This window comes from Pleurodeles waltl, chromosome 1_1 (assembly GCF_031143425.1).
Source record: "Pleurodeles waltl isolate 20211129_DDA chromosome 1_1, aPleWal1.hap1.20221129, whole genome shotgun sequence".
NCBI lineage: Eukaryota > Metazoa > Chordata > Amphibia > Caudata > Salamandridae > Pleurodeles > Pleurodeles waltl.
In genome coordinates, this window is record NC_090436.1 from 933,435,930 (window position 1) to 933,508,018 (window position 72,089).

Here is a 72,089-nt window from a genome sequence, read left to right on the forward strand (position 1 = left end):
ATAATTTCTTAACTTTCTCAAGGACCAAATCCTCAAAGATTCTTATTTCAGGTCCCACCATATCGAGGCTAGGGGTGAAGGTGGATATAGGTTTCAACCCAGACAAATTATTCTCTACAATATTATTTTTGTTCTCAAAAAATCTGCTAAGCCTGATACGTCTAAAAAATACATGTAAATCAGAAACAAGTCCAAAACAATTGATGGATACACTCGGGACAAAGGATAGACCTTTTTTCAAAATAGCTTCCATGTCTGTGTTAAAGGTGCAGGAAGTAAGATTAATTCCTGGTATGGGATCTAGTCCCTCCCGTATTGTTGTCTCCTTGTCTGCAGAAAGTGTGTAGGGGTGTCTGTGTTGTAATACCTGCCCCTCTGCTGATTTCTGAACCTGGCACGTTGCGGTCCTCCCCGGGATAAAAAATGGTTGGGCCGATTAAAGCCCTCATGGAAATAGCTTCTATTACCCGATTGTTCCAATCTATCACTGGTGCCTTCACCCTCAGACTCAGATGTGTCGGAAAAAGTAACAATCTTTCTACTGGTCCAAAATTGTCGATCTAACGGTTGACCAGTCTGACTATAATCCTGATAGTATTTCTCTGACAAATAAGGGTAAGCTTTCTCTTGGGTAAACCATCTGATGTCTTTTCTGAGTTTATCTGACTTTCTTTTTATCAGATAGGCACCAAAAGAGTCTAGTTCCTGGTTTACCATCTCTAGTTGTTTCTTGGCTTCCTGTACAGAATCTTGGGTTTTTAAATCATCTTCCAATGTCTGTATTTCTACGGCTAATATTTCAATCAATTCCCTGGCAGTCTCCACAATAAGGATCATCCAATCTCGGAAACATCTATTCGATATTAAGGACCATTTTTCTAAAAATTTACGAATTTCTGTAAACAGACCAGGTATGTTCCTTACCCTTAGTCCTGCTGGTATTACTCCCGCCCTCAGATATTCTAACATGAAGTCCGCATGCAATTCTGTTCTTCTCGCTTTCTTTTTCAATTCCACTAATTTAAACCACCCTTCTTTGGGTTGATTAAAGCCTGGGTTCGACCCTGACCCTGTCCTTGATTGTCCTAATAATTTAATCAAGTCATCTTCTGAGAATCTGAATGTTTTTATCCCATCCATGATTAAATAATCAGAAAAGAATACAGGTTTGATCAGAAGCTCACCAGCTTTTCCAAGGAGAAGGGAAAGGGTAAGTAGTAAAAATAAAGATAAAGAAAAAGGTGAGGCACACCAAAATGAGGATACCCACCAAAAAATATATACAGAAAAGTGATAACACCAAAGAATAATAAAACAAAATAAGACAAGGTGTAAAGTGTCTTCTGTGGACGGCGATGGAGAACTCCTCTTTGAATGATTCAGAACCCTTCCAATGGTGACACAACCAGTTTCATTTAGCGTAAAGAGAGAGAGGGGCCTGCTCATATAGGTATGTTTTCTCTTACTGTGTGCCTTTGAAAGCCTTCTCTCCATCTCATGACAGCAGTAGGGTAGCCGTTTTCCAAATCAGAAGTATATTCCTGGCAACAACCCAGAAGGAGAAAACAGGTTCTACCAGGCAATGGAAAAGGAGACTTTCCCAGTTTCTGATTAATGTCTCCCAACCTCGCAATCATTTCTATCACATGGAATCTCTGTTGGCTGCTGTCACTGGGTGCCTAACGTCCAGTATAGCAAACATCTACGTCTGCCTGACTTCGATAGTTCCTACATTGTATTTCAATGTTGGCATGCTCTTGTTCAGAAGAATTCAAAGTGGATGCTGCCTCTAACCACCACATTTCCTGGCCCAGTTGGAGTTTAAGTAGGCATCTGCACAGGTGCTTGTGGTTTCCTGTAGGACAACCAAAATAGTGTGTGCTTTGACCAACTACACCTGCATAGTAGGTGCATTCCACCTCCTGCCATTATGCCTGGTGGACAATTTTCCTAAGGCGAAATTTCCCTTGACAGTGCACTTGTGCAAGACATATTTTCCCTAAGAATAAACAAAGAACATACTAATTAATCTATCTTGAATCTATGGAGCTGGAAAGCTGCTTCAAGTGAAAACAAATGCATCCTCTTGTCAATTCTCTTCTTGCTGATTTGTAAATGTCATACAATGTAAAGCCAAATGACAATAATTTTGAAAAGGAAAAATCTACACTTTACCACTGTGCTCCATCGCCACTTAGGGATAAAGGGCCAGATGTAGCAAAATGCTAAATTGCGACTTGCAATTTGCGAGTCCATCCGACTCGCAAATTGCAAGTCGCAATTTGCTATGCAGTACGGTGTCTCAGACACCGACTGCGACTCGCAATGGGGTCGCAATGACCCACCTCATCAATATTCATGAGGTGGGTCACAAATTGCGGCCCCATTGCGAGTATAGGCACTCGCTAACACGGAGGCCTGCTGACGTCAGCAGACCTCCATGTTCGTGACCTGCTTTTAAATAAAGCAGTTTTTTTTTTTTTTAAGTGTAGCCCGTTTTCCTTACTGGAAAATGAGCTGCACTTAAAAAAAATCCGAAACCTTTAGTTTCGGTATTTTTTCAGGGCAGGGAGTGGTCCCTTGGACCACTCCCTGCCCTGAAAAAATATTTTTGGGTCCAGTCACAAATTGGAAGGGGTCTCATGGGGACCCCTTCCAATTTGCGAGTGGGTTACCATCCACTTGAAGTGGATGGTAACTGCAATGCCATTTGCGACCGCGTACGCGGTCGCAAATGGTATTGCATCCCACAGCGACTCGCAAATAGGAAGGGAACACCCCTTCCTATTTGCGAGTCGGAAATGCATATTGCGAGTCGGTAACGACTCGCAATATGCATTTCTGCATGGCAAACGCACGTTTGCGACTCGCAAATGGCGATTTTCGCCGTTTGCGACTCGCAAACGGTTTGCTACATCTGGCCCAAAATGCCCACCATTATAACACATCTGAAAGTTTCTATCCAGCTAGAAAAGTTCTAAGTAACACCTGCAAGCATAAGAAACTGCAGCTCATCCTCTTTTTATGCACAGCTTATCTACTTCCTACGCTGACTGTGTCTCTGACACATAAGACTGCTTATATGTAACAGCTGAGGTGATGTGCATTTCAGCTGTAGTCTCTGTTGAATAAAAGGACAACATGTGTATCCTCCCTTTGACAGTGATTAACTTCTCCCACACCAAACTAGTAGGGGAACTTGAAACAGCACACCAGTATCCCTCTGCGGTCACAACACGGCATGTGCCAAAGCATTAAATATCCAAAGAAGAGAACACATGCAGTCACTGCTGCTGTCTTTATATAATGAGAGAAATACAGATCTTATAGTTTTTTACCTGATAAATTACTCTTTATTAACATACAAACCCATCAACTCAACAGTGAATTAGACTAGCAATCAATTAAGATCTGTGCAAATTTCGCTAAAATCAGCAAGACATCTAAATGCTGCCTGCACTCACTACAATATTTATTTGAGTTAACAGTACAAAAGCGAATAGTTTTATAATGGGTATTGCTCATGTAGTCACATAACATTCATACACAGATTCACATGCATGCACATTTTATCAATATAGTTTATGCAGCTTGGAAACAGTCATAGCGTAAAAACACTAAAAACCTCCAACACAGCTACACTCCATTCCAATCTCTTATGTTAAGTAAACAGGCAGATATTTGAAAAGTGTGTCACCAATTCAAGGCAACTGCAAGTAAGAGGCAAGCAATCAGCTAAGGCAATTCATCAAATTATTACCTTGCGAAGCCAAAAAAATAGATAAATCAAGCCTCTTCCCGGACAGAGCTCTTTTTTGCCAATTTGTCCTCAATTTCTATGCTGCTACGTACGTGCAAATATGCAGCTAGAGCAACGTACTTACAGATATCCTTGCATATAAAGAGCAACAAACCTACAGACACCCACTGATACAGGCAACCAACCAGGTACGCATGAATATAGAGAGATGCCATTGTAAAGCAGTTAGTGCCAGGTTCTCATGTTTATACACCACCACACAGAGTCACACACAAAATACAAACATACAGGCACATGTACAGTCCGACACAAATATGGTCAGACAGCAAACAGTCAGATATATGCAGACTCTCTTTATGAGAGCTATTGAGTTACCAGCTGAACTAGGAATTATAAGCAAGGCAGTAAATCCATATTAGCCCTCTGTTTTCACCTGCACATCTCACCTTCTGAAGTTGAAAACAGACACAGTGTTAGGGAAAATGTGTGAGAACCGGTGCCGAACCTCCATTTCACACCATTATTCTCATTCCTGTAGGGTATATACCTTAATCGGTCTGTATTATTAATTGCTGGAAGTGATGGTATCCATGGGATCTGTACTTCTAGAGGTAGAAATAACATATTTTGAGACAGCCTGGAGAGGGACAAGAGAATGGATAAAGGGATCAAAAGAAGAGAGGACAGATATATGGGTGCAGATTTCATGTCCCTTACTCGTTGCTGAATAAATCAGGTTTGAGGTAGTGAAAACATTTGTGCTATTGCCTCATTAATCCTTGGTCTCTTCTCTTCTTGGAGATGCTATATATCAGTCACCATAGACACTCAAATACTGCCATCTTTGAATAATCATGTATTAATAACAATATCGTTCTTTTTGTATGCTTATATATTTAATGACCCCTTTGCTTTTTTGGTATAATGACTCACTTTCAACAATGTACATTTTTAGAGCTAACAATGACAAACAATAGTTTAAGGTTGCTCTATGTCCATCGAGAACATAGCGATTACGTAAAATGCCCTGGATGGATTATTTCCAATGCATTGTTTTCAAATGTACATGTTAAGTCCAGAAGCAAAAACATTGTAAACACTGCACATGTAACACAGTATGTCAAAATGTTATTATTTGTGCAAAATATTTCATGTTCAAATATTTCACTAAATGAGAAATATAAGAGAATGCTGTGCATTTATTTGAGTCATTCCACTCAGCTAATTGGTATGTTTTATGTTTCTGTTTTAGCTATTTTTGTTCTATTAATGAAGGTAAGTTTGCATTGGTAAAGCTCCTCATGTGTAAATCTACCCCTGCACCTGGATGTAAAGCTCCTCATGAATGGGATTCGCTATTTCCATGTGTAGACGTTACACCGAGACATACACATGTGGGTGTCCGACCCCTCAGATGAAGGAGTGGAGACTCTGTCAACTAAATTTTCAAGAGTAAAATTACTATTAGAAACATTTCACCTGTTTGTGGAGATCTCCACCTCCAAGGAGGGGAGGTCTCCCTATATAAAGTAATATGGCATTGTTAGAAAATTACTTTTAAATTAGAAAAAAATATATATTGTTTTGTTATAAAAAATAATGTTAAAAAACATTTGTGTAGCTCCTATTCACATAAGATTATTACAGTGAAACATTACAATAGACCTGCACTGAATCTTAATACATTTTAAATTATTTTATATTTTTAAATGTCTATTTAAACAATGTTTAAACTAAATAAAGTGAATGAAAGGCTAATGTTCGCCACCCTTTACAGTGTCATTTGTGCTGAATATCACAATCTTGAATGTCAGTTATGTATTATTTTATTTGTAAGTAAATGTTTTTTTATATTAAATAATTTTTGAATGTGCCGCATTAAAATTAAATAATTTCTATTACAATTATATTGGGAATTTTTCAACTTTAAAAATTATGTAATATTGAAATTAAATTAATTGTAAAAACAACTGTATTTGAAAATCATTTTTTTTTATGTTTCACTAAGTGGTGGTATTACCTCCTGCCTTTATTTTTTACCTGGTTAGAGTGTTGCAGTACTATTGGTTGGTCAAATGAGTACATTTGAGCACGCCTTGAGAGTAGTACTACTGTAGTAGATTCAAACATGTATTTTGTAAACTGCAGTTGCTTTACTCTCATGCTTTTCATCTTAAACAAAATAAACAAATACATTCAACAAAGAAACCCCCGCTCAAGCCTGGCACCCCGCCTTAAAACACCACCATACAAGAAAAAGACAATAGGTGGTACATCCTCTCCTGTTCAAGCAGTTAAACTATGGAATTCATTACCACCAAATATAAGATCCACAGATAACTATCTTGTCTTTAGAAGACTACTCAAGAGTTGCCTCTTTCCTTCATAACCACCAAATCCAAACAGCAATGGACTGCACATGCATGTGTGTGCATGTGTATATTATTCTATGCTTAAAACGTTCATAGGTCATTGCATCTGTCCTAGGTAAGTTGTTATATTAGATACTTATGAGTCTTTGCTTTCTTTTTTATTTCACAGTGAGCAAATGTTATCTTAACTATTTAACAGCAAGCATTTCGCTACTGAAAAATTGAGGAAATCTAAATGAATGTTAGAAAAATACACTTATTAATTAGCATCAAATATTAAAAATCTTGAAAGTCTGTGTTTATCCAATACAACTTTAATTCTCATATTATTATACCAATTATTATATTCCTTGCACATATATTCCCTTACTATGTATTTACATATCTATTTATTTATTACTCTAGTCCTACTGTACTAGAGAAAAAAAATAAAAAAAATAAAACTAAATCAATAAATAAAATACAAAAATAATTAAAAATAATAATAATAATAATAATAATAATAATAATATAAATCTTACTCTCTCATAAGCTTTACTCTGCTCCCTGTCACCCTATGTCACCCTATGTCTCTACCCTCCTCTACCGCATCTAGCTCACCCAAACCCCAGTTTACTACTATAATCTCCCAAACATCCCTACTAAATTCCCCCTCATTTACCTCACCTTTGACTCATCCAAAACTCCTTCTGCTGCTATGATCTCCTTAATCCCTTTCCACAGACACTTCCCTCCTCCATCTCTCCTTTACTCATCCTACGCCTCATCGTATTACTATAAACTCCCAATAAACACTTCTGGATTTTTCCCTCCTCTATCCCTCCATGGCTCTAGTCAACCCAACTAACACACTCACATATCCTCTACTAAAATTAACTCATACCAATACTAATACTGTAATCATATTTCCCTATACTAATCCACCACTAATTCATCTTGGGTTCAGGAGTAGCGTGCTATTCACCGAAAAGCAATTTGATGCCTAGTCAGGGGGAGTAAATGCTATATAAATACAATTACAATTATGTTAGAGTGAGTTGGGAATTAGCAGGCCCTCTCTAAACCACCCATTCAATTTCCATTAACCCAAAATATTTTGTAGTTATTATTCCCCATCTTTCCACCTCTCCTACTTTTTCCTTTGCACACCAGGGCACTTCTGTCCATGGCACTGTCTATGTGGTTTGAACCCTAAACATGTAGAAATTTGCAAATCTCGGAATGGCATAGTTGAATCTATTCCAATAATCACATTGTACATGGTGTAGAAAAGGCACCCTTGGTGAGGAAAGTTCAAGTGGGATTGTTTGCAGTAAGGAAAACAAAAACTACTGAATATGTGGATAGGGTTGCCCGTGGGTAGTTTAATCCCATTGGTTAGGCGGTATCCAGGCGGTATCCACACACATTAGTTTGTGCTAGTCATAAATGTGGCACCCTGAGGCAGCCTCCTGAGAACACTTTGAAGACCTGTGAATGAATATAAGGACTGCGCCTGCTTTTTGAGAACTGTTGTTAGAAAGGAAGGGCTGAACAACATGCTCCCATTTGTACTCAGGACAAAGAAGTGGACTCCAAGGATCAGTTGCCAGATTTTCTGTGTGACTGAAGGGACACAACAAGCTGTAAAGAGGCCTTTTTCCTGAAGCCAATTTGACCCGTTGCAACAAAACGTCCCAACTGAACTGTCACTTTAATGAGTGGAGCACGTAGCCTTTAAGGCTGTGCGCTACACCTGGCTGCTTGCTCATCGTCTATGTGTTTCCCCATACTTACCTGCACTTACCTGTAAATTTCAGTATAGACATTTCCAGCTGCTCCTATTGACATCCTCCTTCCTTTTGCTTCCTCCATCTTTCAAGCATTCGGCACCCACCATCCCTCCTGGATCGTGGCAGGTTTATCCTCTTGCGTAGGGTGCCCCGGGGCTCCTTTTCCCTTGTTGCACTTCTCTGACTTTTTGGCCTCCTGCAAAACACAAAGGAACAATCACTTCAATACGAGTAACATTATTCCAACTTGTGATTAAGGTTAAAAGAAACTTATCTGATCGTTTTATTTTGATAGTAATGGTGAATTCAATCATCTTTGTTTTTTCTTTCTCTTGCTAATCAAAAGGGAAAAAGAAACACTATTATTTGCACATAGTTTGATGAACTGAAAAACAATTAACTATATGTGGAGAAAGCACAATGCTGTTGTATAGTTGGATAAACGGATGAACCTTGATAATTATAGGAGATGAACTTTGATATAAAAATCTTTAAAGTATTTAAGGTTCTTGAACCAATGAACACTGATAATATCAAGAAATTAACTTTGATTTAAATCTCTAAATGGTATTAAGTTGGATCAACTCTTGAACTCTGATAATACCAGAAGATAAACAGTGATTTAGAACTATGAATGGTATGAATGCTGAATTAGGAACTTCTGATACATTTTCCCAAACGACCATTGTTAAGATAGAATTCAGCTGCTAAGAATTTCAGAGTATAGACACTCTGAGTAGGTGATAGATATTAATGACCCTTTGTACATTTATGGTGTATGTTTCTTTTAAGAGTCCTAACGTATTAAGGTTTCTTAATACGTGCAATGCATCCCCTCACCTGCTCCTCGCATCATCCTTCACATTGATGCAACCCAGGCACATGTAAATGGTGTTGCACGTTTTGTGCTGAAAAGTAAATTAGAAAACAAACCTTTTGTGATGATCTGCATCATTTTTGTGATGCAACCCCAGCACAAAGTGCTTATAAATCTACCTCTAAGTCCTAAGGTGAAACCTTTGACAGGGACAAACCTGCTTGTCATATCCAATCCACATTCCATCATGGTCAGCCTGAAATCACACATAGGTCTCAGTCACCCTTGAACAGTGAGTACGGATTACTTCTTTATTTTTTCTTGGCACTTTTGTCATTTTGGTGTCAATTTACTTATTAAATCTATTTCTATTTTTATTTTTGGGGATTTTATTGTGTTGTGTCTTTGATTTTTTAACTGTTTTGGTAATTCTACATTCATGATGCATTTCCTCAAAGCTAAGCATGTCTGCTATGTGCCATCACTACTTGGGTCAAACATAGGTTTAAATTATGGAAACATTTGCCTGGATCTAACAGGTTAGTGGCTTTATTACTAGTGGGGAACTATCACATCTCAAACTAATAATTTACTTTCATACACCTCTAAATCGTATACTTATGTGACTGGAGATCTGAAGATCGAAGAGACAGACCTCTCCTGGGGAGAGTGTATAATTGCATTTTTGAGAAAATAAAATAAGACTATTTTGAACACTTCAAAATAGCTTTTGTGAATAAGCCCCAGTGTCTACCACAGCCAGTGGTCTACCAATGGAAACAAAAGATAATGAATATGCATGTATTAGAACATTGGAATGTTGGGAGCTCCATTAAAGACGATGGAATGCTCTGGGCCTCTAATGGCTGGTTAAAGCCCCGAGCTCAAACTTTTCAATGCTTGTCTTTCAGAGCAACAGCTGTGAACAAAGGCCTGACAGAGCCCAATGGGATTGAAATCCCTTCAGGCTCTGTGATGCCTTTGCTTTATTCGTTGGAACATTCTGCCCTCTAGTGGTGGAATGTTATAATAGCCTCATAGCCTGCAGTAGCTGGGCTAAACGGGCCATTGAAGACCTGCTTCCTTGTTAAAGGCCTTTGCCTTTGGCTCTGCCTTTAATGCTGGAGCAGAGGTTTAATGGTTGGTATAGCCTGTTACGGCAGACTAGGAGGCTATAATAGATGTAAGCTTCACTACTGAGCCATGGCTTTCAAATTAACCTAAAGCAATAAAATCTTTAAACTCCTCTCTTAGTCCTTTCTTGTTCTATATTCTATGCAGTATTTACATGAATGGCACAAGCTCTATTATATTAAACATTAAAAGTGCATAGTTCCTTTGCATTTCTTGATGGTACTGGCTTAATCCTATGACATTAGGGGACTGATTTAAGAAAAGTGGCGCTGCACCCAGTGCAGTTCTACTTTCCTTGTGCCCCTTAGCCCCCCCACCACCACCCTGTGTGTGCTGTATTCAAAATACGGCGCACCATGGTGCAGGGTAGGGAGCAATAGCATCAGAATTCCTAATGCTATTGATGTACTCTGCAGGATTAGCACCAAAATGTTGGCGCTACTCCTGCAGAGTACTTAGGGGCCCATTGTATTCAATGGCATTCCCTCTTTTAACGCCAGCTGAAGTATGCGTTAAAAGTGCCGAAAACAATGGTGCAAGGAAATCTTGTAGATTTCCTTGCGCCACTTTGTAAATATGGTGCGTGTAAAAAGACACTTTAGCTATGGCAGCGCTAAGGTGGCACTAGGGACTCTTAAATCAGGCCATTAATCTTTGGTAAAATAAAACGGAAGAGACTAGATTTTACTGGGACCTAACCACAAGCCTGCTAAAGCGAATTAGAAAGAAATATTTTAATAGAAAAATCTATTTTTTATTCTGTGATTCAAGGTTCGTAGAGTAGTTTGAAAACAAGACGATACTGATCTTAAAGTAAATATTTTAAAATAAGTAAGTTTGAGAAAAGAGGTTTGAAAATGTTGACCATGCAAGCATCATTATTATACAAATCCTATCAAAATCCGATTTATGCGTTATCAGGCCACGCTATTACACAGAGCATGGTTCAGAAATGATATTCTATACAGACTCAATCTATGTTTGCTTGTCTGACTTAGCTATAAATGACTGTTTCATAAGGGAAAAAAGAAATCATCCTGTGCGTATGCATTGTGTTTTCTGGGTCACTGATGAGCGGCAAAAGACGCAGCGTTTTAGCAAGGCAGAAAGTATTCACAGGAGAATACAGAAAAATGTGCCTTTTCGAGACAGCTAGAGCAATATTTTCGTATAGTCTCTGGGAACATTATGACTTGAAATTGAGTTTTGGATTACAGTTTGCTCAAAAACTTGGCTCCTCATTTATCATGACATAATGCACTGCTGAGCTAAAAGCTAGAGTAAGTCCATTTTTTCAGTGCTTCATGGATCTGTGATCAAAACGTTTTCTTAAAGTATAGTCTTCTTGCCTTTGCGATAAATATAAAATAGTCCAATGGTATAGCCTACTGATAGCAAAAGGTTGACGAGACGACTTGGCAAATGTTTGCTAGGGAATGAATCGGTCGGGTGTAAACGCAATACGTGTATAGTCACCAGGCAAAATAATAAGTAATGCCTGCTTTGTATAGTATAACACATTTAATGGTATACATAGTGCCGGTTGATCAAACGAAATTATATAACATACCATAATTCCAATTTTATTAGACTTCAGTTAATGAAATTAATGTGCAGCGCAATCCTTTCCTAGAAATAGTCAGGTATCCTCACTTTTCTTTCCCTTATCAAGACTGGCTACCTATTTTTTATTAATTTGCCACGACCTATGAATCGGAAAATGAGTAACGTTGCAAGTCAACATACTGATAATTATAATAAGGGGAATGTTTAGGAAAAGTGTGGCTGCACACCATACAGAGTCACTTTCCTTGCGCCCTTTAGTGCCCCCTACTGCCACCATGTGTGTACCGTATTTAAAATATGGCGCTCCATGGCGCAGGGTAGGGGGCAATAGCATCATTTTATTTTTACGCTATTGATGTACTCTGCAGGAGTAGCACCAACATTTTGGCCCAACTCATGCAGAGTACGTAGGGGCCTATTGTAATCAATGGCATTCCCCTTTTAATGCCTCCTCTGAGCAGGTGTTAAAAGTGCAGAAACAAATGAGGCAAGGAAATCTGTTAGATTTCCTTGCGCCATTTTTTCGGCCACCCTAATGGGGGAAGACCCCATTTGCATACATTATACCTGGTGCAGGCATAATGTAGCGCAAAGGGTTAGAAAGTGGGGCAATTCATACATTGCGCCACTTTATATATATGGCCCTGCGTTTTTGGCCTTCTAATGCCACATTAGCGTTTCTTAAATATGCCCATAAATCTTTTTCCCAGAATCACAACAATAAGTAAAAACATTCTTAAAAAAGCCTTTAAATATAAGCAATCTCTGACTGAAAAGTCCATCTGTTGACAGGATTAAGAAATAAAAGAACTTTGAATGAGATGTCCTAAGGTTCTATTAGTAACAAATGTTTACTTTTTTGTGAGCAGAGTCTGATTTTTATGAGTAGAGTTTGATTTTGTGAATCAAATTATATACTACGTCAGTTCGCAAAATCACAGTTCACAGGGTGTTACAGAACAATTGACTTAATTAATATTCATTCAGCAGGCTGCAATTTGCAATCCTTGTGATTGGCTGAAAACATGGCAATGTTGGCCTCCCTGTGTTTGCATTCCCTATGGGAAACCTTTCTTAAAAGCAGCCGGAGTTCCTTAAAGGAACAAGCGTTTCTTTTAAAAGATAAGGGGCATTTTTAAAAGCCCCTAGCGCCAGCGGAGTGTCACTTTTTGTGACACTCCGGTGGCGCTAAGCACTGCTCCATATTTACTTCACTTTTTTGTGGTATTATGCCTCCTTGTAAATATGGGCCCCTCCGACTCAGTTTTCTGCATCAGAGGGGCACGTAATGGGTGTTGCTGTGGGCATTCCACTGCAACACCCATTGCTTTTAAGGCTGCCTCAGATTTATGAGTTGTTGGAAACCTGAGGCAGTGCCAAAAACTAACACCACCCCAGGGGTGACGTTACCATGGCAAAACAAGGAGGAATGCTTTTATTTCTCCTCATTTTTTGCCTTTTCTGCAACACACACAGAAGAAGCAAAATGCCATGGATGATCGTTTACGTGCAGGAATGGACACCTTCCTGCACATACACAATCATTCAAAATGACGCTTTGGTACTTCAATCTGTGCTGTATTTTGCAGCACACATAGAAGTGGCAAATCGCCATTATAGATTGTTTATGTGCAGGAAAGGACGCTAACAGGGCGGGGGAGGCATGGGGGAAACCGGGGCTTGTGTGCTGAATTATGGCGCTACACTGTTTAGAGGCAGAAAAATGCCTCTAAGCAGTGTAGCAACATTTTCTGGTGTACAACCCCCATGGACATGGCTCCTGTCTTAGTACCTTGGGCATGGCCATTGGGGCCAGTGCCGTGCAGGAGGCCCCAAGTCAGGGTCTCCGAGTGGGGAAAAATAAAAAAGTAAAAATACTTACCGGGACTTACCTGGGATGGGTCCCCCATCCTGTGGCGCCCCGCTGGTGTGGATTGGGGTGTCCCTGGGGCCAAAGATGGGCACCTGTGGGCACTTTCCATGGACTCTGACCATGGAAAAATGCCTACAGGTCCCCTTACGTCTGCCCATACCCAGACTTTAAATAATGGCGCTAAGCAAGCTTAGCGCCATTATTTAACGCCCCCATCTCCCCATGCTGGATTTTAGCACGGGGGATAAATATGGCGCAAAGGCCATATCATCTCATTGACGCAAGGTAGGTTTTCACATCCAGAAAATGACGTTAACTCCATAACTTTGGCGCTAGATGTGTCTAGCGCCAAAGTATAAATATGGAGTTAGGTTTGCGCTGAATTAGCATTAAAAAAAATGACGCTAATTCAGCGCAAACTGAGTAGAAATATGGGCCTAACTGCCTCAAGCTCAACACAGACAAGACAGAAGTAGTTGTCTTCAGTAAAGACAAATGTCACTATTGCACACCATCTGGTGACCAGTTGAATTAGGAACCACACCCAACCCGACCAACCATGTGAAGAACTTCGGAAGAGGAATCAACAACCAGCTTACCATGACCAACCAAGTAAGTCCTGTCTCTGCCTCATGTTTCCACACACTCAAGATACTCAAGAACATTTTCAGGTGACTTCCTATCAAAATTCACAGAACTGTCACCCAGGCCCTTCTCACCAGCAAGATTGACTACAGCCTCAAAGACCTCCATTGCCTCCCAGTCCACAAGTGGGCCCTTTTCAAACTCTTCATGCATACATATAACGCCTTGCATAATATCTGTCCCACCTGCCTCAACAATTGCGTCCACTTCCACAAAGCTACCAGACATCTCTGCTCAGCCGGACTCCTGCTCACATGCACACATATACAGAACTAGATCCAGCAGTTTAGCCTTCCCCTACCTCACTCCCAAAGCCTAGAACCACATGCCACTACACATCAGAGTCACCTTCTCAGAGCATGAAATTGAAGACATGGCTCTTTACCTAAGGCACAGCCCTGGCTTATCCTACATAATCCTGCTTTCAGTGCCAGGACACCCTCCTGGGTGAGTACTGCACTTTACAAATAAACATAACATAACAAATCATAGCATAACATAACATAACAGTAGAATTGCACAACAGCTTCTCCTTAAACATTCTGAACGAGATGCAGGTAAACTTAGATGAATATCCCAAGACCACCTAGGATACCTCCCATCCAACAAACACAAATGAAAAAAACACATAAAAACTAAAACACCTGTGTAATTGCATTGACAATTAGAATACTACAAAATGTAACAAAGTGATTAAAATCTGAAGTTCAGGGAATGAAAAAATTTGACAAGCTGAACTTTAAAACATTAGTCAATGTTCTCTCTTATGTCTTCATTTCTGACAATAGAGATCAGATTTACATTCCAGATGTGACTACCTTTCAACATTAGAGGTACTTTGAACATTTTGATCATTATGAGTGATTTTCCAAATTATGAAAAAACACATCTTTCATCTGGCATATTTACACTCAAAAAGTCTCCAATTTACACTCCATGTCAGTAACAGATTTTATCACAACATTTCATTCATTGTGCTTACACATTTCACTTTCCCAGCTTCTGGGAATTTTCACACACACAATCTGCAAAAATAATTCTTACCCACGGCAAACACTCCTTTATACACTGTTTCCTTCTCATGTGTTCCTTAAAAGGAGTAATTCCATAGATGCCAATTCACGAAAATACTAAGGGCAGCAGAAATGACATCACATATCCTTTGACTTTAAAAACATCGCAGGAAGTGACATCATATGACCCTTTTTTCCAGGAAATCATGTCACATGACCTTAAACTTAATTACATTACTATAACTGGCATTGCCGAAGTTCTATAATAACTGCATGAATAATGTAACAACACAACACAGATACATTTCTATATAATACAACACATACATCATGGCTCTGACTTAATCCTTTAAAGTTGTCAGGCATGGTACTTGCCGTGAATTATAGTGAGTGAACAAAGCAAGTAAGACCTCTTTCAGAGGGGGTTGGTCAACTAGCAAATTTTGAAAACAAATGTATCTAATGGTGATTTTTAACACAATGTTTACTTAAGTGTAATAAAATTCTGCAGGTTCTGAAAGAACATTCATTAAATATTGAACTCCTTTCTTGGTGTGCCAAGGTATTCAAACCTGATTCTCTACAGGAGCTGACCACATTTGATCAATGGTAGCCCCCATATCCGAATATGTCACAAATTACCTGCATTTTGATGTGGATGCCCCATATGCCACGGGTGCTATAAATAAAAAAGCACCTCTGTATGCCAGGGTCAACAGTTTTTTCATGGTTGCCACCCTCCGATCTTCTGTCTGCCCCAATAACAAGAATTTCCTCAGATAGATCAGCATTTCTCCTTAGGAGCCTCATATGCAATAATTACCTCAAGTATACCAGTATCAATATTTTACCATGGGTATGGATTATGCCAAGAAATACTCTCAGTGCCAGCATTTTGTCACAGGTGCTGAAACCAAAGGTCATGAAATAAGTCCTATCTGCAACTCACAATTTTAATAGTATTAGGTAATGATATCTATCCTTAACAATACTCCTTTTTAACAATATTACATCCCCACCTGCCTTTTGTACCACTACAACAGATGCCAACCCTTTAGTGGTTTCCACTGATTTAATGATTTTATCACAACATAACATATCAGTTTCTGCTTTCACATCTTTTCTGACAATACATTGAACAATTCTCACTTTACTGAACACTGATACTGCATTTGTCCTTCAGTTGATGTGATGTGCATAACCTTTAAGGATACCAGTTTTGTCAGGGAACACTATAGGAAATCCCTTTGTAAGAATTTTCCACATCCATGGCACATGTAGCTTGTACTTGGAAAGTGTTATTTGGGCTGATACATATTTTAGTAGTTTCTGGGGTAGGTTGACTTGAGAAGTCATCAGTGATGTCACTGACCATGCCATGAGGAATGTATTATGTGAGGTTATAAGCAGCACATGGGGGGGTGTAAGTTATAGTTAGCTCAACTATACCTGCTGAATTTCTATGGTTTTGTGTGTGTAAAATCTTAGCCTTACTATAACATCACTGTAACCTATGTTTTTTCAGTGAATTTCTCAGCCTTTTTTAATTCTATTTCCCAGCTAAAACATCCTTCTAGCCGTTGTATTTTTTCAGTATATGTGCATAGGTTGCACCTTATTTTACCAGTTTAACACCTAAATACAACAATAAGCAGTCCAGCTTTCCAAAAGGGCCTCGCAGTGTGCAGGAACATGTATTGCTGCATTGTTAATAACTTTTGAGATGTTTCAATTGGAAATACATTTTTATTGTTAAATTAGATTATTGGCTGATGATGGACTTTGTTGTAAATCCGTCAAATTAATAATGATGCAAAATTCTCTGTTGACGCACAATTGAATAATTCTAGTGGCCCTGAATGTAACGTTACTTTAACCTTAAGTTATTTAGCTGATTTTCATCTACAAATGTTTTAGAAAATAAACTTTATCAAAAAAAGTAAATCACATTCCTTAAATCATGTTGACAACAAAAAGAGTGCATTCTTAAAAATGTTTTCTTTTATCGGCGGATCTGCTGTGAGACTAACCCATGCAAACTTCGTGTCCTGTGGATCCGTGGATCTGGTGTGATTTTTACCAACACCCAAAAACATAAATAGACACTATAATATTGCTGTATGAGGCAAGCAATTTGTTAAAATAACATACAAACATATATTGCAATCAGTAATTTAAGTTTACACAGTGGTTTTAAAATATATTCCTGGATTTGCTGGAACATCGCTGGACTGCCAGCCACAACAATGGATCCGTGAATCCCCTGTGGCACAGCAGCAGATACATGTTATTGGTTAAAAACCTGCCAACCTCTTCTGCAGGAAGTTACTTCCCATTCCTTGTTGTTTGGTTATGTCTCTTCATTCTTCAAACCTCTACATCACAGGAGGAACTGCTCCTTTTATTTTGGTGTTTTAGAAAAAGAAAAAGCATTAAATTCACATCAAGAGGAGAAAGAAACTAGCAGGAAGAACAGGAGAGAGCACAAGAAGAGAAAGAACTGCCACCATAGACAAAGGAATTAATTGCTTGGAGTTTCTTCTCTTCTCTATGCTTGCTAGAGAAAAGAAGTCCATTACAAACGTTGTAAAATGCAACCTTTATAGCAAAGAACTATCCAGAGGGACAAGTAAGAAGTGCTAGCATGGCACCAGCAACATGCTGAAGCACACAAGAACCATCCATTACTGTGATTGCAAGAGCAGAAAAAGATAGAGATACACAGGCATCAACATAGCCTGCTGCACCACAACTTGTTCCTGGAGACCTGGTCCCTGCAGCTGTCACAGAGAATATTCCTGCTATTATTCTGCAGATGTTCAAAGGTGGATCCTTTTGCACAGCATGCAATTAAATTATTATAGTTGGTGAGCAGTCTTACCAGCATGTGTGCAGGCTGTGTTGAACCACAAGTGTCATTTGCTCTGTGCATGTTCTGTGCATTTATCCAGTTAATTTGTTACAGTACCAGTTTGTTTATAAAATAACAAAAATACACCAAAAAGTTCCAAAAACACAAAAAGGCTATTTTAACAACCACCTCTTTTGTTTTAAAGAGTACCTATATGTTGTATGTGTGTTTGTGAATGTACAAGTACGTGTTGCCATATGTCTAAATGAATGTCACTATAAGTGGGTGTGTGAGTCTTTGTATGGGTTTCTTAGTAGTTGAGTGAGTGGCTCTGTTGTTCTGTGTGTGGCAGCAATACTGGTTTTATGGGTGTGTGAGTATGTGAATGGATGTGTGAGTTGGTGTCTGAGTGCTGTGTGGGTATGTGAGCAGATGTGGTAGTGATTTTCTGGATGTGTGAGAGAATGTGTAAGTGTGTGAATGGGTGTATCAGTGGGTGTATGAGTTTATAAATGGGTCTGTGAGTGGGTGTTTGAGGTTGTGAATGGGTGTATTTGTGGGTATCTGAGTGTGTGAATGGGTATATCAGTGGCTGTATGGGTTTGTCAGTGGGTGTGTGAGTGTGTGTGTGGGTCTGTGAGTGGGTGTGTGAGCGGCTGCATGGATATGTGACTGAGTGTGTCAGTGTCTGTGTGGGTCTGTAAGTGGCTCTATGAGTGGTTGTGTGGGGCTGTCAGTGGGTGTGTGAGTGGTTGTCTGGGTGTGTGACTGGGTGTCTGAGTGCTTGTGTGAGTGGCTGTTTGAGTGATTGTATGGGTCTGTGACTGGGTATGTGAGTGGTATTTTGGGTGTGAGTCGATGTCTGAGTTGTATGTGAGTGGTTGTGTGGGTCTGTCAGTGGGTGTGCGAGTCTCTGAATGGATGTGTGAGTAGTGGTATGGTTCTGTGAATGGGTATGTGAGTGCTTTTGTGGGTATCAATGCAAAAATAACAGATGATGGACAGAATGCAGAGCAAATCAAACATTCACCCCCAGTCACAAAGATTTGGGTTTAATCCATCTTTTTTTGGCTCATCACGCCACCCCAGGTTGAACCCAGCCATATGCAAATCGGTCGTGACCCTGTTCTTCATGGGAACAGTCCAGCCCGAACTGAATAGCCAGGTCCTCCCTGGACCGAAAACAAGCATCCTAAGACCAGTTTCAGGGTATCACCCTTCATCAGCTAGGCTAACTTGAATCCAGTGGCGCAGTGAGCACGGGACCCACGTCTAGGCATACCCTTCCCACTTGGGGCGACAAATGCTAAAAGAACAGATGATGGACGGTATGCAGAACAAATCAAATATTCACCCCCAGTCACAAAGATCTGGGTTTAATCCATCATTGTTTTGCTCACCACGCCACCCCAGGTTGGACCCAGCCATATGCAAATCAGTCTTGACCCTGTTCCTCATGGGAACAATCTAGCCTGAACTGCCAAGCCGGGTCCTCCCTGGACTGGAAACAAGCATCCTAAGACCAGTTTCAGAGTATCAAAGTTCATCAGCTAGGCTAGCTTGAATCCAGTGGCACAGTGACCGCGGGACCCATGTCTGGGCATGCCCTTCCCACTTGGGGCGACACATGAAAAAAGATCGGATGATGGACAGAATGCAGAGCAAATCAAACATTCACCCCGTCACAAAGATCTGGGTTTAATCCATCATTTTTTCACTCATCACGCCACTCCAGGTTGGACCCAGCCATATGCAAATCAGTCTTGACCCTGTTCCTCATGGGAACAGCCCAGCCTGAATTGGCAAGCCAGGTCCTCCCTGGACTAGAACAAGCATCCTAGGACCGGTTTCAGGGTATTACCCTTCATCAGTTAGGCTAGCTTGATTCCAGTGGCATGGGGAGCACGAGACCCACGTCTGGGCATACCGTTATAAACTGCATTCTGTCCTAAATGAGGAGCATAAATACTCTGCAATCGGTTGTATTCTATAACACAACTTTAGTCCTTGTTTTCTCTGCTCTCATCAAATGCAACGAGATGCAACCCAGACAATGTCCTAACTCTGGTCAAAGATACAACGAAAATTGCAGGATACAGCCTTAGGAAAACAGAGCGAAAAAAGTAGAGAGAAGATAAGGAGGCGGCGGCATTTCGAGAGGGCAGGAGCCCTTTAAATCCAGCACAGCGCTCCCGCCCGGCGGGACGCGCTTTCAGGAGGCGGCGGCATTTCGAGAGGGCAGGAGCCCTTTAAATCCAGCACAGCGCTCCTGCTCCGCGGGACGCGCTTTCAGGAGGTGGCGGCATTTGGGCAGGAGCCCTTTAAATCCAGCACAGCGCTCCCTCTCCGCGGGATGCGCTTTCAGGAGGCGGCGGCATTTCGAGAGGGCAGGAGCCCTTTAAATCCAGCACAGCACTCCCACCCCGCGGGACGCGCGTGGGCGGCGCCCGGGCAAAGCCCGGGCCAAGGGCGGGCCCATCCTTAGCCCGTCATCGACCGGAAGAGGCTGGGCTGGGCCCCCCCTCTAACGTTTCCTCTTCCCGTTTGGTGCTAAATTCTCTTGGAAGTTGTTAAAGGTGCTGTGGGTGACCGCCATCTAAAATGGGGAAGAGAAAGATTAACTTGCAAAAGGGGGAAGGTGGGCCCAGCTCTATTCAGTCCTCTATTACCAGCTATTTATCTTCTGTGATGGGGCTCATTGAATCTGAACTAGAGCAAGTAGAAGAAAGGATTGGGGCTGTTCAAAACACTGTTCAGCAGCCCCCTTTGGAACCAACTGTCCACATAACTACTAATTCAAAGGATGGGTTACCTCCATTGGCTTCGTCTATCAACGTAACACAATCTGTTCAATGTAATACGCCCCCTCCAGTTTTACCCAAACTCCCGGTCCAAAGTGTTAACTCGTCCCTGGAACGCTCCCCGGTATTTTCTCCACCATCGAAGAATAGGAGGGCGGGTAAAAAGCCCAGGAATACAAAAAAGATGTTAGGCCTAAAAAATCGGCCACATATTTTTCCGGCACTTAGTCCTAATGAATCACTTGTTTTTGTCACAACGAACGAACATTCTAAAAGAAATGAAGCTCATAGCGACCCCTTTGATGTAACAGATTCCATACTTATCTTTTTGCGCTACTCTAGAGGAAAAACTTACTATCATGATAACCAAAAAACTAGATTTTTTTTGTGATAGCGTTCTCAGTACCCTTACTCAGTTACCAAATTCAGAAGTACAGAGCAAGGAAATGGCACTGAGCCGGGTTGTGGCAGCAAAGACAAATCAATTACCCATATTGACTCCTTATGATGCCGGTATGACCAGACCTTTGGGTATATCCGGCTTAGGTAAAGCTGCGACCAGTTTTCCACAAGCAACTCCTAAAGAAACCACATTCCCTGGCCCAAATTGTCCACTGCCGAATAACTTTACAAATCAAGTAGATGTATTGCATCTTCCTCCTGATTGTATTCCATATGTTTTGGTGTTATCAAATGTACCTCCTCTAGACACCCAAGCGTTGATTAGGAAGTCTGCCCACTGGCTGAAATCTAAATTTAAGACCAAATATCATCCGAATAACAAGATCCTTATGGCACGTAGAGTGAGGCAGGTGGGCCATCGAAGAAATAGGGATAATGGAGACTGTGTCATAATTAACTTTGCTAACCCATGCTCAGTTGATCATCTCTTGCCAAACTTAGATCGTTCTCATTCCCCAGATAAAGGGATACAAATCCACTTGTTACGTCATTTTTACGACCATTCTCTTTTTTCCCAACGTACTAGCGCCGTCCCTAACTCTTATAGTTGCAATTGTCCTCTGTCTTCTAATTTTCTAGATGAAAATGATTGACTTAAGGTTATTGACAGTCCGGGTCACAAAAACCTGTTGAGATCAATAACTGATGATGACCATGACGAACTTGCTCAGGGAGTTAGAGTGAGGATTCCAGACAGCTTCCATTTGAACAATATTGATAGTTTGGTGTCTCACTCGGGACTAAAACCTTTATCCCTGATTAGTTGGAATATTGTGGGGCTCCGATCTAAAATAAATAATCCAGACTGGGTGAGTTTTATATCTTCCTATGACATAATCTGTCTACAGGAAACTTGGTCCCAAGATATGTTTTTTTTGGACGGGTATACAACTCTTTACCAGCCGGCAGAAAGTTCTACAATGGGAAGCGCACGTGGAGGTCTTCTAATGTTCATATCATTACGTTTACCATCATTGAAGGCTTCCTTAATTTGGACCTCTCCATATTTTATTATTGTTTTACTATCTATTAGAGTGTGTGAAGGCATTTTGATCTAAAATTTTTATAATAATGTCCCACGCGGTCTCCTTAAAGGAACGTTGTGGATTTCATGGATTCCTCTATTAAATTGCAGAATGAAGACTTAGTAGTCTTATGGGTCGGCGATTTTAATACCTCCTTATGCTGTCAGGAAGATCTAGAATTGTGCGCTATTCCTACTGAAGGCAGAGAATCGTTAATTCACTTTACTCATTCACCTGAAGGAGAAGCATTGAACTCCTTCTTATGTAATTTTGATATTGTTCATGTCAGGGAGAAAATGGCACTAGATTCCCCAAATGTTCCAACGTTTACAGGGAATGTGAAAGGGAGCACTATTGATTTTATTCTTATTGGCTCCCCAGATTATCATTCAATTTGTGATTTTAAGTTAATCCATCATTGTGCCAGTGACCACAACCCTCTGTGTATCAACCTAGATTTAAGTATAGATCAGGTACCTAGGGATAAGGGCTTAAGAAGAAATACTACTTTTCATGTAAACTCTGGTTTACGCTTGAAGTGGGATAGAATAAATCCAACGATTTTTAATCAAGAAATCATATGATCTAGACTTGAGTCTATTAACATATGTTTATCTCAGCAGCTTGATCATGACCATTTTGTTCAAGAATTTGAAATTTTAAATAATGCCATTTCACACGCCTTGGTGGTGGACAGGCCTACCAAGGGCTTGCCCGGCCATAAATGGTTTGATTCTGCATGTTCTATTGCCCATAAAAAATTAAAGGATACCCTTAAATTAGCTCCTTTGTCTCGTCACTTAATTAAATCTGTCAGGGCCGAGTATAAGGCCTCTTTGGAAAAAAGGAAATCAGAGATAAGGTCTAAGGCATGGGAAGAGCTTCAGGCCGCGTCAAATCTGAAGGATTCCTCAAAATTCTCGACAGTGGTCAATCATTTATTTTTCGGACAGTAACATTAAGGTTGATGACTGTTTTATTGTGGAAGAAGTGTGGTTGAACCACTTTAGGAAAGTATTCAATCCAGAAAATGATCTCCAGATCAGGGAGGAGAACATCAATAACCGGACTAATACAGACCCCAATATTAATGCCTTAGATATTTCTTTTGAGCTACATGAGATCCTTGGAGCCATAACCCGCTCAAAACAAGGGAAGGCCCCCGGCCCTGACGGTGTCCCCATTGACATTTTTAAATCCATGCCCAATTTCTGGGGCCCTTTAGTAACAAATGTTTTAAGAAATGTTGTCAAAACTAATATACCTTCTTCTTGGAAACTGGCAATTATTATCCCTATATTTAAAAAGGGCAATAGGCAAGACCCTTCCTCCTACAGGCCTATATCTTTGATCGACTCCACAGCTAAGATTTTGGGTAATGTGATTTTATCTCGCCTGGAGGACTGGGTGCTACAGACACAGATTTTGTCTCCAATTCAATTTGGTTTTCGACCCGGTTTGGGAACAGTCGAGCAAGTATTAAGGCCCATATTTATACTTTTTGACGCTAAACTGCGCTAACGCAGTTTAGCGTCAAAAAATATAGCGCCGTCTAACGCCATTCTGAAGCGCCATGCGGGCGCCGTATTTATGGAATGGTGTTAGCCGGCGCAAGCAGACCGGCGCTGCCTGGTGTGCGTGGAAAAAAAACACGTAGACCAGGCAGCGCCGGCGTAGGGGGAAAATGGCGTTAGGGCGTCTTAAAATGGGGCAAGTCAGGTTGAGGCAAAAAAATCGCCTCAACCCGATTTGCGCCATTATTTTCGACGCCCAGACGCCATTTAAATGACTCCTGTCTTAGTAAAGACAGGAGTCATGCCCCCTTGCCCAATGGCCATGCCCAGGGGACTTATGTCCCCTGGGCATGGTCATTGGGCATAGTGGCATGTAGGGGGGCACAAATAAGGCCCCCCTATGCCACACAAAAAAAATTAAAAAATATAAAAAATTATACTTACCTGAACTTACCTGAATGTCCCTGGGGTGGGTCCCTCCATCCTTGGGTGTCCTCCTGGGGTGGGCAGGGGTGGCAGGGGGGGTCCCTGGGGGCAGGGGAGGGCACCTGTGGGCTCATTTTGAGCCCACAGGCCCCTTAACGCCTACCCTGACCCAGGCGTTAAATAGTGGCGCAAATGCGGGGTTTTTTGACCCGCCACCTCCCGGGCGTGATTTTTGCCCGGGAGTATAAATACGACGCATTTGCGTCGCCGTCATTTTTTTAGACGGGAACGCCTTCCTTGCATCTCATTAACGCAAGGAAGGCGTTCACGCAAAAAAATGACGCTCTTTACTCATACTTTGGCGCTAGACGCGTCTAACGCCAAAGTATAAATATGGCGTTAGTTTTGCGCCGAATTTGCGTCGAAAAAAACGACGCTAATTCGGCGCAAACGGAGTATAAATATGCCCCTAAATCTGCATCTTATACTTAACAAATATGTAACTGCCAAAAGGGAGCCAATTCATTTGGCTTTTATTGATTCATCCAGCGCCTTTGACTTGGTAAACAGGGAGAAGCTGTGGCAAATCATGGAAACTTTGAGATGCGATGTACCTCTACTGGATCTTATAAAGCGCCTTCACATGGATTTAAAGGTGTCAGTTCAGTATGGCTCATCGGGACAGAGAACTGCCCCTATTTCCTCCTTTAGGGGAGTGCGACAGGGATGTATTCTGGCCCCCTTTCTTTTTTTGATATATATTAATGGGCTTTTTGATTTTTTAACAAAAAACGGGAAGGACGTGCCAAAGATGGGCCAGAGATTGCTCCCTGTTTTATTATATGCAGATGACGCCGCACTTATTGCTCGTACTGCAAATGGTCTACAAGGCCTCTTGGATCTTTTTTTGGACTTCATGTTGGACTTAGATTTAAAAGTTAATTACTCTAAGACATTTGTTATGACATGTGGCCCCCGAAATACAAAATCTAAAACATTTACTATGGGGGGCAATATCATTAATAAGGTGAGGGATTTCTGTTACTTAGGCATGCACATAAGCTCTACTATGGTTTGGAACACTCACCCCAAATTTAAGACTCAGCAAATGTCAAGGAATATAGAAGCAATCTTTAGTTTTACTCGTAAACTAGGCTATAGACCGTCTTCCCAGATTATGACGCTATATAACTCAAAGTGTGTTTCAGCAGCCCTTTATGGGGCTGGAGTTTGGGGTTACATTAAAATACCCACTCTCCAATGCACTGAAAATAAATTTATGCGCAGACTATTGATGGTACCTAAGTGTATAGCAAACATCATTATCCACGAGGAAGTGGGCCAATGCTTCTTAGAGGACTCGGTCTCTATTACCCCCCTTCTGTTGTGGATTAGATGTTGGACGAATCCAGCGGCTAGTCTTGTGCGGGAATGTATTAAGGAATGCACTCAATTGGCTAACTCGAATAGGATTCCATGGCTTTTGTATTTGCGATCATCTTTTGATAAGCTGGGGCTAAGGCATATGTATGAGGAACCACAAATGCTAACTAATACTGCAAAGCCCCTTTTAAAAGCACGGCATTCCGAGCATACTTTGCACAAAAGACTTTATAGCTGTCTTAATTTGAAATCTTTAGATTCTTATATTCAGATTGCTACGGTTTCATATATTGAACCTTATTTACTTGGTTTTCATGCCCAAAAATATATTCTCTTCTAACTTCTTTTAGACTAAATTTGATTCATTTAAGGTGGCTTTTCTCGAGCAGTGTATCTGGCAAAAAGATTTACCACCTTGCCCTTGTGATGCCAACTCAAAACAAAGCACTTCTCATTTTTTCCTTTTTTGTGCTCTTTACGCCTCCCCTAGAAATTCTTTCATTTTACATATTTTACGTACTTTAATACCAATCCATTATAAGGAAGCTCTGATATATTTTCAGAAACTACCAAATGATAACATTTGCTATCAGGTTTTAAATTTTATTAGATCATCTATAGCTATTAGGAACCGGTATTTACATTCTGTAATTTTTTTTTTTTTCTATGCTGATTTTTAAATCTTATTCTAAATTTTAGAATTCTATACCCTATATGTGTGGCTTAGTATAATTTTATTCTAGTGGAAGATAGGTTTTTTATTATAGTTTAGGGTATTGAAACAAACTCTTTGATAAGAATATTGGACTATTTATGAAAAAGGAACTTGGATAAGATCATTCTGTCATTACTTTCTTTGATAATATATGTAAGATGTGTTTTTACTTTTTTACATTTGTTTGTTTTTTGGAAATTTGATCTAAATTTGTACTTTTATGGCAATTGCCGAATAAAGTTCTTTGACTGACTTTGACTGACATAGACATACCTTCCTTAAACACAGTATTACCAATATTAATAAATGCTGCATCTATACTTAAACTTTGTGATTTATGAAAGTAACAGCTTATGCTAGAGAAACAGGAAACTCTTTCCATCGAACATATAAATCTTTCACAAGCAGAAAACATGCAATAGACTGTCCATTCTGCTTTGTATTGTTCACCCCTTCACTGCCAGTCCTTTTCACCCTCAGGTTCAAGGCCTTTTTTGGCTATTTGGGGCGGTTCGTACTTATTCCTTCATAACTTTTTGTCCACATAAGCTACCCATGCCAAATTTGCATCCTTTTTTCCAAAATCCTAGGGATTCTAGAGGTACCCAGAGTTTGTGACACAAACAAATTAGCCAATATAGAGCAAAAAATGTCATTTAAAAACAAAAAGAAAATGGGGAAAACGGGCTGCAGAAGATGGCTTGTGGTTTTTTCTATCAAAAATTTCATTTTTGTGTTGCTAAAATTACCATCTTCCCATCTTTCAGGAAAAGGCAGACTGGAATCAGAAAACCATAATTTTCAACACAATTGTGGCATTTTACTGGACATACCCCACTTTTAGCCTCCTTCCAGTTAGTGACAGAAATGCGTGTGAAACCAATGCTGGATACCTGACAGCTAAACATTTATAAAAAGTAGACAACACTCTGAGTTCAGCAAGGGGTAATTTGTGTAGATCCTACAAGGTTTTCCTACAGAAATTAATAGCTGAAATTAAAAAAAAAATGAAATTGAGGTAAAGAAACAGCAAATTTTGTCCACGTTTTACTCTGTAACTTTTTCCTGCAATATCAGATTTTCAGACGTAAAATACCATTAATTCTGCTGGACAATTCTGGCTGTGGGGATATACAGGGCTTGTAAGTTCATCAAGAACCATATGTACCCAGAGCCAATAAAGGAGCTGCACCTTGCAATGGGTTTTCATTCTATACCAGGTATACAGCAATTCATTTGGTGAAATATAAAGACTGAAAAACAGGTATCAGGGAAACCTTTGTATTTCCAAAATAGGCACAAGGTAAGGTGTTTAGACGCAGTGGTTATTTTCACGGCTCTGAATTCCAGGGTCCCCATACTAGCATCTGAATTACAGGCGATTTTTCAATTAGACATCTTTTTTACACACTGTCTTACATTTGGAAGGAAAACATGTACAGAAAGACAAAGGGCAATAACACTTGTTCTGCCATTCTGTGTTCCCCAAAGTGTCCCATTAAAAGTGGTACCTCACTTGTGTGGGTAGGCCTAATGCCCACGACAGAAAACGCAACATGGACACATCACAATTTTACATTAAAATCTGACGTGTTTTTTGGAAAGTGCCTAGCTGTGGATTTCGGCTTCTAGCTCAGCCGACACCTATGGAAAGCTACCAAACCTGTGCATTTTTCCAAACTAGACAGGTAGGGAAATCATAGATGGGTTACCCAGAATCCTTTGCAAACCTCAAAAAAAACATTTTCCTCACATTTCGTGATAGAAAGTTCTGGAATCTGAGAGAAGTCACAAATTTCCTTCCACACTGCATTCCCCCAAGTCTCTCGATAAAAATGATACCTCATTTGTGTGGGTAGGCCTAGTGCCTGTAACCGGAACACCCTGAAACACTATGTGGACACATCAAAATTATAAAAAGGAAAATTACCTGTTTTTGCGGGGGGCACCTGTGTTTTTGGTCCTGGGCTCAGCAGCCATATAGGGAAACCTACCAATCACACACATTTGTGAAAACTAGACACCGAGGGAGTCCAGGGAGGTGTGACTTGCGTGGATCCCCTAGTGTTTTCTTTCCCAGAATCCTCTGCAAACCTTAAATTTAGCTAAAAAAGCTAATTTTCCACACATTTCTGTGTGGGATTACTGCACCGGCACAAATTTCCTACCACCCAACATTCCCCTCAGTCTCCCGATAAAAATGATACCTCACTTGTGTAGGTGGTCCAAGTGCCTGTGACAGGGGAGAGCCAAAAACATGTTGAAAATGAGGGAGAACCAAAGCAGGTCCAAAAAGGGCATTTTTCGCAGATAAGTGGGGAAGAATTTTTATCTGTATAGATAAAAATAATGCTGGGTGGTAGGAATTCCTGCAGATTCCAGAAGGTTCTACCACAAAATTTGGGAAAAATGTGTGATTTCAAGCAAAGTTGGAGGTTTGCAGGGCATTGTGGTTACGAAAATGGTGAGGGGTGCATGTGAAGCATACCATCCTGGACTCACCCAGATGTTTAGTTTTCAGAAGTGTCTAGGTCTCGTAGATTTTGCTACATAGCAGCATACCAAAGTCCAAAAAGTGCAGTCCTTACCATTCCAAGTGGGACAATTTTGAGAGTTAGACAAGCTCTCATGGCCCAAATGTAAAACCAAAACCCCAAATAATCAAAAGTCCTCTTGCTTGTCATGGGATAAGTTGTTTTAGTGTGCGGGGGAGAGCTGAAAGACTGTTACCCCCTTCAATTAGGGTGGGGGAATAAACATGCCCATATTGGCTGATAGCCACCACCCCATTATTTAAAAAAAAAAATCCCTGGCATCTAGTAGGTTTTCTGACCCCCGGGGAGCAGATATGGGGTAATTGCCCCATCTGCCTACCGGTGGACAGAACAACTTTGTCCCCATTTATTTGGGGTGGCGGTATGGCCACACCCCCACCTTCTTTAAACAAAAAAAACAAAAAACGTCCCTGATCTCTGGTGGCCTTTCTGCCACCCTTGGGGGCAGATGGACCTTCCAAAAATCAGAGGATCTGCCCCAAGGGGGGCAGAAATGGGCAATAGTAATGTGCCCTCATGGGGAGCAACCCTTGCCCAAGGGGCTGACCCCCAAACAAAACACGCATACACCAATCCCTGGTGCCTAAGTGGTTTCTGCCCCACCTGGGGGCAGATAGGCCTAATAGAAATAGGCCGATCCGCCCCCAAGGGGGGCAGAAATGGCCTAAAATACGTTTGCCCCCCCCAGGAGAGCGACCCTTGCCTAAATGGTCGCTCCCCATCTGTAAAAGATTGTTTTTAAATAAATCATTGATGCCTAGAATTAGTGCATGATTGACCGCCTGCTGACCTCGTCAGACATCACTGGGGGGGGGTCAGGGAATGGGGGTAGAAGGGGAAGCGATTCCCCTTCTATTCCTGCCCATGAGAGGGGGTGCGAGGCCCTCTGGGAGAGTGCTAGCACTTTCCCTGAGGGCCTATACCTGGAGGAGGTGGTTACGTCCCTGGTGCCTGATTGCTACAGCAGTGGTTACGTCCCTGGTGCCTGATTGCTACGGCAGCGGACGTAACCACCTCGTCCCAGGCACCCAAGGGTTTTTTCTGATCAAATGTAATTACAAGGTATTCTGCCTCATTCTTCCTTCCTCCTATTTTTTCTGACCTGTTTTGTTTTTGCTTTAGGACTCTGGGCACTTTACCACTGCTAATCAGTGCTAAAGTGTATATGCTTTCTGTTTATCCATGGTCTGCATATTTTATTTACTAGTAAGTCCCTAGTAAACTGAACCAGAGGTGCCCAGGCCTGTAACTTAAATGCTACTAGTGGGCCTGCAGCACTAATTGTGCCACCCATGTGAGTAGCCCTGCAAACATGTCTCAGACCTGCCACTGCAGTGTCTATGGGCCAGATGGAGCAACCGTTTTGCATGTCGCAAACTGCAAAAAACGCAGTTTGCGACATGCAAATCGGCCATCGCGATGCAGAGTCACATTTTGCGAGTCGGTACCGACTCGCAAAATGTGATTCTGACTCGCAAATAGGAAGGGGTGTTCCCTTCCTATTTGCGACCGCATCACGATGCTGAGTTGCTTTGTGACCGCGAAAGTGGTCGCAAACCAACTCGCAGTTACCATGCACTTGAAGTGGATGGTAACACATTTGCACAAGGGAAGGGGTCCCCATGGGACCCCTTCCCCTTTGTGAATGCCCCAAAAAATATTTGTTCAGAGCTGTCAGTGGTCCAATGGACCACTGCCTACTCTGAAAAAATTAAACCAAATGGTTTCATTATTTGTTTGAATTGCAACTCGTTTTCCTTTAAGGAAAATGGGCTGCAATTCAAAAAAAAAAACTACTTTATTTAAAAAAGCAGTCACAGACATGGTGGTCTGCTGTCTCCAGCAGGCCACCATCCCTGTGAGTGCTTGGACTTGCTATGGGGTCGCAATTTGCGACCCACCTCATAAATATTCATGAGGTGGGTCTTTGCGACCCCATAGCGAGTCGCAGAAAGTGTCTGAGACACCTTTCTGCATACTATTTTGCGAGTTGCAATTTGTGAGTCGGAATGACTCGCAATTTGCAAGTCGCAAAATATTTTCTTCCTACATCTGGCCCTATGTGTGCAGTTTTGCACTGCCAATTTGACCTGGCAAGTGTACCATCTTGCTAGGTCCAAACCTTCCTTTTTACTACATGCAAGTCACCCCAAAGATGGGCCCTATGTAGCCCCTTTGGCAGGGTGCAGTGTACTTAAAAGGTAGGACATGTACTGGTGTTGTTTACATGTCCTGCTAGTGAAATACTGCCAAATTCGTTTTTCACTATTGCAAGGCCCACATTTCCCGTAGGTTACTACGGGGATTGCTTTTAAATATCTTTTAAGTCCAGTTTTCCACTGGGAGCAGATAGGGCTATGGAGGTGGGGTCTCTGAACTTAAAAGTTAAAAATACATCTTTATATAAAGTTGTTTTTTAGATTGTCTGTTTGAAAATGTCACTTTTAGAAAGTGGGCATCTTCTTGCTTAACCATTCTTTGCCTCTGCCTGCCTATGGAATCCACATCTGGGTCAGACTGACCGTTGGGAGTGAATTCCCTCTAGACAGTGACACAAGGGGGGCTGAATTGTGTCCTGCATATCCTGATGGGTCTTCCTGGGCTAGAGTGGGAGGGAGAAGCTAACACCTTCACCTGAAAGGGTTGTTCCTGTCCTCACACAATGCAGTCTCCAACCCCCTGAAGTGTGTCTGGAGCCAGGCCCGGTTAAGGAAGGATCTTGTGAATGACAGATACCTTCCTTTGAAGTTTGCCTACTTCAAAGGCAGAAATGAGTATAAGTAGTGGACCCAGAACCCCCGACTTTTAGAGCACTTCTGGATCAAGAGAAGAAGAACTGAAGAGCTGGAGAAGGAATACTGCCCCATTGCTGTGTGTGCGCTGCTGGGTTGGCCTTCAGTTGCTGCTTCTGCCCTAAAAGAACAAAGACTGGACTTTTCTGTTTATCCTGCTTGTGAATTTTCTCCAAGGGCTTGGTCTGAGCTTGCCTGCTCTTAAGAAGTCTCAGGGAGATCAAATAATTCACCTCCAAGTTCTCTGGGTTTGTTTGCTGTGGACTCTAACTTGCTAGGTGGTGCCTATTCTAGTTTCTGGGCCTTGGGAGTGAAAGCTGGCCTAAAACACGAAGAACCAGGTGCACTGACTCTAGATGACTCCAGGACCGATGCCGCTGCCCGACTCTGCGACTCTGCCTGCACCCGAAGTCATGGTCCCTGCTGGAGTGCGATGCCCATGACTGACACCACAGGCCCAATGCTGCCACAGCCCCGCTGATATCCCACAACTCCGTGAGTCCTGAGTGTTGTGTCACTGACGTGACACCCGACTCTGCTGTGGCACTGTAGAAATGTGACCACGACCCTTAGTGGCTGCCCATCGCAATGTGAGCTACCAAAATTTATGGCCCCACCGGATCATCAGTAACTGATGCCGTGCACCGATCCTGCATCACCTCCCCTACTCTGCAGTAAGGAACCAACCCCAGACTGGTTCCAGTGACGCCTCACCTTCCTGATTCCGTGCACCAGCTAGTTTCCCTGTTACCGGAGGTACAGTACCTGGGGGTCCGTGCGACTCCATGAACGGCGCCGCCCTCCCTGTGAATGGCATCAGACTGGTGGGCGCAACTCCATCAACGATGCTGTGATAGCCCAAGTTTGAGCTATTGTGTTTCTAAGCGTTATATTGAAGTTTAATATTTGAAAATTCGTATCTTTGCTTGTGTATGTTGGATTTTTATTGTTCTGGTCTTGTTTTACTCAGATAAATACTGGCTACTTTTGTAAACTGATATTGAGTGCATTTGTGTTGTTTGCACTGTGTTACTGTGTGTGGTTGCACAAATACTTGACAGATTGCTTCTAAGATAAGCCTGACTGCTTGTCAAGCTACCAAGGAGGTGAGCAGGGGTAATCTTAGGTGTATATCTCCCTTACCCTGACTAGTGTCAGGGTCCCTGCTTGGACAGAGTGCAAACTGACCACCGACCAGAGATCCCATTCTAACATAATGTGTGTGATGCGTTTGGCTGTTTGTGGTAGAAGGAGCTGAAGAGGGTGATATGGTTGTGTCAGTATGTAGGGCACGTGCATAAGGTTCTGATATTATTGTGTATGTTTGGTTGTGTGTTGTGTTACATTCAGGTGAGTGTTGTTGTGTGATGAACATTGTTGTGATATGTGCAGTTTTGTCCTGTGTGAGTGTGTTTGTGTAGATGAGTGTGTAGTTGTGTAGGTTGTGTTTGTGTCATGTGTTTGTGTCATGTGTCAGTGCAATGTCAATGGTGTGTATATGTTGTGTCATGGATGCCTGCAATGTGTGTTTCCAGCATCTACAGATTGTGTTGTGTTGGAATGGCAATAAATTATGGTGTGTGTGTGGTATGTTGTGTAGTGCAGGTGGACACATATGGCTAAGGTTGAGTGTGTATGTGTCACTTACCTCTATTTAATAGCCACTGCCATTGTACGATGTTCATTGTGTCCCGCGACCATCTCCCTCCATCAGCAATCCATCACCAGTACACTGCTTGCAGCACTGTATCATCTAAATACAGTGGGTGGAACACCATCAACTTGGCAGTGTTGTTCGGTCCACTACCAGCGCAGCTTGGAGGTAATATGGTCAAGATCTAAATTAGGTCCATAGTTTGGCATATCTGTAGAAACTGCATTAAACTTTGCTATTTCTAGTGCAAAGTTATTGGTACTAATACCTGTGTTTTATTCTTGTACACTTGAAGATACCAACTCCTCATTTTACCCAGACTCCACTTCAGGACCAAGGAAACATGACTGAATATCTTCACAAACATTTTTAACCTCCGATAAAGTACAATACATGAGTGATTTTTTCAGTTTTCCTAAACACAATGCATTTGTCAATGACAGAAGTCCCAGTGGTCAACCAAATTATGTCCACTGATAGAAAAATCCAGGGAAACACGTAAATAAGACCATTTCTACATTCCTTCAAGACCATAACACAGGTTTTATATACCGCAGCAACTTACTCTGAAATGGACTGAGTATGTAGCTAAAAGAAAGACTCTATTTCACAGATGGAGGCTACAGGGTATTCCTCAACAACTTGAAATACTGCATTCTCTTTTATGTCTAACAATCACCTACACATCATAAGATCAAAGACTCTTTTCAGAGCCAACTCTTTCCCTAAAAACTACTTCATTTTTATTCCAAATCCTTTATAGGTGTGTTAGTGGGGTATGTGACTGGGTGCATGACTGGTTGTGTGGTTATGTGAGTACGTCTATGAGTGGCTGTATGAGTCTCTCAGTGGATATGTGAATAGTTGTATGGGTGTGTGAGTGGTTGTGTGACTGGTTGTGTGTTCTGTGGGTATGTAAGTATTTAAATGGGTATGTGGGTAAGTGTATCACTGGCTCTGTGGGTCTCTGAGTAGGTGTGTTAATGGGTCTATGAGTGTGTGAGTAGGTATGTGAGTGGAGATGTGAGTGGCTGTGAGGGGCTGTTAATGGGTGCGTGAGTGATTGTGTGAGTGGTTGTGTGGGTCTGTGAGTTGGTGTGTGAGTGGCTATATGTGTGTGAGTTGCTGTGGGTGGTTGTGTGGGTCTGTGAATGGGTGTGTGTATAAGACTAGCTCTCTACATAGTGTAGAAAAAAGACATGCACTGTGCATGGAGTCCAAACAACCCCACCTTGGTATCCAGAGGTAAAAAGCTGTCAACCTACTGCTCTGTTTTTGTGGTAGTGTGGGCGAGCAGTTAGTCTGATCTTGGAGATGTGCTAAGCATGTGTTGTACTCACGGTAACACACACTCCGAAGAATAATTCAAGATCATCAATACACAGTAAGTACTTATTTTGTCATGATTTTTCAAAGTTTAGAAAATACATGCTTTTGTGCGCAATTACACACATTAGCAATGAATGGGAATTTTTGGGGAATTGCATCTAAAATCAGGCATTGCTTTCACAAGTGTCACCTTCTATTTTTAGGATGAAGTCATCAAGATGTCCTGTGGGCTACTAGGAGAAGTTTGGGTGGTTCCTGGTTCAAGTGGGTTCTGCGGCCGAAGGTCTTTTAGCTGGTAGAGAACAGAGAAGGGGACCACTTGGAAACACACTCCACAGATGGACTTAAAGTTAGGTCTGGTGGGTCCCCTTGGAATGTAGAAGTTGCAAGGGGTTAGGGACCCCTATAGCACAGCTGGTTTTCCAGTGCAGGTGCCAGGGAGTCCAGGTGCAGTGACAATAGGTCAGCCAAGAGCTGTGTGGCAGGGAGTCCTTGGAGCTAGGTGGGATAGTTCTTGGGTGTCCTGAAGTCCCTAGACTAGTGCTTGCTTCTGGACTTTTGGGCCTCCAGATTATACTTTACTTCTGGGTGTCTGTTGTCGAGGGTCCAGTACCTAGGGCAATGGTACATTTCAAGCCCTGAAAGCTGTGGTATCATCAAACTTAGCACAACAGTAGGTTTTGTCCTTCAGGTCTGTTGTGTAGATTTTGGTCAAGCTGCTGGGTCCGGTTGGTTGGTCAGTGGCTGGTTAGTGAATTGGACTTCATTGGTTCCTTACTTGTAGGTTGCAGGTGAGTGATACCTTCACTCTGAGGGATATTCTTGGCAATTTGCAGAAGGCTGGAGGTACTCTGAGGGTTGTTAAAGTTCTTGAGGATTCCAGGCAACACCTCAGTGGCGATTGTCAAGGCCTAGAAGCAGCAGGCCGAGTTTGGTGCCTTTTTCTTCTTGCAGCAGGACTTCTGTTTTCATGCATCAGGTCTTCTTTGTTCCTGGTCTTCTTATGTCCATCAAATCTGATCTGTAGGTCTAGGGGTGTCACTAAATTCTGCATTTAGTTGGGGTTAGGGAGAGTACCTGGAAGCGGCAGAAGGGTCACATACCTTACGGGTGGCTACACTTACTAGTTGCCTACTTCCTATGTGAAGGGGATCACATACCTAACCCTGATTGACTATTTTTCTATTATCCAAGATGAAGAAAGATAAAATGGAGGTGTCACCTTGCCTGCCACACCTGAGGGGTGGTGCATCGTGAGGGTGGCCACTCCTCCTACTCTGGCTAAGTTTTCCTCTCAAATTGGGGAAAAAACATTGGGTGGACATCTGCTTCTGGCAGCAGAGACAGAGGTTAGATTTCCAAGGTGGTAAAGCCTTTGAATCTGACCTACGGTGCCGGGTGCCTGCTTCGGGGAGGAGGTATAACAACTCCACCCAGGAAAGGCCTTGTGTTCTGACTCCTGAGAGCAGAGGCTCTCATCCCAGGAGCCCAGACCTGTCTGGTGGTGGCAGGCTGGTGAAGACCAGTCAGCAACAATGACACAGCTATTTGGTTTTGTAGGGGGCACCTCTAAGATACCCTCTGGGTATACTTTATAATAAATCCAACACTGGTATCAGTGTGGGTTTATTATTTGGAGCTGTTTGATACCAAACAGCCAAGTATTCAGAGAGGCCATTGTGTAGCTGTGTAACTCTTAATGACCAGAGTCCAGCACATGTATTTGCTATGGCCTCCCTGTACACTTACTATGTCTTAAGGTTTTGCAAAGACAGAGTAGGGGCATATTGACTCATACACATATATGCCCTAACATGTATTATAGTGTACACTGCCTTAGGCCTGGAAGGCCTGCCAGAGAGGTGACATCTATATAGCATGCAGTGTTAGTGGACACGGCACTCTTCTGAGTGGTGTATTGAGTTTGCAACTTTTAAATACACCTTGTGATGCATTTGCAATGGCAGTGTGCATGAGGCTGGTGTGGGGCCTCTCAGAGTGGGACAATTGGTGCTGCAGCTTTGGGGGCCCCTCTTCAGTACCCATGCCGTAGGTACCAGTGGTACCATTTACTAGGGACTTACAAGGGTGGCTGAAGTGTCAAACAAGGTACAGTTTTGAAGAAAGAGGTCTGGCCCTGCGAGCCTGTTTAGCAGGGGCCCAGGGCACTTACAGTTTGAAACCACATAATTTTCCAGGCAAAAGGTGGGGGTGCTACCATTTCAACAGAGATCATTTCTCACACGACCCCCACCCCCAAATGAAAGGGGATGAAACTACCTTTCCCCTGCAGAGTCTGTATCCTCTAAGTGGAAGAACCTGGAAAGGCCATCTACATTGGCAAGGGAAGTCCCAGGTCTGTGTTCCACTTCAAAATCCATTCCCTGTAGGGACAAGGACCACCTAAGCAGTTTGGGGTTTTCACCTTTCATCTGTTGAATCCACCTGAGAGGCATGTGCTCTGTCTAAACTATGAAGTGAGAGCCAAACAAGTATGTCCTCAGCTTTTTTAATGCCAACACCACAGCAAAGGCTTCCTTCTCTATGGTGTTCCATTTATGTTCCCCAGGGAGTAGTCTTCTACTTATAAAAGCAACAGGCTGGCCATGCCCCTCATCATTGGTCTGGGCTAGGACTGATCCTATCCCAAGTGCTGAGGCATCTGTTTGGACAATAAACTGCCCAGAGTAATCTAGAGCTTTTTAGAACTGGGGCAGAGCACATTGCATCCATCAGAGTGCCAAAAGCCCTTTGACAACTCACTGTCCAGTTGATCTTTTTGGGCATTTTCTTGGAGGTAAGTTCTGTGAGGGTGGCCACTTTGGTGCTATAATCCTTCACAAACCTCCTATAGTACCCAGTCAAGCCAAACAATGCCCTGATGTCTGAGTGGTTGGAGCTTCCCAAGCCTGAATTGTCTGGATCTTGCTCTGTGGTGGCTGAACTTGGCCTCCATCTACCAGGTGGCCCAAGTGAACAAACTCTGCCTGCCCTACCTGGTACTTACTTGCCTGGATAGGGAGGCCTGCCTTTTGCAGGGCCTCAAGGACCTTTCCAAGGAAGATCAGGTGATCCTGTCAGATAGAACTGTAGATTGCAATGTCAGCTAGATAAGTTGCACTAAAGGATTCCAATGCAGCCAGGACTTGGTTCACCAACCTCTGAAAGGGGACAGGGGCATTCTATAATCCAAGGGGCATGTTAGTTCACTGATAGTGCCCACTTGGGGTGGAGAATGCTAAGATTTCTTTTGCCCCTAGGGTTTAGGCCTATCAGCCAGTACCCAGAAGATCAAAGATACTCAGGTATTTGGCTGCCCCTAATCTGTCTATGAGCTCATGGGCTCTTGGAATCGGGTGTGCATCAGTTTTGGTACTGAGTGGAGGCCCCTGTAGCCCACACAGAACCTCATTTCCTTTTTCAAATCCTTGGAGTGAGGCTTGGGGACTTGAACTACTGGGCTAGCCTAGGGGCTCTCGCAGGGTTCAATGATGCCCAAATCCAGCATCTTATTGAATTCAACTTAGATGCTTTCTCATATAAGGTCCGACTGCCTGTACATTTTGTTTTTGACAGGCAAGCTCTCTCAATTTTCCACATCATGGGTACACCAGTTAATCTTACCAGAGGTCAAAGAAAATAGTTCAGCATACTGGTTGAGGACTTGCCTGCAATCAACCTGCTGTTGTCCTGTGAGGATGTCTGACAAGACCACCCCATATATAGAACCATCTTGTGGGTTGCTGGAGAGGAGACCAGGAAGAGGTTCACTCTCTTCCTTCTATCCCTCATCTGTAACTTTGAGCATGGTCACATCAACTCTGTCAAAATAGGGCTTCAGGTGGTTGACATGTATAATCGTTTTGAGATTTTTGCAACTACCAAGGTCAACTAAGTAAGTGACCTCCCCCTTTCTTTCAAGTATGGGATAGAGGGCCCAGGCCACTTGTCCTGGAGAGTCCTAGGAGCCACAGGCTCCAACACCCAAACTTTCTGCCCTGGTTCAAACTCCACCATTGCAGCTTTTTGGTCATACCAGTGCTTCTGCAGTTCCTGGCTTGCCAGAAGGATTTTGCTTGCTTTGTCTATATACTCAGCCATCCTGGAACGAAGGCCAAGTATATAATCCACAATGTCTTGCTTAAGTTCTTTGAGAGGCCTCTCCAAGCCTTCCCTCACAAGACTCAAAGTACCACTAACAGGATGCGTAAACAAAAGTTCAAAGGGGGAAGACCCTACTTCCTTTTGTGGCACTTCCATGTAGGCAAAAAGCAAACATTGAAGTAAGACATCCCATTTCCTTCTGAGTTTTTCAGGGAGTCATCCAATCATGCCTTGCAATGTCTGATTAAACCTTCCAACCAGTCCATTGGTCTATTGATGGAAGGGGTAGTGAACATATAAGTTGCTCCACATTCCTGCCATGTGTTTTTATGTATGCAGACATGAGGTTTGAACCCCTGTCTGATACTACCTTTTTAGGAAAACCAGCCCTAGTGAAAATACCAAGGATGGCCTTGGCCACAACAGGGATAGTGATGGTCCTAAGAGGAATGAATTCAGAGTATCTAGGGGTCATTACAACATTGGAGGTAAAAGCCGCATTCCGCCGTGCAGAAGACCGCCAACACACCGCCGCGGCTGCGGAATTCCGCCACAGCTATTATGACCCACATCTCGAAATCCGACAAAATCCAGACACCCACACAAGACCTCCACACCAAAAGTCAGTGATAAACTGGCAAAATCAAAACCTCCACCGTCACGCCTCCAGACCAACAGGTAAGTACACAGGAAGCATGTTGTATGGCCTAGGCCTGTGTGGAGAGGGCTGGTTGTAAGAATGGAGGGGGCACAGTTCTGCATGCATGATGGAATGTGAATGCATGTGCCACATGGCAAGGGTAGGGATGTGGGCCACTCACTTAGACGGTGCAGTTGTTAATTACTTTTCTTCTTCCCCTGAACATGTCATGTAGGTCAGCGCCCACCAGAAGAAGGATATTTGGCGTGCTATCACCAAGGACGTCCGGTCCCTGGGGGTCCACCACAGACGGAGCACCCACTGCCGGAAGAGATGGGAGGACATTCGCCACTGGAGGAAGAAGACGGCGGAGGCTCAGCTGGGGATGGCCTCCCAACGTGGGAGGGGTGCCCGTCGAACCATGACCCCCCTGATGTTCCGGGTCCTGGCGGTGGCCTACCCTGAGATGGATGGGCGCTTGAGGGCATCACAGCAGACACAAGGGGGTGAGTACATCATTCAGTGGACTTTGTGCGCAGTGAAGGTGTCTGGGTGGGGGAGGAGGGCTGTGGGTTTCCCTAGGCCAGGGCAAGTCCCGTAGGCTAGGCCCCTCCGTAATGCAGGCCATGTGGCACCCCACCCCACCTCTGTAGAGTGCCAAGTACAGGTATTCATGCCCCTGTGCCATCTATGTGTGCAGATGTCGTCCATAGCCTTGTAGGCCATATCCCAGGAATTGCATCTGTAGAGCCCAAAAGCGCGACGTAGTGCAGGGGGCTGCTGTGTCTGTATTGTCCGCCAACGGTAGCGGTAAGCCATGCACTCAACCTGTCTTTCTTCTGGCGTCCCCCCCCTTTTTGTGGTCTCTCTGTTCTTGTGTGCATCAGCATTATCAGGCGGAGGTACAGTGGCACCGGAGCATGAGGGAGCTGCATCCCACATGGCCATGGAGGGCCACACCACGGACTCAGAATACACCAGTGGGACGGAGGGCGAGGGGAGCACCACGGCGGTCACAGGATCTGCAACCAGCGACACGGACTCGTCCTCCGATGGGAGCTCCCTTGTGGTGGCAGCAACATCTGTGCCCCCCCACTTCTACAGGTACAGCCGCCACCCCCCCCTACCAGCACTGCCCTCCCAGCAGCCCCTCAGCGTGTGCCCTGTGCCCGCTCACCCAGGAGGGTGGGCATCATCTTCGCCCCAGGCACCTCAGCCCCTGCCCCTGTCACCTCTGCTGCCCTCAGTGAGGAGGCTATTGACCTCCTCAGGTCCCTCACTGTTGGGCAGTCTACCATTTTGAATGCCATCCTGGGTGTAGAAAGGGAATTGCAACACACTAATGCATTCCTGGAGGACATTCATTCTGGTCAGGCTGCCCTTCATCAAACCCTGCAAACTCTGGCCTCAGCACTGATGGCAGCCATTGTCCCTGTGTCTAGCACCCCCCCTCCAACTTCCTCCACCCCGACCCAATCCCCTGTACCTCTGCCTATCCCAAGCACACCATCAGACCAGCCTGCACACACCTCACCACACAAGGGAAGCTCAGGCAAACATAAGCACCACACATCCCGCAGGCATTCACGCAAGCATCACACACATACAGACACACCAACTTCCACTGCCTCTACTGTGTCCCCCTCCTTGTCGTCTCCCTCCTCCCTCCCAGTCTCGTCTACACTCACACCTGCATGCACTACCACTACAGCCACTACGTCCTGCACCAGCACACCCACCACCACACCCCGCTCACGTGCACTCACCACCCCCACTACCATTTACACGTCCCCTGTGTCCTCTCCCAGTGTGTCTGTGATGCCCCCTCCGAAGATACACAAACGCAGGCACACACCCACCCAACAGCCATCCACCTCACGACAGCCTCCAGCCCATGCACCTGCACCCAAATCCACAAAACTTACACCTCCTACAACCACCACCTCTTCCTCCACTCCCAAACCCCCTCCATCTACCCGTCCCAGTGTCTCCCAAAAACTTTTCCTAGCCCACCTTAACCTATTTCCCACCCTCCCCCTCCAACTCATAGGTCCCATACTAGCACCTCAGCCAAGAAATCTCCGGGACCAGTGGTGCCTGTTGTTACAGGTATGTGGAGTGCACCGGCCACCAGGCCAGCCAGTGTGGCCCGGAGACAGAGCACAGCCAGTCCCCCCCCCCCTGTGAAGCACCAGAAGTTGGACAGTGCCCGGCGGGAGAGGGGGAAGACTCCAGCCAGCAAAGCCGCTCACAAGGGTCCCGGGGGAGTGTCGACTCAGCTGTGACTCCTCCCAAGGTGGGGAAGGGGCAGAAGAAATCTCCAAAGTCTGGGAGGAGCAGCACGGCGGAGAGGACCGCCATCATCCCCGCTGCCCAGGAGGCCACCGCCAGCCCCAGAGTCACTGGCCAGGAGGCCACTGCCAGAGTCACTGCCCAGGAGGCCAGCCCAATCGTCACTGGCCAGGAGGCCACCGCCAGAGTCACTGCCCAGGAGGCCAGCCCCATCGTCACTGGCCAGGAGCCCACCGCCAGAGTCACTGCCCAGGAGGCCAGCCCCATCGTCACTGCCCAGGAGGCCAGCCCCATTGTCACTGGCCAGGAGGCCACCACCAGAGTCACTGCCCAGGAGGCCAGCCCAATCGTCACTGGCCAGGAGCCCACCGCCAGAGTCACTTACCAAGAGGCCAGCCCCATCATCACTGGCCAGGAGGCCACCGCCAGCCACAGCCCAGCTGGCCAGGAGGGCCCCGCAAGCCACAGCCCAGCTGACCCAGGAAGGACCGCCAGTCACAGCCCTGCTGGGCAATGAAGTACTGCCTTGGCAAGCACCGCTGAACAGGCCAGGGACTGCTGAACAGGGCAAAGACTGCCATGGAATGCACTGCTGAACAGGTCTGACACTGGCAACACAAGCACCGCTGAACAGGCCAGGGACCGCTGAACAGGGCAAAGACCGCCTTGGAATGCACCGGTGAACAGGTCTGACACTGGCAACACAAGCACCGCTGAACAGGCCAGGAACCGCTGAACAGGGCAAAGACCGCCATGTAATGCACCGCTGAACAGGTCTGACACTGGCAACACAAGCACCGCTGAACAGGCCAGGGCCCGCTGGACAGGGCAAAGACCGGCATGGAATGCACCGCTAGCCCATTTGCGGCAGGGGCAGTGACGCAATTGGGACCATCACGGGTTGTGTGCTGCACTCTGGGCACCAGTCCCCCTCCAGCACCAGTGGAGACTGTTATCCACTTGAGAGACTGTGGCTTTGCACTCCCCAGGATGGAATAGTGGGCAAGCCACCCACTGGAGAGACTTGAGAGACTGTGGCTTTGCACTCCCCAGGATGGAACAGTGGGCAAACCACCCACTGGAGAGACTTGAGAGACTGTGGCTTTGCACTCCCCAGGATACATCAATGGGCATGGAGCCCCCTCGTGGATCTGGCGTGGTGCACTCATCCGGCTGAGGTGCCCCCCCCTTCCCTTCCCCCTGAGGTGCCTGTTGTATTTCTATCTGATGCCCCAGCAGTGTTCTCTCCATTTTGATCAGGTATCTTGTGTGAGCCTCGCCCATGCATTTTGGGCCCAGTGGTCCACGGACAATGAGTGTTGCATTACCTGCACTACTAATCGTGGTGTATATTTTGTTTAATGTGTATATATATCTGTATATATTTGCTTAATGTATTTAGATATATTACAATGGTTCCACTAATTTCCTTTTGTCTTTGCATTCTTCCGGGGGGGTTTGTGGGTGTTACTGTAATGTATAGATAAGCATTGGTCTGTGTGTTGTAGTGGGTGAGGGTGGGGGTGGGGGTGGGGGTTGGGGTGTTGGTTGTGTGTGTCCCTGTGTTTTTGCCTCCCCCCTCCCCTATGTCGTAGGTGTAGTACTCAGTTGGTGGAGTTCCGGCTCCATTGTGTCCTGATTCCTCGTGGGATGTGTAGAGGTGAGCGTTTTCCCTTTGAAATGGCTGTTTCCGACGTGTTTTTATCCGCGGTGAATCCGCCCCGGAAAAGGTGGCGGATTGGTAGGTTGTGATACTGTGGGCGGTACATTGTCTTCCGCCTGTCTGTTGGCGGCGACTGCCGCGCTGTTTGTCTGTACTGCTGTGGCGGTCGGAGTGTTAATGTGGCTGTCTTTGTTGGCGGTTTCCGCCACGGTCTTAATTCCAAAATTTTTACCGCCGGCCTGTTGGCGGTGTTACCGCCGCTTTAACACCGTCCACCAGGGTTGTAATGACCACCCTAGTGGCATGATCTACTACTGTTTGAGGATCACGGAGGGCAAGAATGTCAACCCCAACCCTTTCAAAGGACACCCAAACCACAGGTAGTGGGATTAAGGGGGCCTTCAGGGGACCTCCTGCTTTGCCACTAGCTTGGCAGGTGACACAGGACTGACAAAAGTATTTCACATTCTGGAATATTCCAGGTCAATAAAAGTGATTAACAACCCTGCTCCAGGTTTTTTTTTGGCCCAGATGCCCAGCAAGGGGAATGTCATTGGCTAGAGAGAGAGAAGAAACTCTCTGTACTGCTGGGGTACTACCACCTCTTGGTTAGAATTGGCTCAAGGTCTCTGGCCTCAGTGAGCAGGAGCCCATTTTTCGGAAAGTACTATCTTCCTTGGCATGTTCCCCTCATTTTTCACATGTATGTCAGTATGTTTTTGCCTGTCTCACTGGGATCCTGCTGGTCAGGGCCCCAGTGCTCATAGTTTGTGGTCTAATGTTTATGCCTGTGTAGTGCCTAACTGTGCCACTGAGACTCTGCTAACCAGAACCTCAGTGCTTATGCTCTCTCTGCTTTTAAATTTATCACTGTAGGCCAGTGACTTCATGTACCAATTTCAATTGGCATACTGGACCCCCCTTATAAGTCCCTAGTATATGGTACCTAGGTACCCAGGGCATTGGGGTTACAGGAGATCCATATGGGCTGCAGCATTTCTTTTGCCACCCATAGAGAGCTCAGACAAACCCTTACACAGGACTGCCACTGCAGCCTGCGTGAAATAGTTCACACACTATTTCACAGCCATTTTCACTGCACTTAAGAAACTTATAAGTCACCTATATGTCTAACCTTCACTTGCTGAAGGTTAGATGCAAAGTTACTAAGTGTGAGGGCACCCCTGCACTAGCAAAGGTGCCCCTTCATAGTTTCAGGGCCATTTCCCTGGACTTTGTGAGTGTGGGGACGCCATTACATGCGTGCACTACATATAGGTGAATACCTATATGCAGCTTCACAATAGTAACTCCGAATGTGGCCATGTAACATGTCTAAGATCATGGAATTGTCCTCCCATTCCAAATCTGGTATTGGGGAGCCAATTCCATGCATCCTGGGGGCTCCACCATGGACTCCCAGTACCGCTAAACCAGCTCTCTGAGGCTTGCGCTGCAGCTACAGCTGCTGCCACCTCACAGACAGGGTTCTGCCCTCCTGGTGACTGGGTAGCCCAGTCCCAGGAAGGCAGAACAAAGCATTTCCTCTGAGAGCAGGGTGTTACACTGTCTCCCTTTGGAAATAGGTATTACAGGCTGGGAGGGGTAGCCTCCCCCAGCCTCTGGAAATGATTTGAATGGCACAGATGGTGCACTCCTTGCATAAGCCAGTCTACACCGGTTCAGGGATGCCTTCTCCTCTGCTCTAGCATGAAACTGGACGGAGGAAAGGGGAGTGACCGTTCCCCTGTCTATCACCACCCCAGGGGTGGTGCCCAGAGCTCCTCCAGTGTGTCCCACTGTTCAGCCATCTTGCCTTGCAAGGTGTGGGGGCACTCTGGAGGGCTCTGAGTGGCCAGTGATGTCTGAGACCCCTCCTGATAGGTTCATACCTGATAAGGTAGCCAATCCCCCTCTCAGGGCTATTTAGGGTCTCCCCTGTGGGTTCTCCTCATATTCTGCTTGCAAAGTTTCCTTCAGGAATCATCTGCAACAACTTCAGCATCCTCTGACCTTGGATCAACCACAGCCTGCTCCAAGGAATGCTGCAACTGCAAGAAAGTGTCTACAGGAGACACTTTTCTTCAGCAACCTCAGCTCCAGGTCAGCAACTGCAACATTTTCCATGGTGTGCATGCTCTGGGGACTCCCTGTCTTCATCCTGCACCAGAAGGACCGAAGAAATCTCCTGTGGAGTCACTTTCCAAGGTGACAACCGGTACCCTGGGACTCCTCTCACGGTGACAAGCATGCTCCTATGGACACAGAGGGTGGACATCATCAACATAGACTGTCCTGAGGTCCTGCTGACACAATTTGTCTTCCCCGAGGACGATGGTATCCATGTGTTTTGTGTCTTCTTCACCTCCTGATGCCTCTGTGCACTCTTTGCAAAATTCCTTCATGCACAGCCTGGCCCAGGTCCCCAGCGCTCCACCCTCTGATGCTCAACTCGATGAGTTGTTCTCCGGCGGTGTGGGACCTTCTTTTGTTGTGCTGCATCATTTTGCACCTCCTTTGATCCTGGATCCTGTGGCTTCTGGGGGTGCTGGCTGGTGTCCTGAGGGCTCTCTAAAGTGCTGAGAGCGCCCTCTTCCTCCTTACACAGAGTTGAGGGCCCCAGGGATGAAAAGCACACTTTTGCCGTAGTCAAGGCTTCTTGGTGCCTTCCAACATGAAATCTCATCTGCAACAATCTTCACGCTGTGGGACATCTATTGCATTATGCAGGAACCCACTGGCATCTTCCTAGTTTGCATTTCTGAAGTCTTCAACTAACCGGGGACTCATCTTTTGCACCCTCTTTTGGGTTGGCAGGGGCTCCTGTCCTTCCTGGAACTTCTTTCGACTTCTGGACTTGGTCCCCTTCCTTTGCAGGTATTCATGTCCAATAATCCAGCAGTTGTTCTTTGCAGACTTGGTTGGGTGCTGCAAAATCCTAAAAACGAGGTGTAGTGTGTCCTAAGGAAACTTGCAGTACTTTCCTCCTGCTTTTCTGGGCTCTGGGGTGGGGTAATATACTTACCCTTACTGTATTCTTATTCTCCCAGCGATTCTGCACACACTGCACTTGTCTATGGGGGAATTCGTGATACACATTCAACTATGGTTTGTGTTGCCCCAGACCTATTTTCTCCCTTTGCATTCTATAGGATTTTCTACTGCTTGCATTGTTCTATGACTATTTACTTGTCAAATGTTGGTGTCTAGTGTATGTATTGTGTATTATACTTACCTCCAGAAGTATTGTCTCTAAGATGTTTTTGGTACCGTGTCACCCAAATAAATACTTTTATTTTTGGTAACACTGAGTATTGTCTTTACTTGTGTTTAAGTACTGCGTAACTATAAGTGGTATTGCATGAGCTTTGCATGTCTCCTAGTTTAGCCTAAGCTGCTCTGTTATAGCTACCTCTATCAGCCTAAGCTGCTAGAACACTACTATATTCACCAACAAGGGATAACTGGACCTGGTGTAAGGTGTAAGTACCCACTACAAACCAGGCCAGCCTCCTACACACATCCTCCCAAAAAAACTGCATGGGTACCACTGACACTCCCGTTTTTTCCCTGTGCAGCTTGCTGATTCAGGCTTTCATGAGTGGGAGAGGTTTTTTATGTCCCTGGCACAGATCCTCCTTAGATGGTCCCCCTAGTACCAAGACCTATGGGTGGTAAGATCCAAGCTCTGCAGGTGCAGTTCCCTCTGGTGTTAACAGGTCCTCTTCCTGGGAAGAGGTGTTCTGACTTGTAGTCTGTTCAGAAGCTCGTCCCCCAGTCTTTTTGCCTTTTCTCTTGGAGGACTGGTCCATTCTTCGAGGATCCAATACCTCTTGTTCACTCTGGAGTTTGCTCTGTGCCCTGGTTTTGACACAACCCCATTGTGGGAGCCCAAGCATTGTTGCATGAGTCTTCAGTTCAACATTAGCTCAAGGAGATTGCTCCAAATCATTTCCAAGCAGACAGTATAAGGAATGGAGGGGACACAGCCACTTCTTTTTGTTCAACTACTCCCACCACTCAAAAGATCCCATTACCATGGGATGGTTCTTTGCGACATTGTCAGCATTGGAGACACAATATGCTTTCCCTAACAGGTATTGATCTGAGTGGACCAGGTGCTGTGTCACCATGGTAACACTAACCCCTGTGTCCATCAAGGCTTCTAACTTAGTCCCATTAATCAAAAAGTGCTGCCTGTGTTCTTGCATGTTATTAGGCGATGCAGCACATGGTAAGTCTACCCCTCCCTCTGTGACTAATATTGCCTCTGTGGATTCACTGACATGGTCAGGCCACAACTGTGATCCCACCTGGAGATTGGCAACTGCATTTACAGCCGGTGGTCTAGGAATGTTTTTTTTGTTTTTACAGTTTCCAGTTTGGTGCCCTCTATTTTTTAAATCATGGCAACAAGCCTTGTTAGGATCAAAGTCCCTACTTGTGTACCCATGCTTAGGCTGTGAGTTGTCTTGGGGCCTACACTCCTTAGCAAGCTTTTTGGGGCATGATGAAGACTCCTTATTTTTTGTTTGTTTCCCATCTGTCTTTGGACGGGGGCTTTGTGGCCTCTTTCTTTTAGTTTCCCCCACCAGTGGTTGTTTTGGTCACCCTTTTCTTGACCCAGTGGTCTGCCTACTTCCCCAACTCTAGAGGAGAAAGTAGACCTAGGTCTATCAGGAACTGATGCATTTTCTCATTGTAACAGTTACTCAATAGATGCTCTTTCATAATTAAATATTAAAGCCCATCAAAACATTGTACCTTAGATACAGACACAGAGTGGCTATGCTGCGGGTTCACACCTCCTATGTGTGCATATAGTAAATTGGAAGAATACAATGTCCATCCATCACAGATAGTTCTGTCAGGGGTGCCAAACTGGTCAAACACTCAACCACTTTGGGTGCACTTGTGTTGGTTGAAAGAATCAACCAACACATATGAATACAAAACATGTGTACCAAGGCACACCACAACAGTTCTTATAGTCCATTCCTTGATGTCAGCGTGAACATATGTAAGTGATGGAAAATTGTATTCATCTAATGCAAAATTAATCCTATGGAACAATAGCCAATCCGATGAAACAACAGCTGACACGTGTTTCGTCAACTTGACTTTCTCAAGGCTGCAAATTGAACAAACAAGAAAAGGCGTACAATCAAAATTATGTACAATAAACAGGGAATCTAGTTCTCATAGTAATCCAAAGGAAGACCCATATACAAATACTCATATTGTGAGGCCACAATGTGATGGTAAATGAGCAGCGAAAGAGAGGGTCCAACATAAATCCTAGACATGCATGTACACAAATCATGCAGGTGTGACCCATACTAAATATGTCGGGTATACCATTAATAATGTGCTTTATATGCATTCGAGGTCATTGACCCTAAGAGATACAGAAAAAATACAAGATAAATAATAGGTGCAATATCACCCACGTGATTGCGTCCCCACACTGTCCCTCGATAGCCAGCCACCAAAAGCTAGTGCAATAACATGCCGTAAAACGTGCAAACTACTGTATATACATCTGAACTGTAGCCCTCATAGATGAAACAAGAGCAGGGTGGAAGGAGATAATACAACAAAATAATGAGATACCATAGGTATGAATATAATCAAATGTTCCAGGAATGCTGCGAAATTCCCAACATCCAGACACCACTGAAGGAAGTAGGTTTGTAGTTGCCAAGGCATGAAATATATTGCAATTAAATTGATGAATGCGACCGAGATAAGTCTGAATGAGGAAGAAAAAAACGTCAATCAAAACAGAGAAGGAAAGTGTGTATAGATGGGTGTAGTACCAAACCTTCCTCCTGTAATCGTCCTTAGCCAACATGTGGTCAACCACAGTATAAGGAAAATGTGCTGAGTTGCCATATCAATACCACAACCATGTGTTACACATGGCACAGCCCTGCGTCTGCTATAAACAAACATAGTATGATAGGGATAATAGATTTGGCATACCACTGAATGGCAGCAAGAAATTATATATCCGCACAGCTATAGGACCAATATGACCGCATGGATACTGGCCGGTGGAGACAGGATGCATATAAAACAGCAAAGTAGCCAGTAAAGTCATCAAAGTAATTAGTATCTGAAATGTATCGGTGAGTTTGTTTGAACCACACAAACATACAATGTGACTTCAAAGATATAGAACCTTACTTAGAGTTCCATAGGGACATCAGGATAGTTGCAAAGATAGTGTCTTACCATATTCGTATGTGTATTTCCCGCGTAGTAAAAGCAGAAATGAAATCGGCTCGTACAGGTGCCGCCTTTTTAAACTATAACACGCCCATCATCATGGTGGTAGAAAGAGGACTGAAGGCAGCTGAAAACATAAAGGTTAGATATATAGACGATGTACTCATGTTTGGGTCCCGTGATGCCAACTCCCTAGATCTGTTTATTCAACACCTCAACACCAACACTTTCAACATTAGGTTTACAAGCTCTTACAGTGACACCAGGGTTGGAATGCGAATGTGTATATGTGGAAAGCACCATTAGGCCCTTTGAAGAGAGAATTCAAGAACATATTAGGACAATTAGACATAATAAAACAGATTATCCCTTTGCAACCCACAACAACTCCTTTCATGAACAAAGAGAAGTTCTAGGGATTACCGAGCATGGTATAGATACACTGGGTGCCTGTCCGAGAGGTGGAGACAGGACCCTGATGTTAAGACGCATGGGAAGTAAGTGGGTCATCAAACTTAGAGTGGTGGAGGAGGGGTTCAATATAGAGAAAGATTTACATGTTTTCCTTTGAAGCCTCTGTTGTGTTTTCTGTTCTCTTACATATGTTATGTGACTCTTACTTTCTGCTCCAGCTTATACAGTTTTATGTTTTTATGTAATTTGTCCATGTACTCTGTACAACAATTGTATAATATTTTTTTCATACTAGCCGCCAGCATCTATTTTCCTTCGACAGTTGACCGTTCATATATGGTTCTGATGGTATCTTTGCAACATCCAACAGAATACCATTCTCACTGCATGTCATATCTTTACACGTTGCATGGGCTCGCAATTTGTTCACCCTGCTAACATTCATTTGCTTACTCTACAAACACACTCCAAAATGGTGATTCTACACTCTATCCTTTATGTTTTCAATTGGCTTTAGTCCCCTTTCTATCACCATGATGATAGGCGTGTTATAGTTTAAAATGGCGGCACCCGTACGAGGCGATTTCATTCCTGCTTTCACTACGCGGAACATACATGTACAAATACGGTAAGACGCTATCTTTGCAACTACTGCCAGTCCTTTCATTGCGGTTTCACTGCCATGAAAAGGCTGGTGGAAAACAGTTGCAGGAGGGCACAGGGGGGGGGGGCCTGCTCTGCCCTTGCCTGTAGTATGGGCAATGCAGGGGGCCCATGACAACCACCTTTGCAATGTGCACTGTCTGCTTTGCAGACAGTGCTCCTTACTTGGATGCTGGTGCCCCCTATGAGCAGGAGCATTGTCTCCAGCTCGATTACAATCCGGCGACAATGCTGCCGCCACTTCCCGCTGGGCTGACCGACAGACACCTTGGTTTCCACCCTGCAAGAAATTCATAATGGGGCTAGCAGGGAGTTTGCCACTACAGTGGCGGCCACCCTGTCTTGAGTTTGGCAGATGGTTGTTCCCGTCCGCCAAACTTATAATTAGGGCCTGACTCTGAATTTTTCGAGTCTTCCTGAATTTAATTCTGTATTCTTCAGTTGTAAGTCGAAAGCCCTCAATCAGGGTAGCCTTCATGAGGTCATAGGACCTGACATCTGCCTCATTCAATGTCAGGAGTCTAACCCTGCATTTTCCTGAGAACAGTTCTGTAGGAAAGTACCATCTTGCTTGGCATGTTACCCCCCAATGTCTACCAGTTTGTCAGTATGTTTTACCTGTCTCACTGGATCCTGCTGGTCAGGTCCCAGGTGCCCATAGTTTGTGGCCTAATGTGTGTGTTCTCAGTAGTGCTTAACTGTGCCACTGAAGTTTTGCTAACCAGAACTTCAGCACTTATGCTCTCTCTTCTTCCAAATTAGTCACTCTAGATAAGTGACTTCAATTACCAATTCCAATTGGCACACTGAACCCCCCCTTATAAGTCCCTAGTATATGGTACAGAGGTACCCAGGGCATTGGGGTTCGAGGAGATCCTTATGGGCTGCAGCATTTCTTTTGCCACCCATAAGGAGCTCAGACAAACCCTTTCACAGGACTGCCACTGCAGCCTGCGTGTAATGGTGCACAGACTATTTCACAGGCATTTCACTGCATTTAAGTAACTAATAAGTCACCTATATCCCTAAACCTCATTTATTGAAAGCTAGGTGCAAAGTTACTAAGTGTGAGGGCACCCTTGCACTAGCAAAGGTGCCCCATGCTGTCCAGGGCCAATTGCCCGGACTTCATGAGTGCGGGAACATCATTACATGCATGCACCACTTATAGGTCAATACCTATATATAACTTCACAATGGTAACTCCGAATGTGGCCATGGAACATGTCTAAGATCATGGAATTACCCCCCATTCCAAACATGGTATTGGGGGGCCAATCCCATGCATCCAGTACTGCCAAACCAGCTCTCTGAGGCTTGCACTGCAGCTCCAGCTGCTGCCACCTCACAGACAGGGTTCTACCCTCCTGGGGTCTGAGCAGCTCAGTCCCAGGAAGGTAGAACAGAGCGTTTCCTTTGGGAGGAGAGTGTTACACCCTCTCCCTTTGGAAATAGGTGTTATAGGCTTGGGAGGGGTAGCCTCCCAGAGCCTCTGGAAATGCTTTGAAGGGCACATATGGTGCCCTCCTTACATTGGTTCGGGGACCCCCAGTCCTTGCTCTGGCATGAAACTGGACAAAGGAAAGGGGAGTGACCACTTCCCTGTCCATCACCACCCCAGGGGTGGTGCCCAGAGCTTCTCCAGTGTGTCCCTGGCATTAGCCATCTTGTTTTCCAAGGTGTGGGAACACTCTGGAGATCTCTGAGTGGCCAGTGACAGTAGGTGACGTTGGAGACCCCTCCTGATAGGTGCATACCTGGATAGGTAGCCAATCCCCCTCTAAGGGCTATTTAAGGTCTCTCCTGTGGGTTCCTCTTCAGATTCAGCTTGCAAGTTTCCAACAGGAATCCTCTGCAACTCCTGCTTCATCCTCTGTCCGTTGGATCAACTACAGACTGCTCCAGGAACCGCTGTAACTGCAACAAAGTATCCAAGAAGGCTACTGTGACTCTGCAACTTCAGCTCCAGCCGGCAACTGCAACAGTTTCCAAGGTGTGAATGCTCTGAGGACTCCCTGTCTTCACCCTGCACCAGAAGAACCAAAGAAATCTACCGTGGAGTGATGGAGTCACTTCTCTGCTCCAGCAGGCACCTTCTAAGATGACAACCGGTTCTCTGGGACTCCTCTTCTGGAGATGAGCGTGCTCCCTGGAACACAGGTGTTGGATTTCTTCGACCTAAACTGTTCTAAGGTCCAGCTACCCAAATTTGGTGGAGGTAAGAGCTTGCCTTCCCGGTTTGCAACAGTACCCCTGAGTACCGCATCATCTCTAGCTCCTGAGGCCTCTGTGCACTATTTGCAAGAATCCTTCCGGTACAGCGTGGCCCAGCTCCCCAGCACTCTATCCTGTAATGCTCAACTCGCTGAGTTGTTCTCCAGTGGCTTGGGATCTTCTTTTCTAGTGCTACACCAACCACAATTTGCACCTTCTTTGTTCCTGTGTCCTGGGACTCCCGTGGGTGCTGCCTGGTCATCTGTGGGTTCACTCCAGTGTTGGGAGCCCCCTCTGCCTCCTCAGTCTGAGTTAAGGCCCCCAGGCCCCTCCTGGGTCCAGGCAGTGCCATTTTGATGCAAACCGCGACATTGCTTGAACCAAGGCTTGTTGGATGAATCCAGCGATGCAACTCCCCGCATCCAACATCTCCATGTGGGAGATCCTTGCATCATGCAGGAACCCTCAGCCATCTTCTTTGGTGCTCTTCTGCAGATTTCTTCCAACCGGAGAATCCTCTTTTGCACCATCTTCTAGTTTGGCAGCAGCTCCTGTCCTTCCTGGAATCTTCTGCAAATTCTGGACTTGGGGCCAGATGTAGCAACTTCCGAGTTTGCGACTCGCAAATTGTGAGTCTGAGCGACTCGCAATTTGCAAGTCTCAAACCCAGATGCAGGATGGTGTCCCTGACACCATCTGCGAATCGCAAGGGGGTCGCAAAGGCGCACCTCATTAACATTAATGAGGTGGGTCACAATTTGTGACCCCCTTGCGATTCGCAGCACTCACAGGGATGGTGGCCTGCTGGAGACAGCAGACGACCATGTCTGTGACTGCTTTTTAATAAAGCAGGTTTTTTTTTGTATTGCAGCCCGTTTTCCTTAAAGGAAAACGAGTTGCAATACAAACGAAAAAATGAAACGTTTTTGTTTAATTTTTTCAGAGCAGGCAGTGGTCCATAGGTCCACTGCCTGCTCTGAAAAAATGTTTGCAGGGCCATTCACAAAGGGGACCCCTTCCAATTTGCGAATGGGTTACCACCAGTGTGACACTGGTGGTAACTGCGAATTGCTTTGCGACTGCGTTTGCGGTCACAAAGCAATTCTGCATCGCGATGCATATCGCAAATAGGAAGGGAAACACCCCTTCCTATTTGTGAGTCGCATTTCCATTTTGCAAGCCAGTAACCAGGTTACCGACTCGCAAAATGGGAATGAGCATCGCGATGTGCTTTTTGCATGTCGCAAACAGCAAAATTTGCTGTTTGCGCCATGCAAAAAGCTTCGGACATCTGGCCCTTGGTCTCCTCTCTTTACAGGTCTTCAGGTCCAGGAATCCATCATTTGTTGATTGCAGTCTTGCTTGGTTCTTGCAATGCGTCTTATCTCGACTTGTAGTGTGTCCTGAGGAAACTTGCAGTACTTTACTCCTACTTTCCTGGGCTCTGAGGTGGGGTATTTTACTCACCTGTGTGTTTTTTTTACACTCCCAGTGCCCCTCTACACACTACGCCTGCCTAGGGGGGATTTTGTGATTCGTATTCCACTTTCTTAGTATATGGTTGCCCCTAGGCCTATTGCTTCCTATTGCATTCTATTGTGTTTCCTACTGTCTACACTATTCTGTGACTATTTACTTACCTGATTTTGGTCTCTAGTGTATATTTTGTGTATAATACTAACCTCCAGAAGGAGTATTGACTCTAAGATAGTTTTGGCCTTGTGTCACTAAAATAAAGTATCTATATTTTTGGTAACACTGAGTATTGTCTTTTATTGTGTAAAAGTACTGTGTAACTATAGTGGGATTGCAGGAGCTTTGCATGTCTCCTTGTTCAGCCTAAGCTGTTCTGCTACTTCTACCTCTAACAGCCTAAGCTGCTAGAACACTAACTACATTTCACTAATAAGGGATAAATGGACCTGGTATAAGTTTTAAGTACCTAGGGGCCCAACATCTTCTATCTATCTCCCTGGCTATGCAGACTCCCTCATATGTAGAAAACCACTTAGTGATATCATCACCCTCCATATACGGTAGGAAAATTCCTTTAGGTAGTTTTCGGGTGAAAGATTTCTCTTTCTCCCTAGTTACGTGTGTGCTGCCACCAGATAGGGGTCTTAGGCTCAACCCTCTTCCTTTTATCTTTATTTCCGAAAGTTGAGCTTCTAAACCCAGCCTTTTGGTCAACCTAGCTCGAACCACATCCACCTCTGAGTCGGTACTGGGAATCTGTTTACAGTTTGAAGCCACATGATTTTCCAAGCAAAAAGCGTAGGGCTACCATTTCAAAGAAGCCCTTAATCACAGTGTGTGAGTGGCTGTATGTATATGAGTGGTTGTATGGGTATGTGTGTGGATGAGAGAGTGATTGTATAGGTGTGTCAGTGGGTGTGTTAGTGGCTGTGTGTGGGTTTGTTAGCAGATGTATGACTGGCTGTGATTAATTGTGTGGGCCTCTGAATGGGTGTGTGAGTGGTTTTGTTGGCCTGTGAGTGGGTGTATATGTGTGAGTGGATATATGAATGTGTGTGTGTGTGTGTGTGTGGCTGTATGGGTGTGTGAGTGGTTGTATGGACATGTGACTGCATATATGATTGATTGTTTGGGTCTATGAGTGGGTGTGCAAGTGAATTTGTGGGTCTTTGAGTGGGTGCATGTGTGTGTCAGTGGATATATGAGTGGGGTGTGAGTGGCTCTATGGGTGTGTGAGTGTTTGTATGGATATGTGACTGCATATGTGATTGATTATATTGGTCTGTGAGTGGATAAAAGAGTGGTTTTCTGGGTGTGTGAGCGATTTTCTGAGTCTGCGAGTGGGTGTGTGAGTGGCAGTGTGGGTCTGTGAGTGGGCATGTGAGTGAGTATGCGAGTGGGTGTATAAGTGTGTAAATTGGTGTTTGCGTATGTGTCACGGGCTCTGTGTGTCTCTAAGTGGGTGTGTCAGTGGGTCCACGTGTGTGTGAGTAGGTATGTGAGTGGGGATGTGAATGGCTGTATGGGTCTGTGAGTGGGTGTGTGAGTGGCTGTATATGTGTGAGTGACCTTATGAGTGGTTATGTGGGTCTGTGAGTGGGCGTATGAGTGGCTGTATGTGTGTGAGTTGCTGTGTGAGTGGCTGCATGGGGAATATGTGTGGGTAAGAGAGTGGCTCTATGGGTGTCAGTGGGAGTGGTTGTGTGGGTGTGTGAGTGGGCGTACGGCTGGCTGTGATTGAATGTGTGGGCCTCTCAGTGTGTGTGTGAGTGGTTTATGGGTCTCTGAGTGGGTGTATGAGTGTGTGAGCATGGGTGTGAGTGGCTGTATGGGTGTGTGAGTGGTTGTGTGGGCATGTGACTGCATATGTGAATGATTTGTGGGCCTCTGAGTGGGTGTGTAAGTGGTTTTATAGGTCTGTGAGTGGGTGTGTGACTAGTTGTCTCAGTCTGTGAGTAGATGTGTAAGTAGCTGTGTGATTCTGTAAGTGGGTAGGTGTTAGACCTGACAGCCTTAGGGTGGTCATGCCTAACGTTTTGCCTGACACCCTCTACTTTTTGGACACTGTTTTTGCTGGTTTTTAGACTCTGCACACTTTACCACTGCTAACCAGTGCTAAAGTGCATATGCTCTCTCCCTTTAAACAGGGTAACATTGGATCTTACCCAATTGGACTATTTAATTTACCTATAAGTCCCTAGTTGTGTGCACTATATGTGCCAGGGACCTGTAGATTAAATGCTACTAGTGGGCCTGCAGCACTGATTGTGCCACCCACTTAAGTAGCCCTTAACCTTGTCTTAGGCCTGCCATTGCAAGGCCTGTGTGTGCAGTTTCACTTGGCATTTAAAAGTACTTTCCAAGCCTAAAACCCCCCTTTTTCTACATGTAAGACACCCGTAAGGTATACCCTAGGTAACCCATAGGGCAGCGTGCTGTGTAGGTAAAAGGCAGGACATGTACCTATGTAGTTTACATGTCCTGGTAGTGTAAAACCCCTAAATGTGAAGGAGTATGTGGGTAGCTGTGTGAATAGATGTATATGTGTGTAAGTTGGTGTGTGAGTGACTTTGTGTGAGTGGATCTGTGAGTGGCTGTATGGGCATGTGAGTCATTGTGTGAGTGGTTGTGTGTGTGGCTGCATGTGTGTGAGTGGCTATATGGATATGTGAGTTGGTGTGAGATTGGTTGTGGGTTTGAGTGAGTGTGCTCATTCAGAATTCTAACACCTACTCTCACACCCACATAGACCATTTCACACCCATTTTCACACCCAGAGAGATAGTCTCACACCCACAGACACCCTCTCACACCTATTTACATACCCAGAGAGACAGGACCTACGGCCAACTCCTGCCACACATGGCCAAAATCCTTGCTGAGCATTGGGTTGCACCATTAGTGGGGTTGGCCACAGGGACTGGCCACAGGTCAGGCATTGGGGCCAACCTCCTCTTTGCATGGGCAAAGGCTGTTCACATTTAAGGTGTTGGGTGCCTCAAGGGGGTTAGCCATAGGGATTAGCTGCTGGCCAGGCCCTGCCATAAACCCCTGCTGGGCATTGACAAAGGCCATGTGTGGCAGTCATCAAAATACTGTATAGAAATGAAAACAACTTTACTGTAACAAACATAGAAATTCACTGAAAAAAACAAAGGTTACAGGGACATCATAGTTAGGCTCACATTTTAAACGTACAAAACCATAGAAATTCAGCTGATAGAGTTATCTCAAGTGACTATAACTCATGCCCTACAGTAACTATAACTCGCACACCACAATGCAAAGTTATCTCATCGATAACTACACTGCAGATATTAGAGTAACATTATCAATGATGTTCTCAAAGAGTGCAAGTAATAGTTACCCTAGTGCATGAGTTACAGTTACTTGTGGCCAACCCCCTTAAACTACACCAAACTATCACCATCAGTGAACCTTAACAGTTAGAAGTTAAAAAGAAACACCCAGACTAGAACCCTTACTTCCCACTGGGAGGGCCTGAGACCTTAACCACTAGGTCACAGGGAACTCCTTAAATCACAGTATCTAGCTGTGACTATGACCTTCAACCCCTTCATGGTGGCAGAGGACTGGTTGACCATGTGTGAATTGTGCTCCTGATTATCATTGTTACTACACCAGTGAGCATGTTCTCTGCCACTCATATTGGGGCAGAGTACTTCCTATTAATTGGGTTGGTTTTTAATGATGAAGGATACTATTAAGTTGTGTGAAGGCCCTTGGGTATGATTAAGGTATATTTGTGCACTCTTTGGTGACCCAATTCACAAGTAGATTATGTTTTCGGTATTGATGAATTGCCATGATCATTGTAGACATTAAATAGGCAAGAAACATGTTGACCTTCTTCTAATATATCATCTCCTGAGCAAGTTTGAACCGTTGTATCCACCTCTGGCCAATTATATATTTTTTATAATGATAACAAGGATATCGGTACATTCAAAGATAAGGATATCCTTTAGTTATTTTTAACTTCACCATACTCCAGTCTACTCACATTTTCACACTGCGCCTCATGCTTCACATTGGTGAAAAACAAAAGAACTCTGGCAGAGTCCTCCCATGGGGCACGTTGGGCATTGCAGTGCTGGTCCACGGAGGAGCTGACCGATTTTGAAGCATGACACCCTTTAGGGTGTATGAGGGATCTGGCTCCTGAGCATCAAGATCCTCTCATCTGGTGTCTCAGGCTACCCCTGACCTATATCTTTTCCTTTTGCTTAGTGCATGCTCCTTCTACCTACATAGCCCAATTTGGGCTGTGTATGCTACACCTTCATTTGTCCCCTGCCCCTTCTTTTTGCATTTATGACAATCAACCCACAGATTCGGAAAGAAAAAGATATAAATGTGTAATCACTAGGAATATTTATTTCAAATAACTTTAACTCAAACCCTCGCCATGCACTGCTGATTACCCCAGGTATTACAGCACTTATGACAACTTTTATAATGTCAATAAAAATATTAATGAAAAATTAGAAGTTAAATTATTTATGTAAAAAATGTGCATAGTGGGGGAGCGAGTTATAGTTACCTTAGGCCTTGAGTTATAGTTACTTGAATTAACTATAATTGCTGAATTTCTATGGTTTTGTGTGAGTAAATTCAGAACCTAAATATAACATACATATATATTCACTGAAAGAATCAAAGGTTACAGGGATGTTATATTTAGGAAGTAGAATATAAATATCCTTAGAAATGTACTGAAAAAATCAAAGATTACAGGGATGTTGTAGTTAGGCTCTCATTTCACCCATATAAAACCAGTGAAATTCAGCAGTTATAGTTTCCTGAGCTAATTATAACTTGAGCCTCCATAATGTATTGCTTATGACCTCACATAACACATAACACATCACTCATGACACGGTTAGTGACATTACTGATGACACCTTGAATGACCATCCACACAACCACTCACACACCAAATCACCCTACTCACACCCCCACACCAGAGAAAATGGGGGGTCCCAAAAGGAGTTTTCCCCATTCATTTTTGCATAGGAATTTTAAACAGCGATAGCACCTGGATGGTTTTACACCATTTTTGACAGAAAGGTAGCTCTTGGTCAATAAAGTGCCCTTCTTATCATTTAGTGTAAATCCGTTCAGTAGTTTTTGAGAAATGAAAGAAAATCCAAATTTGTACATATAGGGACATGAGGGATCCACGAACCCTCCAGATCTCGTGCTGAGATGTGATTGGCTGCCAACATTTCAACAAGGAAGTGTTGGCAGCCATGTTGGGACTTGGCTTCAGCCAAATACCGGAAATAAATGTACACAATAAGTGAAGGGGCCAGGATAGGGTCACCCTGACCCCTTAGCTCTGGTGCAGGGGTCCCATAGGGCGCCCTCTCCCCCTGAGCAAAATAGGAATTTAAAAAAACTTTTTTGCTGGGAATCGAGGTGGATTTGTTGAAAATTAAAAACAAAAAAAAAACAAGCTCAGGCTCTTGCGCTTGATTTACTAATGCCTGTGGGTGAGCCAGGTCCCGGGGGCATTTAAAATTTGAAAAGGGGGCTGCACAACCCCCCGCAGCAGCGCCACTTTCCTGGGGCAAAGGTTAAATCTAGTGATGGGCGCCACCCGGCCCCCCCAACTACCCGGGGGCTTCCACCTCCACGGGGTTTTAAACCAATATGATGCAGGTGGCCATGTGACCACCCTGCAGCCCCGGGGATCATTACCTCCGTGGGGCTTTCAATGAATATATTGCAGGGGACCACATGATCCCCACAGCCCCAGGGTCTGCCTGGGCTCACCCTAAATACAATGTCAGGGGCTGCATGACCCCCCACAACCCGGGGGACTGCAAACTTCCCTTGACTTTCAACCAATACAGTGTGGGGGCTGCCTGGACACACTGCAGCCCTGGGGACCGCCACCTCCCAGGTGCTTTAAACAAATATGATGCAGGGATAGCCCAAGGTCCCTGCAGCCCTCAGGAGTGCCACCTCCCTGGAGCTTTTGATAAATACAGTGCAGGGGGGCTGTGTGGCTACTCCTGAAGCCCCAGGGACCATCACCTCCTCAGGGCTAAAATAAAAGAGTGAAGTGGGTCTGTTTCAGACTCCCGAGCCCCAGAGACCACATCCTCCTTGGAGCAATGCTTGTTGAAGGGGGTCCATCCGCCCCTCAAAGAGCCAATGATGGCCCTGGGGACCGCAACTCCCCAGGGCCAACTCCTGCTATGTCCCAGGATGACCACTCCCAGGACATAGCTGTTTTCTTTTGCTTGATGGAAACTAACAGCTCTCCCTAAGCAAAAGCAAACAAAGGTCGCTTTCTGACACCAGGAGCTGTCAGGGAAACATATGTAAACATTGCTCCCACAATCAGGGAGATGCTATTTAAAGCAGCTCCCTGCTTTTGGGAGCAATGGTGGCTCCCGCAGGATATGTGGAGTTGGCTGGTACCGCAAGGACATTGAGTCACACCCCGTGGTCCTGTCACTCTCTCTCTCTCTCTCTTCCTTCCCATAATGGAATGGAAGTGAGAGAGAGACACGTTGCCATTGCAATGGTCTCTCTAGTAAATGTTCTCAAAGAGTAAGAGTAGCAAAACACTGATGAACCCATTCTCACACTCTGACAAACACTCTCACACCTATTCTCACACCAGGAGAACATGCTGCCACAAACTCCTGCTGCACACAGCCAGAGGCTGTGCGCAGTGTGGGTTTGGGTGGTTAAGGAATTGGCTGCAGGGTCTGGCCGCAGTGCAGGCCTTCCATGCAACCCCTGCAATGCGCAGCTGAAGGCCATGTGCTGTGTGGGTCAGTGTAGTGGGTTGGCTGCAGGCCTTGAGTGCAACCCCTGCCATACACAGCATTTAATAAAACATACTTTACATTGAAAAAAAACTTCACTGAAAAATAGGTTACAGGGGTGTTATAGTTAGGAAATAGAATTTTAAAAAACATAGAAATTCATTTAAAAAACAAAAGTTACAGGGACGTTATAGTTAAATGAACAAAACATAGAAATGTAACTGTTATAGTTAGAATTTCTCTCAAGTAACTATAACTAATGACTTAAGGTAACTATATGTTGCATCCTCCCCATGCACTGCTAATTACCCTACAAACTGCGGCAATCATGACAACTTTGACAACATCATTGATAACATCAATGTTATAGTTGCAGTAAAATATTTTATGAAAAAACTGTGCATGGCGGGGGCGTGAGTTATAGCTGCATAAGGGCAAGGGCTCCCCATTAAAATTGCATTTTTCCCTTAGGGAGGTGGAAATCCACAGGGCCAATAGTACCTCAAGGATAGGGCTCCAATACGCCCCCATCCTTTTAAAAGCCACCAATGCCCCTGGCTCACCAGGACACTTATAAAAGGGAGAGAAACCACCTGTTTTTTTATTTTCAAACATTGAAAAAAATGGCGCTTTAAAAAAAGTTATGCTTTTTAGCCCTGGGGGGGTCCCTCTGGGACTGCAGCACCAGAGCTAAAGGGTCAGGGTGACCCTACCCTGGCCCCTTTTCTTTTTCACAAATTGTTTTGTGAGACTTGGCTGAAGACGAGTCCCAAGATGGCTGCCAACATTTCCTTGTTGAAATGTTGGCAGCCAATCAGATATCAGCACTTGGCCACTTGGATCCGAGGAGGATCTGCATTCCCAGATATCTATATTTCTTAAACTCTAATATATTCACAACTAGTAAAGGGATTGACAGTGTATCAGAAATGCTCTCGGTGCATTCTGGACACAGAGCTATTGTTCTGCCAAGTGTGGTGATATTCCGTTCAGCCGTTCGGGCTGTAGTTGTGTTCAAAAATTTGAAAAGTCCGATTGACATAGAATGGGAAAAAAAAAAATTGGGACCCCCGTCTATTTTTTTGACCCCCACTTGACAGATCATCCCAAAACTTTCAAGACAGCAGGTGAACTACCAAAGTATGTTTTAAAACTTTCACGAAGATTCGTCAAATGGCACCAAAGTTAATGGAAAAACAAAAAAAGCTCCATCTATATTATATTATTTACTGGCGGTCACCAGTAAGTAGTTAGAGTTAGGCCCTAGTCTCTATCGAAAAAGTGTTTTTTTGTTTACTAATAACTCTGGTGCCGTTTGATGAATCTTCTAGAATTTCTCCAGGAAAATACAACACTAGTTTCAGTGTATGACTGAAATAAATTGGGGTGATCTGTCAAGCAGGGGCCGAGAAATAAAGGGGGTCCCAAAACACTTTTTCCCCTTGCATTTTTCCATAGGGATTTTGAACATCAATACCGCCTGAACCACTGGATGAAATTATACCAATTTTGTCAGAAAGGTAGCTCTTGGTTCAGAAAGCAACCTTTTTGTGATTTGGTGAAAAACTGTTTAGTAGTTTTCTTGTTATTAAAAAAAAAAAATTGGTTCATATATATATGGATGCGGATCCTCCTCGGATCCTCCGTGGATTCAGAGGAAAACAAGGCTCTGATTGACTGGGCACAATCTGACAGAAAAGTTGCAGCCGCCATTTTGTTTCTCACATTGCCTGGGGTTGGGAAAAAACAGTGTAAAAACATGTAAGGAGCCAGGATACATGTATCCTGATCCCACAGTGCAAGGTCCCTTTGGGACCCCTTATGGGCAAAAAGTTGCCCTCCTCGAATCCTTTGGAAATAAAAGACCCTGATTAGATGCACAGAACCTGACAGAAATATTAACATGTGCATTAAAAAAACTGAAATTCACTGAAAAAAAAAGGTTACTGGGTTGGTATAGTTAGTGTGATGTTTTACCCATACAAAAACATAGTAATTCAGTAGCTATAGATATACTTACAGTTATACTTATCTGAAGAAACTATAACTTGTGCCGGAAAGTAACTTTGGACGATGAGTTAAAGATTCTTAACATAAGTATAACTGTAAGTATAACTATATCTGCTGAATTTCTATAGTTTTGTATGGGTAAAACGTCAGCCTAACCATAACAACCCTGTAGTAACCTTTGTTTTTTTTCAGTATATATATATATAGTGATATATATATATATATATATATATATTCACTAAAATATAACAAAGGTTACAGGGACATTAGGAAATAGAATTTAAAAACATAGAAATTCCCATAAAAATAACAAAGGTTACAGGGACATTATAGTTAGGTTAAAATTTTACACATCCAAAAACATAGCAATTCAGCTGTTATATTTTCATGTAACTTGTGCTCCCACCAAGCACAGTTTTCTCATCAATAATTTTACTGCAAATTTTACAATAATATCAATGATGTCATAGAAGCTGTCATGAGTGATGTACTGTCTGAGGTAATTCTCAGTGCATGGCAAGGGCGTGAGTGAGCCTAACTGTAATTCTCTCTAACCTTTGGCTTTTAAGTGAATTTCTATGTTTCTTTTAATTATGTTTCCTAACTATAACGTCCCTGTACCTTTAGTTTGTTTAGTGAATTTCTATTTTGTTTTAAACGTAAAGTAATTTTAATTATTATGGTGGTCATTCCAACCCTGGCGGTCGGTGTTAAAGCGGCGGCCAAACCGCCAACAGGCTGGCGGTAAAAAAAATGGAATTCCGACCGATGCGGTAACCGCCAACAGAGACCGCCACATTAACACACCGCCCGCCACGGCGGTACAAACAAACAGCGCGGCGGTCCCCGCCAACAGACAGGCGGGAGTCAATGCACCGCCCACAGTATCACAACCTACCAATCCGCGACCTTTTCCGGGGCGGTAGCCCCGCCGATAAAAACACAGCGGAAACAGCCATTTCAAAGGGAAACGCTCACCTCCATACACCCCATGAGGAATCAGGACAGCATGGAACCCGAACTCCACATACTCCCAGCGATAGCCTTCCTGCTCCTCTACCAGGAGCACGAACGCCGGCGCAGAAGACAACGGTGAGTACTGCACCTACGACACAGGGGAGGGGGGAGGGAAAAAATTACGGGGACAAACATACGCGACACACCCACCCTCACCCACTACAACACACACATCAATGCATAGCAATACATCACAGTTACACCCCCCAAACCCCCCGGAAGAATGCAAAGACAAAAGGAAATGATTCTAAACATTGAAATATATTGCAATACTGCCAAAAAAATATATATACACATCAAAAACTCTTATATACAGAAATGTACAAGTCCGAGCGTTGTAGCAGACATTGTCCGTGGACCACTGGGCCCAAATCACATGGGCAAAGCCCACACAGGATACCTGACGGAGAGAACACTGCAGGGGCATCAGATAGCAAAACTACAGGCACCTCAGGGGGAAGGGAAGGGGGGGCACCTCAGCCAGATGAGTGCACGACGCCAGATCCACGAGGGGCCTCCATGCCCACTGTTCAATCCTGGGGAGTGCAAAGCCACAGTCTCACAAGTCTATACAGTGGGTGGGCTGCCCACTGCTCAATCCTGGGAGTGCAAAGCCACAGTCTCACAAGTGGATAACAGTCTCCACTGGTTCTGGAGGGGGCCTGGTGCCCAGAGTGCCTCATGAAGCCCGCTCGTGCTCGTGGGCCAGCGGTGCCTGCGATGGAGTGGCCAGTGCAGCGGTGCTTGAGACGGCAGTGCCCTGTTCAGCGGTGCTTGAGATGAAGGCCCCAGTGCAGCGGTGCTTGAGATGAAGGGCCCAGTTCAGCAGTGCTTGAGACGGCGGTGCCCAGTTCAGCAGTGCTTGAGACGGCGGTGCCCAGTGCAGCGGTGCTTGAGACGGCGGTGCCCAGTGTAGCGGTGCTTGAGATGAAGGGCCCAGTTCAGCGGTGTTTGAGACGGCGGTGCCCAGTGTAGCAGTGCTTGAGACGGCGGTGCCCAGTGTAGCGGTGCTTGAGATGAAGGGCCCAGTGCAGCGGTGCTTGAGATGAAGGGCCCAGTTCAGCGGTGCTTGAGATGAAGGGCCCAGTGCAGCGGTGCTTGAGATGAAAGGCCCAGTTCAGCGGTGCTTGAGACGGCGGTTGCCCAGTGTAGCGGTGCTTGAGATGAAGGGCCCAATGTAGCGGTGCTTGAGACGGCGGTGCCCAGTGTAGCGGTGCTTGAGATGAAGGGCCCAGTGCAGCGGTGCTTGAGATGAAGGGCCCAGTGCAGCGGTGCTTGAGATGAAGGGCCCAGTTCAGCGGTGCTTGAGATGAAGGGCCCAGTGTAGCGGTGCTTGAGATGAAGGACCCAGTGCAGCGGTGCTTGAGACGGTGGTGCCCAGTGTAGCGGTGCTTGAGACGGCGGTGCCCAGTGTAGCGGTGCTGGAGATGAAGGGCCCAGTGCAGCGGTGCTTGAGATGAAGGGCCCAGTGCAGCGGTGCTTGAGATGAAGGGCCCAGTTCAGCGGTGCTTGAGACGGCGGTGCCCAGTGTAGCGGTGCTTGAGATGAAGGGCCCAGTTCATCGGTGCTTGAGACGGCGGTGCCCAGTGTGGCGGTGCTTGAGACGGCGGTGCCCAGTGTAGCGGTGCTTGAGATGAAGGGCCCAGTGCAGCAGTGCTTGAGATGAAGGGCCCAGTGCAGCAGTGCTTGAGATGAAGGGCCCAGTTCAGCGGTGCTTGAGATGAAGGGCCCAGTGCAGCGGTGCTTGAGATGAAGGGCCCAGTTCAGCGGTGCTTGAGACGGCAGTGCCCAGTGCAGCGGTGGTTGAGACGGCGGTGCCCTGTTCAGCGGTGCTTGAGATGAAGGGCCCAGTTCAGCGGTGCTTGAGATGAAGGGCCCAGTGCAGCGGTGCTTGAGATGAAGGGCCCAGTTCAGCGGTGCTTGAGATGAAGGGCCCAGTTCAGTGGTGCTTGAGATGGCGGTGCCCAGTGCAGCAGTGCTTTAGACGGCGGTGCCTTGTTCAGCGGTGCTTGAGACGGCGGTGCCCAGTGTAGCGGTGCTTGAGATGAAGGGGCCAGTTCAGCGGTGCTTGAGATGAAGGGCCCAGTGCAGAGGTGCTTGAGATGGCGGTGCCCAGTTCAGCGGTTCCGGCCATGGCGGGGAGGTCATTTGTCACCTGTCCTGTGGCTGGTGGGGCCCTCATGCCCATCTGTCCTGTGGCTGGCGGGGCCCTCCTGGGCAGCTGTGCCGGGGCGGTTGGTGGCCTCCTGCCCACCTGGGATGGGGCTGGCGGGTCCCTCCTGGCCAGCTGGGCTGATGGCGGTGTTGTCGGGCGTGCTGCCCTTCCCAGCCTTCCCTGATCGCCTGTGGCCCTTCCCCACCCTGGGCGGTGTGCCAGCTGTCTCCACACTCCCTGTCGGAGCCCTGGTAGGGGTTTTAGTCCCTGGGGTTTTCACCCTCTCCCGCCGGCCACTGCCTATCTTGGGATGTTTCTCCGGGGGTGGGCTGCCCGTGCCTTGGCTTCGCACCAAACTGGCTGCCCTGGTGGGTGGGGCACTCCACTGTCCATGGCAGACTGTGATGACAGGGGCCGGTTTTGTCGTGGCTGAGGTGCTGACTGTAGTCCTATGACATGGACGGGGTGGGGGAGTTGGTGGAAAGAGGTTGAATTTAGACAGGAAAAACTTTTTGGGAGCAGTGGGACTGGTAGGTGTAGTGGGTATGGGAGTGGAGGAAGAGGTTGTGGTTGTAGGAGTTGTAAGTCTGGTGGCTTTGGGTGCAGGTGCTTGGGCTGGAGGCTGTCGTGAGGTGGATGGCTGTTGGGTGGGTGGCTGCCTGCCTTTGTGTATCTTGGAAGAGGGGGTCACAGACACACTGGGAGAGGACACAGGGGACGTGTAAATGGCAGTGGGGGTGGTGACTGCACGTGTGCGGGGGGTTCTGGTGTGTGTGCTGCTGAGGGGCGTAGTGGCTGAAGATGTTGTGCATGCAGGTGTGAAGGGAGAGGTGACAGGGAGGGAGGAGGGAGACGTGGAGGAGGGGGGCACAGTGGAGGCAGTGGGTGTTGGTATGTCTGTATGTGGATGTTGCTTGTGTGACTGCCTGTGGGATGTGTGGTGCTTATGTCTGGCTGAGCTTCCCTTGGGTGTTGAGGTGTGTGCAGGCTGGTCTGATGGTGTATCTGGGATAGGAAGAGGTACAGGTGATAGGGTATGGGTGGAGGAAGTTGGAGGGGGGAGGCTAGAGACAGGGACAATGGCTGCCATCAGTGCCGAGGCCAGAGTCTGGAATGATCGCTGAAGGGCCGCCTGACCAGAATGAATGCCCTCCAGGTATGCATTACTCTGGTGTACCTCCCTTTCTACACCCTGGATGGCATTCAAAATGGTAGACTGCCCAACAGTGAGCGTCCTCAGGAGGTCAATGACCTCCTCACTGAGGGAAGCAGGGGTGACTGGGGCAGGGCCTGAAGTGCCTGGGGCGAAGGAGATGCCCACCTTCCTGGGTGAGCGGGTACGGGCCAAACGCTGAGGGGCTGCTGGGAGGGCGGTGCTGTTGCGGTGGGTGGCGGCTGTACCTGTTGTTGCGGGGGCACAGATGTTGCCGCCACCACAAGGGAGCTCCCTTCAGAGGACGAGTCGGTGTCACGGATGTCTGCCCGAGTCCCCGCTGTGGAGCTCCCCTCGCCCTCCGTCCCACTGGTGAATTCGGAGTCCGTTGCGTGGCCCTCCATGGCCATGTGGGATGCAGCTCCCTCGTGCTCCGATGCCACTTCTCCTCCGCCTGATGATGCTAATGCACACATGAACAGGAAGACCACAAAAAAAGGGGGGGGGGAACAGAATATAGACATGTTGAGTGCATGCATTGGCGACACCGTTGGCGGACAGGACAGACACAGAAGCCCCCTGCACTACGCTGCGCACTTGGGGTCGACTACTCAATCCCTGGGACATGGCCTACAAGCCTATGGACGACATCTGCACACATAGATGACACAGGGCCATGAATAGCTGTACTTGGCACCCTACAGAGGTGGGGGGCGGGGGCACAGGGCCATGCCTTACGGAGGGGCCTAGCCTACAGAAATCGCCCTGGCCTAGGGATACCCACAGCCCTCCTCCCCCACCCAGACACCTCCACTGCACGCAAGGTCAGCAGAATGAGAGTGTACTCACCCACTTGTGTCTGCTGTGATGCCCTCACGTGCCCATCCAAATCGGGGTAGGCCACCGCCAGGATCCGGGACATCAGGGGGGTCAAAGTCCGACTGGCACCCCTCCCACGTTGGGAGGCCATCCCCAGCTGAGCCTCTGCCGTCTTCCTGCTCCAGCGGCGGATGTACTCCCATCTTTTCTGGCAGTGGGTGCCCCGTCTGTGGTGGACCCCCAGGGTCCGGGCGTCCTTGGCGATGGCACGCCAAATATCGATCTTCTGGTGGGCGCTGACCTATATGAAATGTACAGGGGGAGAAGAATAGTCATTACCTTCTGCACCCTCAATGTGAGTGGCCCCCCATCCCTACCCTTGCCATGTGGCACATGCTCTCACTGTTGTTTGATGCATGCCTCAATCGCTCCCCTCCCCCCCATCTTTCATCCACCCTACTCAACACAGGCATAGCCCATAAAGCATGCTCCCAGTGTATTTACCTGTTTGTCTGGAGGACCGTAGAGTATCGCGTACTGGGGGAGGACCCCATCCACAAGTTTATCCAACTCCTCCTCAGTGAAGGCAGGGGCCCTTTCCCCAGTCGCATGAGCCATTGTCTCTTCCAGACCGAGGTCACAGCAGCACTTGCAGTGTAGGTCCTCTCCTGTCGAAGATCAGGTATCGAGTGATTAAGCAGATAGAAAATGGTGGTCACAGCAGCGGCGGTGCGTACCGCGACCGCCGGCGCACATCGTCATTGGCTCCTGAGACCCATAGGGTTCAATGTTAACCAATGCTGCATTGCGCCGCGGTCTTCGACCGCCTACCGCCACGGTGTGCAACGCCAGCGCAGTTACCTCACATCCCATTGTCGCACTTTACAGGTCAGGCAGCCGCCATTTCAGGGGCCCACATGGCTTACTTTTTACTGCGTCACACATACCTAGGCCTTGCATCAACACTCATACAAGCCATTCTATGGATTAAGAATCGTGTTCTGTGCAAGCTGTGGTTACGTACCTGTGGGTTGATTGACTCTGTGCTCGCTGTTGTCCTTCATAGGCACCGTCTGCTGGGACATGCGAGGAGATGGAGGCATCCTCCGGTGTACAGACCGCTGGTGGACCTGTCGACAATGGAGGAGAGACATGTCATACTGACATACATGCTTTACCGTGCCACTATTCAGGAACTGTGTGCCCAGCTGGAGCCAGACCTGATGTCAGCTATCCGCCAACCCACAGGAATCCCCCCTCAAGTGCAGGTGCTATCAGTGCTCCATTTCCTAGCAAGTGGGTCATTTCAAACAACAGTGGCCATATCATCAGGGATGTCCCAGCCTATGTTTTCCAAGGTGTTGTCCAGAGTGTTGTCTGCCCTGCTGAAACACATGCAGAGCTACATCGTTTTCCCTGAGGTGGGGGATTTGCCTACAGTGAAGGGTGATTTCTATGCCCTTGGACATATCCCCAACATCATAGGTGCCATTGATGGGACCCATGTGGCTTTGCCCCCCCCCCACAGGCCCACAGGAGTGAACAGGTGTACAGAAACAGGAAGAGTTATCATTCAATGAATGTCCAGATGGTATGTTTGGCAGACCAGTACATCTCCCATGTTAATGCCAAGTTCCCTGGCTCAGTGCATGACGCGTACATCATGCGGAATAGCAGCATCCCTTACGTGATGGGGCAACTCCAGAGGCACCGTGTGTGGCTAATTGGTGACTCTGGTTACCCCAACCTGTCATGGCTACTGACCCCAGTGAGGAATCCCAGGACAACGGCAGGGGAACGCTACAATGAGGCCCATGGGCGAACTAGGAGGGTGATCGAGCGGACCTTCGGCCACCTGAAGGCCAGGTTCCGCTGCCTCCATATGACAGGTGGATCCCTATTCTACTCACCAAAGAAGGTGTGCCAGATCATCGTGGCCTGCTGTATGCTTCACAACCTGGCTTTGCGACGACAGGTGCCTTTTCTGCAGGAGGATGGTCCAGATGGTGGTATTGTAGCAGCTGTGGAGCCTGTGGAGAGTGAAGACGAGGAAGCCGAAGAAGACGACATAGACAACAGGAACACAGTAATACAGCAATATTTCCAATGACACACAGGTAAGAATACACACCGGCATACTACATGTACTTAAACACTACTACCTCTCTACTGTCTGTCCTTTTCACCCAGTGTATGGTAACTGAGTTGTGACTTTTCCTTCCGATTTCAGAGATGTGGGCCCCACTGTGTGACATCTGCTTTGTTTCCCCATGGACTACAGCTGTGTGACATTGGTATGTTGGCATCACAATGTAAATAAGCATTTTGGCACGGTAATGTCTAATACATTTGTTCAAAATCACAGCCAGACTCCTGATTGTTTTGTGCAATAACTGTGTTTATTACAGTGCTCTATATTGGTGGGTGGTTGCAAATTGGTGAGGGGTGATGGTGGAGGAATGTCCATGGCAGAGTCCAGACTATTAGTATCACAGGTGCATTGTCCAAATGCCTGTGGAAAGTGGAGCTGGGGCAGTTTAAGGATGGACAGGGTGACAATGAGATGACAGTGGGATGACAATCAGGGAGGTATTCTTTCCTGGCGGGGGTCTTGGCATCTTACTCTGTCTTCTTCCTGGATCTCAGGGACCGCTTGCAGGGTGGTTCTCCTTCTGCAGGGGGTGAGGTGCTGGTGGCCTGTTGTTCCTGTGGCGGGGCCTCCTGTCCACTAGCGCCGGCGGAGGTGGTAGGCAGTTCTTGGTCCATGCTAGTGTCAGGGGCCCTTTGTGGTGCCACAGTGTCCCGCAATGTGGTGACTACCAGATTCAGAACCCCTACGATGGTGCCCAGGTTGGAACTGATGGTTTGTAGTTCCTCCCTGAACCCCAAATACTGGTCCTCCTGCAGGAGCTGGGTCTCTTGAAACCTGGCCAGTACCGTCACCATCGTCTCCTGGGAATGATGGTACGCTCCCATGATGTTGGAGAGGGCCTCATGGAGAGTGGGTTCCCTGGACCTGTCCCCCCCCTGTCGCACAGTAGCCCTCCCAGTTCCCCTGTTTCCCTGGGCCTCTGTCCCCTGGACCGTGTGCCCACTGCCACTGCCCCCAGGTCCCTGTTGTTGTTGGGGTGGTGGGTTAACCTGGGTGCCCTGTAGTGGTGGACACACCGCTGATTGACGTGTCCTGGGGACAGAGGTATGGGCACGCTGGGTGGGTGCTGTGCTGGTGTTCCCAGAGGGGGGAAGGTCTGCTGTGGCCTGTGGCTGTATGAGGGGAACCGACTGTCCCTAGGCCCCCGATGGGCCGGGCTGGTCATCTAGATCCAGGTCGACAAAGCTGCTGTCATCACTGTGGGCGTCTTCTGGGGGTGGAGTTGGCATGCTGGTGGGGTGGGGGGGATGAAGTAGTGAAGATGAGACCTACCAGAGTCCATTCCTCCAGATACTCCGCCGAGGCCCTCAGGATGCAGGATCGCCAAGACCTGCTCCTCCCATGTTGTAAATTCTGGGGGAGGAGGTGGGGGTCCGCCGCCAGTCCTCTGCACTGCAAGGCGGTGTCTGGATACCACGGAACACACCTTCCCCCGTAGGTCATTCCACCGCTTCCTGATGTCATCCCTATTTCTTGGGTGCTGTCCCACAGCGTTGACCCTGTCGACTATTCTGCTCCATAGCTCCATCTTCCTGGCAATGGACGTCTGCTGCACCTGTGTTCCGAATAGCTGTGGCTCTACCCGTACGATTTCCTCCACCATGACCCTGAGTTCATCCTCAGAAAACCTGGGGTGTCTTTGCAGTGCCATGGGGTGGTGTAGGTGATGTGTTGGGTGGATTGTGTGGTGCTAAGTGTGGTGATGTGTATTGGTGTGTTGTGTGAAGTGCGTGGTAATATTGCTGGGTGATGGTAATATGCGCGTCTGGGTGCTCGGTTCTCTATTTCTCTGTGCGTGGTCCCGATTTTTTTGGAGTGGGG